Raw genomic sequence first — 62,653 nt, forward strand, 5'->3', positions numbered from 1 at the left:
ATAAGAATCTTACAGATTCTTCTTGTTTCTACATGATTAGCAATTTATACTCCTTTATTTTTATATCAACTTAAACCTAACTAATTGCATGCTTGTCCTGCTGTTACCTAATAGAGAGAAATTATCTTCTACCGTCCTCTCATAAAATCTGCTATGCCTTTGAAGGACATAAATCTTTACAATCTCTTTCAGTTCCTTATTTTTTAACTTATGTCACTGGCCTACACTCCCTAATATTGAGATTTTTTCCCCTCCTGGCCATTCTAAGACACTGGGGAAGAGATTACAGACGTTCTGCTGCAGCATATATAATTTTTTCTTATTTTACTTTTAATTGAATTTCTCTTAATGGATGACCTCACTGGTAATTTACCTAATTTATTGATTGATATTCTTGTAAAATATAAAAAGCTTAGAGAAATACCTTTTGTTTATTCAATTTATTTTGGACAATGTCAACTTGCAATTGTTTAGTCCAGTGTTATTTTCAACAAATAGTTATAATAGAAAATTTTTTATTCCCAAAACCAAGATTGGTGCAGCAGCTCAGCTTCTTGATGCAGTGTGGATAAGGAAGATTGTGAGCTGTAGCATTTCAGAATAGCTGCACTGTATGGATACAAATAACCTGTATTCTTTTGCCTGTCTCTTAGAAATCAACACTTCTCATAATGATGGAATTCATTAAAACATTTATTCTGTTATTAACCTTCACTCTTACTCATCACTTTAATTGCCACAAATCTTTAAGACTCCTTATAGAGATATATATATATACTGAGTATCTCTTTATATATATATAAGAGATACTCAGTATCTCTTAACGTCTGTGTCTCCATGAGGTATTTGCTATCCTGACAACAGTGGGTGTCACACCCATCTCTGGTTGTTCCAATTCCTTAATTTTTGATGCTTAAGATTCTCACTTTGCACAGAAACAAAAAAATATTCATTGGAAGGGATCCCAGGGACTAGGTGGCCCAAGTCCTGCCTTGAAGTAGAACTATAGCTGAATCTTGAAAATCTTCAAGGATACAGATTCATATCCTGCTGCATGTAAATTATTCTCTCATTTCTTATTGTTCATCTCTCATTTATCAGGCATATTCCTGTCACTAAGCCTGCTACAGCTTTCTTCTTACAACTCAACCTTCTCCACACTGACATTTCTTTAGCCATTTTAATACCTATTAAAAGAGGTATTAAATACCTTTATTTCTCTGTTTTGGGGGGATTTTTAAAAATTGTGCTAAAATTAGTATACAAATTAAACTTTTCCCTTTTCATTTCCTTCTCCCATTTTCTTTTTTTCCCACATTGTCAGTCTTAATCCTAGAATGCTGCTCAAAATCCTTATCATTAATAACTCCTATGTCCAAACATCTTCCCCTGTTTCCTACCTCCCTCATCATGAATTTACCTGCTGAGGATATTTTCTCATATCTTCTGACTCCTCAATGGGCTGACATAAAATTATACTGAGAACTGTTTGGGTTTTTTTTCCCTTAAGCATCTTTCCTGGGATATTATCCATGCAGTCACTGAATTTTGTTGCATCAGGTGAACTTCCAGAACTTTTTTTCCTGCTTCTGTCAGAATTATTTTAAATGTTACATCTGCACATTGTTTCCTGCTTCAGATAAAAGACTCTGAAGGAATCATGTGATGACCTTGCCAGAGTTTTTAATATTTCAAGGTTTTAATAAAGACCCTCTTCCTAATCTCATTCATGAAGATTAAAACAAAGTTGCCATGTGAGGACTATTTGTAGTGGTCTTGGATCAACTGTAATGTAAATAAACTTAAAGAATATTTTTTTAAAATCTCTGTTTTATCTTTCGATTAGCAGAATTTGCTTACTTTTCAGAACTGTGTAACAGATTGAAATTCCTATCAGGAAGAATAAATAGTATAACTCATCAAAAGTCCCATTAAACCTCAGTGAAGTATCTAAGAGTGAGTGTACTCATTTTATATAGTCATTCCCTGAATTCCTTGTGCTTCTCTTCCCAAGCCACTGACTGATAATACATTAACTATTAAATTTCAGCAGCTGTTACACATGTCAATAATCTTGCTCTGTTTAACTCTTCATTTTACTTGTGACCCTCTCTAGATTGCTTATAATTTCCCTTGTGTAAATGCCAAATATCTCCCTTGAACTTGAATCTCCCTGTATTTTACCCTCCTAATGAAGTAATTGCTACTGGCTCTATATAAATTAGCAAATATTGCTAATTTAGTGTTGGAGAGGACATTTCTGCAAAAGTCACAGCACAGAATTAAATAAAAAGTTATGAGCCTCAAAGAGTACCCTGCCATTACCAGTCCCTCTGGTTAATACATATATCAGAAGCTTTGTGACTGAGCAAGAAACTTATCCTTGACTTATCAAGTAGACTATCTGACTAATTGGTATCCTTGAGGATTTTTATATCTCAGAAAGAACATCTTCTGGGCTATGGACAGCTTGATTTCATTCAATTTCATGCCACTTCAGCACATGATTAAATCAGATTTAAATGGATGGACTTTACCTATGAGTGTTTGGAAGGACAAATCGAATTAACCTGATTGTCTTTCCATGTATTCTTTATCTTTTCTAAGTTTTAAGCTGTTACTGATTATCAATGGCTACCAAAACCAGTTGGATAAAATATGCATATACCTTCTTTTGGCAATAATAATAAACTTAGATTAATCTAACTAAATTATATAGAATAAAATTAAAAACACAGGGAATTATTTTATAAGCTGGAACAGTTGCCTGCTATGTCTGCAATTGGATATGCTGTGAATGAATAAACACCAATGAATAAAAATATTCCCACCTCCAAAATAAGCAATAAAATATCTGTGGAACATCTCAGTGGACATGTCAGTTGAATGTGCTTTAAATTTAATATCCAATATCAAATGTTAAAAATACTTCTCTATATTTCTATCACATCATCACCCATCCAGTTTTCTGTGACTGAATTTCTGAATGGAATCTCATTAAGAATGCAGCAAGTTACTGATTTCTGAGTTTATCTGTACTGCAAAATGCCTTTGAAAATTCAGCCCTTGGAGTATGTATTAAAAGATCAAGAACAATTTATGCAATATAAGAAATGAGATCACTTAAACTTACCCTGGTTAGGAAAACAATGCTGGTTTGTATAAAAAACTGTCCAAAATCTAAAGCTTTTCTCTGAAACCTCCACTAATTTTAATAACATTTTCTATATATACCTGTATATCTTTACTGCCTAGGACATTTATAATGATGGTAAGAGTACAGATGATGCACACAGATGTGATCAAAGGTCTAAAGATGCTTGTAAATGAAACCAGAGGCAGCTTTGTGGGTGCAGAGAACAAAAAATTGCAGCTCATTTGTTATAGTTGTGTGAGAAAACTTTTGTATGTGAATGGGATGGGATTCCCAACATACTGGCTTGTACACTTGTGTCAAAAGAAGACTTTGGCTTGTGTCACCTTCACAGAAAAGCAAAAAAATTTCTCAGTGGATCATTTTTATTCAGTTTATACAGCTTGCAACCTTAATTATTTATCTGCAAACTTCTGATTGCACTGAATGAGTGGCAGAATGTAATAATAATATCTCCGCTGAAGAAAACAGGACCACAGATTATAGTGTCATGAGTTAGTTTTAGTTATTAGTGCAGAACCATGTTAAGTGTCACTGTCATCAATCTTTACAGTGTTTTGCTCAGATCATATAACAGACAGTATTTTAAAAAGTGAATTACTTAATTTCAGAATTCACATTTCTCTGCATAGATAGAGCTAACATTCTTTGCAGTGCAACAGAACTTTTTATTGGGAAAGCCCACAGGTTTGGAGTTTTGTCCTTTATCCTCTTTTGATTCCCTCATTGTAGCCTGTGACCAGTATGAGATAAGGAAACCATTTACCAGCAACATAGTACTGAGTTCAGTATTGATCAATACACTTTCAGATACTTCTCTGATCTTGCAAGATGATGCTTATCAATCTCTCCTGCTGTGGTATTTATAATCAAGCACTACAGGTAGTCGAAAGTTTGCATCTATAATTCACTATGTTCCTCCATTTGTTGATATAGTCTCTTGCTGCAGATTTCTAAATTCTTCCTAATCCTCCTTTAATTAATTTTTAAAGGAACACTTGCCCATCTTTCTTTCCATTCTTAAATTTTCAATATTTTTCATGTCCTTAATGGGTAGGACATTGCAAATGAAATACACTGGCAAGGCTGCTTTCTGATTCAATCACTTGACAATCCTTGTGCTATGCCTTGAATCCTATAAAAGACATATATAAAGTAATCATATTTCTTTGTACAGTCTTAAGCTTACACTTGAAGCTCCTGTGTCATTTATTTTAATAACATAGGGATATAACAAAATGCTGAGAATTATGAAAATGCTGACACAGAAAGCAACGGAGAGGAATTTTGTACATCTATTTCACACATATTCAAAAACTGTGGTTTCTCTTTTTCACTGCTTTGGCACACTCAGTAATTAAAAGGGTAATGCTTCCAGGAAGGGTGAGTAAATGGAAACTCCAGCTGCAAAGGAAAAGAAAAAAGAACATATTTGATATTGCTACAGACCATCCAGCAAAAATCACAATGCAATCTGGTAGAGACAGAAGACTTCTGTTTCTTTTTCTGAAAAATGTAACAGACATTTACCCAATGTCCTTTATTGTTTCTTGAGATTTGGATAGCCAGCTTGAGATAACCTCAAACAAGAACCAAATTGTTCATTGGAACATTGCATAAAAAGTTACTTTATCTTTGCATTATACACTACTGATACAAATAATGGAACTAGTTTGGCTATGAGGAACTGTAATCCTATCAATCTTGGAGGAATGTTCTCTCTTTTATTTGAAATAAATGAAAACTGCATACAGATGTTAGCAACAGTACCTTCTTTCACGGACAAAAGAGATAAATCATTATTTGAACCTCAAGTGCCCCTTGCTGCAAGGTGATGAACACCACCTAAACAATGCGATGCCATCGTCTGTTCAAATGATTGAGAACTGGAGCCACTGGAGATTGCATGCTTGTGATGGTGATGCTATTCAAAAGACAATAAAAATTTCAAATTTAAAACAACTTTTAATGCAAAATACTGCTTCTATAATGTATTTATTATGGCTGTCAAAATACATTGACAAAGAATTGTTGTTTATTAAGTATTTCCATAGTGTCTGTAATAAGGTTCTCAGTAATTTGAAGCACCATCAGAGCCTGCTTTGGATATTCAAACTGGCTTCAAATTGCTTATGGATTTTTGCATATGATTTCATCTGAAAACAATAGTGACTAAGAAGAAAACTGGCAATGCTGCTCTGGAGTTATATATTCCATTTCTACCCATATACTACTGCTTATGTGCCTACAAGCAAATTACTAACCTTTTTGACCTAACGTCTCCATTAAACTTCATCTAATTAATGGTGATGTGAGCATTAGTAAACTTGCACTGCCTCTGGAGAGTCTAAGCCTTTCAGTCCCAGCCTTCCTAAACAAACATGAAGCACTGCATTAATATTTTCTTCCATATAATTCTAAAATGTGTGACTTATTTTGCTGACATACTAAGATGCTTTTTTTTTTTCCCCAAAAGATATTAAATGGATTAGTGGAAGTAGGTGTATACATCTGGGCATAAAAGGTCAAAATATACCCCTTTGCATCCATAACTTTTAAAATTAAGAGCAAACTGATCCCAGGTATCATTACTGTCAATAATTCTCTGATAGGTGTATACATTTTTTGGAGGAAAATATGGAAGTGTTAGTTACAGTTTCAGCCATGTCTGCTGATTGTGCTGGACTGCCACAGTGGAGAAATGAGACTATACTGCTAATGAGATAGATAAGTCCTCAGCAATTACAGTGATACTCTTCTAAATATCTGAACTATCAATTACCAATGAAAGTAAACGGGTGCCTTGATGGTTTGGAAGAATCCTCTTACAACTGTTGGAGTCTTTATTTTGGTTTACCATAAATGTTCATCAGTCTTTTTATTACACACATGAGAACGCCCAGCAGACACACTGAGAGTCCTAATTATCTACTGCTGTTTAGTAGAGTCTTCTACACCTGCAGAAAAATCATCTCAAAGTAGGAAGCAGTTCTTGTGTCTCCTTCTCAGTCACCTAAACGAGAGATGAATGGTTGGGAGAGAATTGGGAAATCAGGTTCTGCATCTTCAATTTAAAAGTGTTAACTAGCCTAAGATTGCTTATATTATTTGTAATTGTTATGGTATTAGAATCCCTATCAGCTGACTCTTTTGCTCCTTGCTTGTCAACCTACTTTATTACACATTCTTCCTGAGTGTCTTCCAATCAATCTTCAGGTTTAATCACCATAAGCAGAAATGAGGCTGATTGCAGATGTTGATTCCAACTTCCTTGGTCACAGGAGTAGTCTTTCTTGCTGTTGAAGAGTAATTGAATTGAAAGCCTCTGGGAACGATTAGAACCTGGAGCAAACGGCTTGCTGTCCTGTAACCCGTGCTGCCAGGAGGGGGAACCTGCTGCACATTCTTGAGAGAAAGCCAAAAGCACGACTACATGAAGCCATAGCAGCGAAAAGTCAAAGGTGTCAGTCATCAGGCCTGCATTTTGTTTTCTTTTGCCTTGATGCCACTTCAGACGAGTTACAGGCTTCCAACTGGAAAAGAGACATGGTCACATAGCTATCCGGCACAAATAATAATAATAATAAAAAAATCAATAGTAAAGGCAAGGGGAAGATTAATAGAGGATTAAACCTTTCCAAGACCTTACAAATTACATGTTAGAGAGTGAACCGAAGGCTGTTTCTGCTTTGTGCCATCCTTCTATCAGAGCTTGCTGATGTACCTGTACCTGAGTAAAGCACCCTAATTTACGGTTTGATGATTATTGACCAGAGATTTCAGAAATTTGTTTCAAGAATCCCGCTTTTTAACAGTCTTTAGACTTACATGGCTTTGAACAGGTGCGTGTTTGGACTTCCCCCCGGCTTTTTACCTTATAGGGAACCAATGACACTGAAACACAGGGGCACAACCTTGCACCGTTTTTGTCTGACACCGCCGGACCAGCGCAGCACCGGGAACCGCGGAGCGCCCTACATAGGTCCTGCGACGCTACGGTTCCCATTTATATTGCTGATGCTCAGCACTGAGCCTGCCAGGTCGCTATGGCGAGAGCCCAGAGCCCTGGAAATCCAGTCGGCCCTCTGTGAGTAAACACTCCCCAAACTGGGGCTGAAGCGAGCATTGATACTGTTGCTGTTGCTGTTGCTGTCACCACACACAAGTGCCGCTGAACGGAGCCTACGGACGGAGCCGAGCACCTGATGCCCGGGCTACGGAGACAGCGGAGAAGGGACCAGCGTCCTGCCCAGCGGGCTGGCCCCGCAGCCGCGGCCCCGCGCCCGCCGCGCCGTCCCCGCGCTGCCGCTGGGAGCCTCCCAGTCACCGCCTACATTGCCCGGCAGCCCCGGGAAGCGGCGGCCCGCGGGAAGTGGCGTCCGGGCGCATCCGGGAGTGCGGCTCTGCCGGAGCGTGTTCCTGCCCGGTGTGGCGCTTGCGGTGGGTCGCGGCCGGGCCGGGAGCGGGATCTCGGGAGGCGGCGGCCGCGGTCTCCCGTGTCCCACAGACTGAGGCGCTTCTCTCCCCGCAGGTGCGGCCATGGCGGACTCCACGCAGAACGGGCCCATGCCGGGCGGGGCCGGCGGCGGGGCCGTGGTAAGGAGCTCCGGGCCCGGGGGGCGCGGGCGGCCGCGGGGCTGCTCCGGCGGCGGGGAGGTCCCGCCGGGGTGGCAGCCGGGCGCTGCTCCCCGGCTGCGGGCAGGGCTCAGCAGCTTTCGCTGTCCGGTCGAAAGCTTGATGTTAGGGTGCCGCCGCTCTTGAAAATGGCTGAATTGAAAGTAATTCAGTGTGATAGCATCTATATTTCACAGAATCATAGAATATGCTGAGTGGAGAGGGACCCGCACGAATCATCGAGTCCAACTCGTGGCCGTGCACAGGATACCCCAGAAGTCACACTCTGTGCCTGAGAGCATTGTCCAAAGGCTTGTACTCTGCCAGGCTTGGTGCTGTGATCACTTCCCTGGGGAGCCAGTTTCAGTGTCCAAACACTCCCTGGGTGAAAAACCTTCTCCTGATAATCTAGCCTTGACACAGCTTCATGCTGTTTCTGTAGTTGTATTCTGCAAGTAAGATACGAAATTATATTATGAAGATGCTTGCAGGTTTTTGGTCATTTCCATAGAGGTGCACTGGAAATATAGAGGAAAAGAGAAGTCTTTAAAAGCTGGTCCAAATTTGGAAAAAAAGATGAACTCTGTCAGAAGGAAGGAGGCTGTTGTTTTGACTCTGATGCGCATGTAGCTAAAAGCATTCTGTGTTTCATTAGAGTCTTTCTGGCACTTCGGCTGTATCAGGACTGAGCAGAGCAGTGGTTAGGGAGGAGAGGTACAGGGTTACTGTGAGAAGTTTTTGCTTTTTCAAGGCCAATAATATGTAAGCCAAAACGATGCCACTTGCAATGTGGTTACACTAACTTTACCTGACCCTGTATTTTCCCCCCATCACTAAGAATGTGGAGATTTAGCTCCAGATTAGTGCACTGAATTCTAAAAGAAAGCTTGAAGCAAAAGTCAGTCAAGTCTAGAGACCCTACATGATAATATTTGTGAAGCTGACTGTTTAGGGAGGCATATTTGGATAGAAAAATTATTTTTCTGGAAGTTCTTACCACTGTGTTTGATTGTAATGTACAAAGGAGCCTCTGGGTTCTGAGGAAGCCTAGTTATTAATATAGTAACATCATATGAGCCAAGTATCACAGAACAAAAAAAAAAAGCTTTCTGCTTCAAGCTATAATTTGCTTATATTTGAAGTTGGAGAAATATTTGAATATATTTGAAGTTGAAGTTAAAATTTAATAGAGTTGGGAAGAATGTTCATTGTATGCAAGTATTAAGATACCAACTTCTGTTGGGGTTGGTCTTTTTTTTTCTTTTCCAATGTAGCAATTTCTGATGGCTAACAAGTTGGATACAGCTATGTGGATTTCCCGCTTGTTCACAGTTTACTGCTCAGCTTTATTTGTCCTGCCTCTTCTAGGGTATGTACTATAATATTGTTAAATAGCATTAAAAATTTTGAAACAAACTAGATTCCCTTTGCATAGAATTGTTTCTTCCTTTTTACCTTAATTGTAGGTAAATTGCTGTTATTCAGCTTACTTGGATGCTTTTTGTCAGAATAGCTTACATATTTTATATTGGTTTAAAACACTTGTAGATGTGTTTGGAAAATGTATTGAAAAAATATAAAGTAGTAGTAAATGCATGTTTTTTTGTGTAAATGGAGTATTACATTGAGTTGTGTTAAGCATCTGCAGTAAAGTAAGTGTTAAACAGCTGTTATTTTTTGGGAATAGTGCTTATGTACAATAATATAAATCAATACTTCAGGTATTGTTCAGCTGTGATGCAATTCTCAAAGGTAGAAGACTTCTGAGCTTGGTTCACATGGTAACATCTCCTCTGATGATTTGCAGGTTGCATGAAGCAGCAAGCTTTTATCAGCGTGCCTTGCTGGCAAATGCTCTTACCAGTGCCCTCCGACTACACCAAAGGCTACCACACTTCCAGCTTAGCAGGGCATTTCTGGCTCAGGCTTTGCTGGAGGACAGCTGCCATTACCTGCTGTACTCCCTTATCTTTGTGAATTCCTACCCTGTTACAAGTATCCTTTTCTTGTGTCATCCTGCTAATGTTTTTAAATATATAAAAAACATTATTATTTTCATCACATTTGCCATGATTTGAAAAACTAGTGGAACTAGTTTGATATGTTTGCTATTTATACTCTATATGAGAGGCTTATGTTGATTGATCCATATTCAGTTTAATCAACTCTATAATTAGAGCACTGCATTCTCTGGCTACTTAGATTTTCTTTTTTTGAGGCTTAAGTTTGGTGGATTTTATGACCAGCCTCCAGTGATATTTCGAGAAGATGGTATTTCATTTATTGCCAGTGCAGGGTTCATACATGTCTTCTCACTGTAGTAGACATTCATCATGTGGAGCGATAATTATTCAGTAATAATTTTCTCAGACAAGTTATTAAACCAATAAGTCTGCAAAATTTGTTCCTGTGGATTGTCAAAGGTGACATGTCAGAACTGACAGTTCCTTATGCCACGTGATGTACGCTTAATGTCCTACTCTTAAAATTCTTCTGGCAGAGATATGTCTACATTCTTGGTCTGTAAAATTGGAATGGCTAGCGACTGCATGTTCTTTGGTAAAGAAATTAATTTTGTAGCATCTTTTAACAAAAACTGCGTGTATTTCAGAGGTTTCAAGTAGTATGCTCAGGTGTGCCTCCTATGCATAGAGAACACATTTCAGTAAAAGCACACTGGTGTCTAATGGTGTGTGATATACTTTTGCATACTTGCAGACACTCATATTTTGAAGTTAATAAAAGTGCATAGCAAAGAGGTGTAAGAAGCAGAAGGAAGAGCTGTAAATATAGGTAGGTCTTAGATTTATACATATGTTCATCCAGTATAGGTCATTCCCACCAAACTTGCAAAGATCCATCAAGCTATCACTGGTATAGTATAACATCATAGAGAAATGAAGCACTTGCACAGCCTGTAATTTTCCTTATGGCTTGCTTCAGTGAGTATTTTTCCAGTTCTGCTGTTCTCTTTGCTTCATGCTGCCACATACACAAAGAAGGTTCTTGATGTAAGTATGATACGTATATGTTATGATTAATACAGTTAGTATTCTTGGGGTTTATAAACAGATTTGAGTTGCAGGTCTGGTTTGGTTTTCATTGGCTGCATTAGAGAAATTAGAATGAAACCGTAATACAGAATCTCAGCTAATTGTTTTTCTCACTAATTATTTTTCTTCAAATTTCTTTGAAGGAAACAAAATCTGTGGAAGAGTTACATTGAAACTTAAGACATGTATTTTTCAAGCTAAACCATAGTCTCTGAATTTTATTGTTCTCAGTAATAAAGGAACAAACTACAGGGGGAGACTAGCAAGGAAAATACTTGCCATTTGGACTTCTGCTCAATGCACTGCCTTGTGCATCTTAACGTAACTCCAGGCTTTGGTGTTCCTAACTGGGCTGTCATACTACATGGGCACTTCCTCCTAGTGGACTGAACAAAGCTTATGGCTGTCTCTGTGCAGTTGAACCTAAAATTGGTGGATGAGGCAATTGCAACATCTGATGCTTTTAGTTGAACTCTGTAAATTACGGAGTTCAAGCCTGTAGTAGTTTTCCTCAGGATATTAATCTCAATGAATGAAGTAATCTCTCTGATGAAGTCTTAAAATGCTGAAATGGGTGTTAAATAGCAATTGTTTGCATTTTGTTTTCTCTGTACTAATGGAGACAGGTGTAACTTTTATATTTTCTGTAAATAATTTTTTCTTCTTTAAAGGCACGCAGTTCAAATAGTTTGCCCTTTTTGAGAAACCTCTTAGAGAAACTGAATGCTAATCAACAGAATATTCTAAAATTCATTGCCTGCAATGAAATTTTCCTGATGCCAGCTACAGTTTTTATGCTCTTCAGGTAAGAATAATGATAAATATTTAAGTAATTAGAAACTTCCTATACAAGACTGTTTTTTGCAAATGAATTCTCTGTGGGTTATAGTATTCCATTTGTATGGTTCTGGCTGACAAAGGCTTGAATTTCAAATAAAATTTAAGTGATTCTTAGGCTTCTTAAGTTGGTGCATTCTGACATCAAAAGGCATTGACTGTGATGTAACTGAGCACCAAAAAAACCTTCCCGTTCATAGTGTGGGTGATGAGTCACATGGGAGTTTTTCAGGCTTGACACTTGAATTCGCCTACATTTCTATCAGTACATTGTTCAGTAAGTTTAATTTTGGTTCATTTAGTTGAATATTAACATCTTCGGCTTCACTGAAAGTGAACTCTTATTCTTGACAATTAGATTCCTGAAATTTAAGTGGCAAAGTTTCATTATGCAAAAAGTGTGCAAGTATGAGTAGTTTGCATTCTCTCCTATGCTGCTTCTGAGCAGTGACCCTTCTGGGTCTTTTTATTCCCTTTGATTTTGTTTGTTGTCTTGCCTGTTGAAGTCATTTTAGGGATGTTGAACATGTTGGAATACAACTGAAGTTTTACAGGTATAATGACCTGCCAGTCACAGAAGTTTGGGTCATTGCCTTTTAATATTTGGAGGGGGAATGCAGCCTTTTTTCTATACAAGTTCTAGCATGGTGGGAACATTGTCTTGAGTGGTCTCATAAGCAGTGGAAAGGAGGCTTTACCTTCTTGGATAGGATGCATAATTTGTCTTTATCTTTTGATATATCAGCTGAACATTTTAATGCTTCAGCCCTCAAGGGTTGCATTCCATCTGAGACTACTTACCAGCTGACTGATACACTCTATCCAGTATCTGAAACTTTCAAGTGCTTTGAAACTTAGTACAGTATTTTTTTCTTTTGCCTCCCTATAGAGAATGTAGTATATGAAATATTGCTGCTTGATATGTCATCTGGTAGATACTGAAGCTTGTAAAAGGTCATATGCCAAACTTTAAAATAATTTACTTGCTAAATGCAGCTATTGTGAGATTTTGTTCTTTAAATGTTGTAGCATATTAAATTGTTTGTCAATACTGTACGGGTTTTCTCTTTCTTCCCTCTCTTTCTTCCCTCCTGTAGCTCATGTTCACTTTATATTTTCCTTCTGGCTAAAGAAGCTGCTAATACTTACTGGAACTTACTTATCATCATGTTTAAATTCAAACAGAATTTTTCAATAATGTGTTATTTAAAGTGGTTTCAGTCACTAAAACTTAGGGCATTTCTGTACTTCACTGTGTATGGTTTGTGTGCTATGTTTTCACTATTTCACAGCACAGCCATGTAAGTCAGCAGTTTTGTGAAGTACTAAAGCCTAATTTCACTGTAACTGAAATAACTGGGTATTAGCTTGGCATTAAAGTCTCATTATACATCTGTAAGTGTGTGCAGTGTGTGTTCTGAGAATTTTCCAAAAGAAATATGATGTTAGAAATATGATCCAGAAATTCAAAGTGCTGCAATTGGATTGAACAGGGTAACTGTAACTGGGCTGCATATGTCAGCCAGTTTCTGGGCTTACCAACAAGTGTTTTTGTGCTATGGAACACGTGTCCACCAGAAATGAGGCATATAAAAACACTTCATAAATACAAATTCAATACAAGAACAGCACTTAAACTGCTTCATTGAGCAGTTTTATTCTATAATGTTTCTGCATTTTTGAGTGTATAGTTACATACTTTGTCTTGTCAGATCTATATTTTCTATACCAATGTAACCCAAATCTAGCTTTTTTTTGAGTCCAACTAGTTTGCTTGCTTTTCTTAAATTTTTTTTCTTAAAAATTCCTGGTTTTGGTGTTTTGTTTTGGTTTTTTGTTTGTCACTAGTAAGCTCTACTGAACTATTCTCTTTCAGTGGACAAGGGAGTCTGCTCCAGCCTTTCATTTACTATAGGTTTCTTACATTACGCTACTCTTCTCGGCGAAATCCGTACTGTCGGTAAGTGCTAAATTGATTTTGAAAGTTAGTGTTTAACTGCATGGTGCTTAGGCATTCAGAAACTTCTCATTCTAAAAGGAACTCATAATACTACATCTCCAGATGTCACTTGTAGAATGTGAAATACACCTGGATGCTAAATAAAATCCTGTCTGATTGAAGGTTAGATTTATTTCATGTAAGTGATCAGAAAAGTACCACCGTTCTTGAATGGGAGCTTTCAGAACTTGCTTGTGTAATTAAAACTACACTTTGGGAATAGAAGTCTTTCTTATCAGAGAGATATCCTTATTTTACTTTCTAGGTACATCTGAGGCTAAGCCCAAATATGAATAGGCACTTAAAAACTTGTGTAATAATGAGAGAAAAAAAATTCTGTGGATGATCTTAAACATGTTCATTACTTTCTTTAAATTCATAAATAAAACTAATTTGTATTGAAAAAAGTATTTGAAATAGAACCTTACTGATTTTGAAAGTTGGTCAAGCCAATATTATTGTTTTAGACTTTGAAATCATAAATATTCCTATGAGTGTTTTTTCAGGTGAGTGCTTTTTAGAAGTTTTCTTACGAACATTGCAAGCATAAGATTTTGTGATTTTGTGAACAGAATTTCCAGTCTATTCGATCAGAAAATGACTTGCTAGAGTGCCAAGAAAGTAGCTTTGGCTGCCACAATATGTAAAGAGACGTGTGAGAATCATAATCTCAATTGTCTTCTATTCCCTATTTTTGTAAGAAATCAATTGTTCCATCATACTACATATATTTATTTTTAACATAACTAACAACATACATAACAACATCTATGAAGTTGCTTTACTGCTTTGGTATCTAAAAATAATTTAAGCTGTATAATACTGCAATACTAAAATTGACATTCTGTAGAACTAGTTTATCCAAAATGTTCTGCTGGCATTTTTGTAGTTTTAAGGGAAATTGGTGACGAGGGTTTTATTTCTCATGTCTCTCTTCTAATAGTTGCTTCTGCAGTGCACGTTTCTTGCATATTGCCAAGAATTAGCACAAATACAATAGCCTCCCAGCTCCTTACACTATTTGTGATAAAGCATTATTCCTTTTCCTCTTTTTTATAGTGCTTGTGTAGCCTTTACAGCCTTTCTTTTTTTTTCTTTTGTTTTTTTTTTGCTTTAAGGTGGAGTTTTTCTGCTCTGTCTAGCTCGGTAACTTCCAGCTGAGGATAGAGTTACTTAAAATGTTAATGTTTAAAAGTCAAAAATTCTGAAGCTTTTGGAAGCAGTACTGAGTTGGTCTAAAGAATTTAACTTAAAATGTGTATGTGAGTGTGATACTGAGAAAAGAAGTTAATGAAAAAGATATATGTGGATAATACTTCTAATAAATGCTGTCTTTAAATCTGATTTTTCAGGACTCTCTTCACCGAGCTCAGGATTGTTGTTGAACACTTAATAACGAAGCCCTCATGCCCTGTTTTTGTAAGAAGACTATGCCTCAGTGGCATTTCCTTTATAAGCAGATTGGCACCAACTGTTGCATAGCCAAATTCAGGCACTCGTGTTTTGTGAACATTATGAGCAGCTGGCACTTCTGCTGATGATTGGAAATTCCTGGTTTTACACTGATTTCACTCCAGGCTGTATAAAAATACATAAATGCTTTTCTTGGAGATAATACGAAATTTAGCATATCAAAAACAAATAATAGAAACTTAAATTAACTGTGCTGTATTGTTAACTGATGAAAAAAGTAGATGCATCCTACCTAAAACATGCCCTATCGTACAAGTTTGTTGTTTTTTTTGTTTGTTTTTTTAAATCAAGGATTGTTTGAGATTGATTGAAAGTTATTATAAAAGATCTGTGCTCACTAGGTTTATGTTAGTTGGAACTATAGCTGCTTTAGGATGTCTCCAGTGGATAGCAGTTGATACATATACCTATGCAGTACACTTTGGACAGTATTCTTCTGCTTACTAAATGTATCTGTAGAGCTATTTTGTCCAATATACAATACTCAGTGTAGAAATACAGCCCACTCTGAAGTTAACACAAGGGATTAAAATCTATCAAGCTGACAGAGATAACACTGTTTTCTGAACAAGAGGCTATTTTTATTAATAATACTTTAAAAGAATTCTCCCATGTTTCTGCCTCGTGTCCCAATCTTACATTACGCTGTTGGAAGAAATATCAAGACTGATTACAGAAAACTCTGTGAAGTTTTCTTGTCATAACAAGTTGTTTTACCAAGCCAAAATGCTGACCTGTAGGATTTTAAGACTAAGACACAATGCTTAAACTTTTAACCATGTCTCAAATGAACTAATCAATGTGAATGAAGTAAATTTTGCAGAGTAATTGCAGATTTGTTCTAGTGTCCACACAAATGTGAGACTGCAGTAATTCAAGCATGTTAGCTTTTTAGAAAATTAATCTGTAGGTAGCTCTGTATAAATTGTTATTCCAGTTTCTGAGACCCTCATTGTGATGAGAAATCTGCATAAAGAATTGCACCTGTTTAGGCAGCTTCTGAAACAAATGGGTGTAGGATTTCTTGGCATAAATCCATCTGATAACTGATCTGAAGCCAGTGTCATGACTACAGAAGTGAATATTAAATTAAGTGCATAAATTAATTACACTGGTTATGCATTCACCCAGCAGCTGAAGGGTAGGTCATGAAAAAATAATACTGACTGAACAAAACTTCTTTATAGAAATTCAAATTCAATATTTGCCGAATTTTCTGTAGTTAGTGTTAGTATTCTAATTGCATAAAGTTAAAGGGTATTCATGGGCCTTTTGTAAAATTCTGTAGCACTCAACTATTGGTCAGAGGAACCTTGTGAGAAAACAGTTTCAAAAACAGTCTTGAAGCAAAGTATTTTCCTGCAACAGTTGAGTTATCTTGTTTGTGATAAGGATATCATTCCAATTTTCCAGTTGTACTAGTTTTTAGATCAGAACAATGTATTTATAAACTTACTTCATTTTTTTTTTTGCTCAACCTCTTGGTACTAATGAACCAGTTGGTAATTGAATATGATATTCTTTGACTACTTGTCTTGCTCTCTGAACGTGATTAGCTGTTTATGGAATACTTGCACACTGCAGAAGCAACTGCATGCAGTTAATGCTCTACAGCTGCTAAAGACTTGCAATGAGATTGATTATGTGTATATCCTGTAATTTGAGGATTTGATAAAAACTAAAATTTCTACTGCAATAAAAGGAGTGTTAAATGTAACTCGCTAGGCTCTTCAGGCTCGTTTTCTCTTTAACACAACTTACTGATGCTTGAACCTGGAAGTTGAGCAGAATGCTGTCCTGTGCGTATGTGTGCATGTTCCTGTATTCCTACTGCTGCCTCTGAATTGGGATATAATGTCTTGTGCATTTCTAAATCATTTTATAGGGAATTTTTGCCTTGTAAAGTGCAAAAATTTTTGACCTTTCCTTCAAAATCTAACCCAAGAATAAGCACTGCAACAATGGTATCTAATCAGAGAAAAATTCAGGTCTACTTATTACTATTTCAGTTGCTCAGCACGATTTTAGACCATCTCTCATGTTGCATGATGTGTTTTTTGAATGGTGACATCAGATTCTCTTCAGCTGTTGGCACCACTGTGATGTAAAAATGAATTTGGTCATCTAAGTTGATTCCCCATACTGGGAGTGGAAGGCAAATAAATCTGTAATTACAGTAAGCAAAATAACATGTTACTTCTGAGCAAATTTTTGTGGTCTGACTGCTATTATGGGTGCATTCTACTGTTCCCTAATTTTATGATGTTACTAAATTAGAGAGGAGTCTAAACTGAATCCAGTCTAATGCAGCTGTAACTGAAGGATGCTGAGTAGAGATTCAACTCAATGAATGCAGTAGAAGGATTAAAAGGAGTAAGTGACAAGGAATGACAATGCTGTGAGTAAAGAGTTGGAAGACAGTGCTGTGAAGTAGAACTTGGATGTGAATACTGAATTAATCTCTTTCTATTAAGTCTTGAAAATGAGGAAGGAAAAAAAAAAAGAGGAGGAAATTTCATAAAAGGGGTTTGATTTGGTTTTGCTAGTAGTATATTTTTGGCTTTGCTTGACAAATGAGCAGCTTGTGGCCTGGTAAAACTTATTTCTGTGACGTGCTGAGAAAACATGGAACAATGTTCAAGCCAAATAAATAGGGTAACTGACCTGTACTCTGCATCAACTTTGATTTTTACTGTAGCCTTTCAGCTGCCTAAGTGATAACCTCGAGTTTCCTCAATGCTGGCAAAAACATTCTATCCTTGAGCCTGCTTCCTCACCACAGTTTGTGACTGTTTCTATTCTAATGATTAAATTAAATGTAAAATGCTGGTAGTATGCTGATAGCTTGAGAGTTTTTTTGGTGAAGCAAGCTGTATGTTCATTCTGCTGTGCTGTCAACAGCTAGCTGTGATGCAGAGGCTGTGACACAAGTCTGTGATTGTAGAGAAATTTTGCAACTGACCATAAAGTGCCTGCCAATCCCAAAATGAAGCAGAAGAGTTTTTGTATTACTGAAAGGTTTCCTACCTAATGTGATAACTGTTTCCACTGGTATAAATCATACTGCTCATTGCTTTTTGTCAGCTTTCGTAAGTTAAGTGCTGTTGCACTGTACAGGCTTTTTGTAGAAGTGATGCCCCAGCTTAACATTTGTCTGTTTTCACCTGTAGATAAAGTGTCAGGAGGCATTGGGTCTGTTAAAGTAGCTAATGCCAGTTAGGATTTCTTAACACAAAGTAACTCACCAATACATCCATCCTCTCCTTTATTGCCTTTTATTTGATTTTATACATATATTGACATTTCTGTGCTGTCAGTTTTGTTTTGCTCCTTTCTTTGATGGGTGTTTAAGTGGAGCAATATCTGTTAATGTTGTGAGGATTTAAATAAAAATTATTATAATAATGAGACACTATTTCTTCCAGTAGTTTTGGAGCTGCTAACTATGTATGTGATTGTTCTGTCCAAACAAATAATGTAGCAAATTATTTTGTACAGTCTGTGTTAGACCCTTTTATCGTTAGGCACCTGTATTCAACACTTGCTATACAGATGCCATGTTTATTACAAAGTTCTTACCCATTTTAAAGACAGGAATGGAGTCATGGAAGGAAAGAGCACTTGCCTTATGTAAGAGTTCTGGGAGAGCAGGAAATAGAAAAGAGTTGGACAAGTGCCCAGATGAAACTGTTTTGTTTCTGTTGTACATATGACTTGTTAGTCCTGCTCCTAAAATTATTTTAACTGTGGTCTTAAACACTTTAAAAAGTACTGTACCTTACATTGCTCAGATAAAAAGTGCTGTACCTTCCAGTGCTCAGATTAAGGGTAAAGAAGATAGTGTGCTAGAACAACATGTTCTTTTAAAGTCAAAATTGATTTTCATGTGCAATGCTAGGTGTGGCCCTTGTATCATCATCTCTGACAAAAAATAATGCAACAGAGTAAGATCCCAAGCCCTTAACGTGCTAGACGGTGGTAGGGTATGCCAATCTGTTCTGTCTATAATTTTTAATTGCTGTGGTACTCCTATTTGTGGTTGAACTATATATACACTGAAATAGGTTAATGTATTGTAACTTTGGTAGTGCTATAATTTTCTTAAAGTCACAGGAATATTCAGGTCTTGCTGTTTTAAATCACCTTTTAAGGACAGAACCTTAAGCAATTCTTTATTCCAAAGATGGAAAGATATTAGTATGGATAGTGTAATAGAGTTTAATCTTTAATGTGGATTCAAAAATCTTTTTCATAAAATCTCAGCATTACTTTTTAGCTTCTCTGCAGAAGCTAGCTCTGTGATAATGGCAGATGTTGTGCAGGTAAGGGAGTTTCATTGCTTAGTTCTGTGCCATCCAGATGGTATAAACTTTTAAAATTAATTGAAAAATTCATCTTTTACTTGTATTCAAGGACTGAGGCACAAAATGCTAATGTAAGGGCTCAGAGGGGAAATATAGTTCTCCTGCATATTTGAGAAAATGTGAAGCCCTTTCAAGAAAATCTAATAAACATAATAATCGCAGGCTGCTGACACTAAGGAAAAAGCACCTCATTCGCTCTTTCTTTTATGCAGCGATTTACTGGTCCCTACTGATTTTCAAATTGGATCACTGCAGTAAATTATCCATACCAGTACCTGTGAAAGAAAGCACTGGGATCCATATTTGTTCAGTGCTGTGCCTAAATCAGCAAGAATGATAAATTTGATGGTATGAAATTGGAAATACCAAGGGCTTCTCGCAGTGAATGAGCAAGTAGTTTCATTTCTAATTTATTGTGACCCTTTTTCACTGTATGTGCTTTGTATGTCAAATATTTATTTTAAAACAAATTAAATAGTTTTCTGTATTGATACCTATTGTTCTGTTAATGTTCTTGAAATCAAATTGTGTATTTCTTCTGGATTTTAAATATTACCAGTGTGTGTTGCAAACAGCACTTATTAAAGTTCAAATCTCTGAGTGAGTTTGAGTTACTGACCAACAGCTTTGTGTTAAGTGTTCAGGTGCATGTTGGGTGTTGGTTTTTCGTGTATATGTTTAGTATAGTGCAGAATGCAGTGAACTACTGCAACCACTAATTTACTTTTTCTAGAGAAACAGGAAGATTAAGATGTATATCAAAACAACAACAAAACAACAAAAAAAAGCCCTGATCCCTTCCATTAATTCATTGGAACTATTCTGCTTAATATCTGGCATATATAACACCAAGTCCTGTGGAAAAAAAAATCTACCTGTGTGCCCAGTCTACTGCCATATTTTCAGTGCAACTGTTAGCAGAGAAAGTTGTGTACCTGTGTTTTGGCATGAGGAAACTGCTTTCCTGGAACAAGTGCAGATCATGAGATTTTCATTTGCTACATGTGTCCCTGTGAATATTCCCTTGTGTTAATTTTCCAGTGTTAAAAACAGTGATAAAAGTATGTTATATGAAGATGATGCATCAGTTCAGATATTTCACAGGAAAATAAAGCTGAAAATCAGAAATTGTAAAAGATGCAGGACTAGAATATCTGTAGGATTTAAAGCAGTATCAACTATAGTTTTCATGAAGGTAGAAATGCAATAGAAAAAGAAGGTAGAAGAATGGGGAGGAAAATAATGAGAACACAGAAAATCACAGAATCACAGAATATGCTGAATTGGAAGGGACCAGTCAGGATCAGCAAGTCCAGCTCCTGGCCCTACACAGGACACTCAGAGAGTCACACCAGTTGTCTGATATAAAGATGTCTGGAAATCCTGCTGGATGCTCTGTGGCTTTCACAAACCCCATTTCACCATTCATGGTTTCATGCCCTCAGTATCCTCTGGATAGTACTTAAATTTTCAAGCTAAATTTTCAAGTGAATTATGTATAATTTATTCTCCATTAAAATACTGTTGAAATAGCCACACTGCATAGGAGCTACAGTCGATGGAAAACAGCTGCAATGGAATTACATGTTCTTCTCTTACTATGTTTGAAAGTTATGCAGAGAAAAAGTAAAGAAAGAAATAATCTGGGATTCTTGGTCTTTTTTTTTTTTTTTTTTTTTTGTGCTTTTATCTTTCCATGTTGCTTTGCTGTTTTTTTCTTGGCCATCTGGGGGAAGACCTTGTATGTGCAACTCATGAGGTTTTGTCCTGATGTATGTTTGCATAGAACATGATATAACTTAGTATACGTTATAACGTATATGTTATAATGTATACGTTAGTATTACGCTATAACATGATGTAACTTAGTATTTTAAGATTTTTTTTAATCTAGAAAATCTGATGAAACAGATGTTTCCATACTACGATCACTTTCGACATGTTTCTGCTATAACAATTTCAGTTACATTCTGACTAAAGCACAGCAAAAATAATTGTGAATCCTTTCAGCAATAAAGTTTAAATCAAAGCCATGGATAAAAAGTTTTTTGTAATGGTAGATGAAAATCTGAGGTTGACTTTCTGAATTTTCATGTCTAGTGGCATTTTCAGTTGTGTAACTGTATAATACAGAGAAATATTGAAGCCTTAGGAAACTACAGGTACAGCAACAAGCATCAAGTTCAGCATGTGTTTGAGCTTCCAATGTCTCTGTTCACATTTCTAATTATCTCAAAATTTTTAACATCACTCTGGGGTAGGGGTAAGCCATTCAGTTGCATTAATATGTATGTACTGTGAATGGATGATATATATATATATATATACTTACAGCAGTAGATAAATGACTAAGTACTTTGGGGCTTTTCCCCCCTTTTTGGAAGTGGTAATACACTTTGCACTTCATGATGAAACAGCCTCTTCCTGTCTGGCGTCATTCTCTGCAGTGTTACACCTTTTTAAGGGAACTAGTTGTTAAAGAAGATTCTTGCACTGCATGAGTGTTTCTAATATACTGTACTAATTGAGTTTATTTCACATTCTTGTAATTCTTTTTTATTTTTCTTTATGAGCAAAAGAATCAAGCTGGTTTTAAGCTGGTCCTTGCGTGGTTCATGCAAAAAATTATAGGATGAGTGGAGTAGCAAGAGCTGAATGCTGGTACAAGAAGCTTCCTCCAGACCTGTGTTCTTATGCATGTCTGTATATTACTGTAGAGAATGAGTAGTTTTTTCAGTATTTTATGTATTATGCACCTAGTATTGTTTTTAAAAATTTAAAGCTAGGTTTCTTGCTTTTGGATGAAGGTAAGTGCTGCTAACCTTAAGAGTTCTTTTTCCATACTCAGAAGCTGGAAATTTTATTTAATGGTATGATTTGTCTATTTGAAATGAAATAGAATTCTTCCTCCATGTACTAATTTTATTCCAAACCACTGACCTCTAGTGGCTTATTTGAAACTATGAAGTTAAAAATTTTAGTAATGTAATGTGCTTCTCCTGAGTCTATTGGCTAAAGGAAAATAAGTTTCCATTTAAATTTATCAGGAAAATAATGCCTTTTCACAATTTACTGTCCTTTGGCAGTCACTAGCTGCTGCTGGGGTTGAGGACTGCTGCCCCCAGTTTAAGAAACTGCAGATGACTGCTGATGTTAAGGTGAATGAACTGCATGTGAATAACTGAAAACACTTATCCATGTGCTGGAAATGAACATATTTACTTTTCGTTTATGTAGATCTTCCATGGAATGACCATGAAATAGCTTTACAGAGCTGCATGACTCAGTGGTGTTATGCAAGCTTCTCAAGATGCACCATTCTGTGCTTCAGAAGTCATTCCCCTCGTGCACCTGCCTGTCACAAAATATTGTCTCATTTTCTGTGAATTTAAATGGTTTGCCTGAAAACTTAAAGGCTGTTTGTACTATTGGTATATATCTGCTTTGTGTTAACTGTGTATGTGTAGGGTCATAAAAGGTACAAAAATCAGAAGTCTTTCCCTTTTCTCTTTTCCCCTCTTGCTATGCTAAGGCAGAATATGGTGGGAATTCTGAAGAGTAATTTAAACTACATTTAGTCAATACCATCAGCTCTTCCAGTGGATCTGGGGACATTGTAAGGCTCTCTCCACTGTATGAAGTTGAAATATTTAATGAATTTCAGATTAAAAAGATATTTAAAATTGCTTTATATTACTTCATTTTTCATACAAGGAACACTAAAAATCCTTCATTTCTTATTAGCTTTTACATATCACATATTTCTTGCTAGATTGTAATACTGGAGAATTTAATAATGATGAACTGTTGTAGCTTGAGTAATACAGTCACTATATAATACAGTCATTAAAATAACTCAGTTACGGAGTTATTTTAAATAAACAGGGATGAGGAAAAAAGTTTTCAAAGACCTGTATTTCAATCCAGTCACCTGTCTTTCCTGGTCTGCAACCAGTCCTATGTAAACTTTTCCAGTGTGTCCATAAAACAGGTTCTAAATCTTAAAAGGTTGTAACCATAGTCCCAGTTCTTCCTGAAGACCTGGTAAGGCAACTTAACCCTATAATTTTTTGTAGGCAAAGTAATATGTTGTATAAAAAAGGGTTCTAGAATTTTTGCTAAAGGAGGCCTGAGGAAATGACTGATATGCTAGCAAGTCTCCCCACCTCTTCTGAGCAACATACCAGAATCTTCACACAATTGGTCCCTTAGACAGAGGTTCAGGTGGCACAAAAGCCTAAGTACAAGTATGGTATATAGAAATAGTATATTTTTATCAGCTTAGCATCTTGGATGTTAATGAGAATTTTTTTTTTTTTTTTTACTAACTTGATTTTATGAAATACAGACTTAAAGTAGCCAGGGTTGATTTTTTTTTTTTTCTTAGGATGCTGCAGCTGCATGCCAGGAGTCTTGGTGCTTTATTATCAATTGCTTTATGTACATGGCTGTCCCGTGCAGAATAGGCTGGTATTGATGCTCTTTTATTTGCTCTTTGTCTCCATTAGTTTTTAGTGTTTCTCAATATAAAGGATCATGCACAGCTGATTGTGTAAATCCTGACAGACCACCACACTTAGTATCTATTAATCTGTATATGATATTCCAGTTTTATTTTTTTCCTTACTGTTTCATACATACCGTGCCAAAACCAGACAAAACAAATTCAATTATTCAGATGGATAGAAGAATATGAAATAGTTAGTGGTTCAATTTGGTTTTAGAGAGGAAACAATAAACTTACGACTTCACATCTCTTCTATAGTATAAGAGTATAGCAACGACTCTTCAGGTACAAATGTTTCAAGAATTTCTATATGCTTTCAAACATCTTTACGTAGGGGAAAAAAAAAGGGAACTCTTAACCTCCTCTTTCTTCTTTTTTTACTGTTAGTCTCTTGCCAAAATAATAAGCAGCTAGCAAATATATCAGCTGCATATTAGACTGCAACATTGACCTCACCTGTGCTACTTTACAACTTGCAGTCAATTTAGTACTTAACTCCAGTGCTGTACATCTGGTACTTAATGATACAGCATCTGTTGCAATACTTCTGATTCATTTGGTATGGCTGCAATTGTACTACTGGGAAGATGAGTGTTAATTATTCTGTGGAAGTATTCTACCTCAATCTGCCTCCCCTGGGCTTCTAGGAAAACTTGTTTTGGCAATGCTGCTCACTAGGCAGCTGGTAAAGATGTGCCAACAAACTTTGTTTTAAAATCTAATTGTGTATGTTAAGACAGGCACTGTAATAACTCTCCTCAGAGATCAAATGCTTTGTGGATTATCAGGTACATTCCTTATCCAAATTCCCTATCAACCTAACTTCTGGTAAGCTTCCATGTTTCTCCCAGTGTGCAGAAAATGAAGACAAGGAAGCCTGAGGCATTTTCTCAGTCATGTAAACCAATATCAAAGCTATACTGGAAAAAAAATAGTGCAATACAGTGCCAGTGGGACAGATTACAGACATGGTCCTGAGCCAGGCTGTAGGTGAGCAGGGCAGGAGGTGTCTCAGCTGGGCACAGCAGCCCTTACAACCCTGGAGTACAGGATCAGCCACATTGCACTCTCCCTGGAGGAAGACATCATTTTAAATCTCATTTTATCAGCACTGATCTGGGACGTGCTTTTTAGGGGATGGCTTAGGCTAGGGTGTGGGGACGCTGTGCTCCAGGATAGTTTGGATGGATGGAGATGAGAGATCTCTGAAGGCTGCTCTTGGAATATAAGGTTCATTATAGAGGGTGAAAGGTTTTGCTTGGAGCTGCCTGACAAAGCACGTGGCAGGCCTGAGGGAGTGGGGGAAGGGAGAGGCAAGGGATAGAGGGAGACAAGAGGATGCTCCAGGATAGGGTGGAAGTTCCAAGAGAGGGGAAATTCCAAGAGAGGGGGAGTTCCAAGAGAGGGGAAGTCCAAGAGAGGGAAATTCCAAGAGAGGGGAATTCCAACAGAGCGTCTGACTCCTCAGGGACCCCTTGCCAGGGGGCTTCAAGGTGGGCTGGAACAAGACTTGGGCCAATGGGGTCACAGACACCTGATGCTTCAGGGGAGGGTTACAGGTGTGGGATCAATCATACATTTTGGGGGATGAGATGGAACAGTCCCCTTGACTTTAGGACCTATCTGTAGGTAAGGGCATTGTTCAACCAGTAGGGGGGATTGTTTTCATCCTGGCTGTACTATTGTAAATCTTTTGCCAGGCAATCATATTTATTCATCTTCCCCAACACCAGGGGACCACATTTTCATCTGGAAATCATACAAAAAGATTTAGTGTACATGCTTTAATGTTGCCTATGTCCAGGGAAAGGCAATGAAGCTGGTGAAGGCTCTGCACTACAAGTCTTGTGGAGAGTTTTTGAGGGAGCTGGGGGTATTTATCCTGGAGAAAAGGAGGCTCAGGGGAAACCTTACCATTCTCTACAACTGTCTGAGAGGAGGTTGTATCCAGGTAGGAGTCGGGCTCTTTCAGGTAGCAAGTGACAGGACAAGAAGACAGTCTGAAGCTGGACCAGGGGAAACTTAGATTGGACATCAGGGAGAATTACTTCATAGAAATGTCATTAGACATTGGAATGCGCTGTCCAGACAGGTGGTGCAGCCACCGTCCCTGGAGGTCTTCAAGACTGGCTGTGGCTCTTAGTGATATAGTCTAGTCGATGAGGTGGTGTTCGATCATAGATTGAACTCGATGATCTCGGAGGTCTTTTCAACCTATTGATTCCGGTGACCCTATTAAAAAATTCTGTAATGCGTTTTCAGCTGTGCTACGAGATTCAACGGCGTCCGTTTGTTACACGCAGAGGTACGCACTACCCTCCACAGGCACAGTGACAGAGCAGGCCCGCTCCCGGGCCGCCGGCCGGGCGCGGCGCGGCGCGGCCCCGCTCCGCGGGCAGGCGCAGGCGCGGCGGGCGGGGCGGGTGAGTCAGCGGCGGCCCCGCGGTGCCCCCGCACATCCGGGTGCCCCGGCACCGCCCACCGCCGGCCTCCGGCCACCGCCGCAGCCCGGGGCCAGCGGGGCTCCGCCGCAGCCGCGCCGGCCCCCGCCGATGCGAATCGCCGGCCGCCCGCCGGCCGCTGCCGAGCGGCCGCCGCCATGATGCCGGCGCTGGCCGCGCAGCGGCGGGGCTGCCGCGGCCTCTACCGCCTGTACCTGCGGTGCCAGGCGGCGCCGCGGCCCCGCGCCTGCCACGGTGAGTCCTGCGGGGCCGGGCCGCTGCACCGCGCCGGCCGCGGCTCGCAGGGAGCCGTGCCGGAGCTCCGGTTCGCCTGGGGCACAGCGAGTGCGGGCGGTGCTGGCAGCCGGGCTCCCTCCCTCCCGAGGCGGGAGCGCGCTCCCGGCCGCGAGCACCGCGGGCGGGGAGCGCCGGGCGCTCTCCGAGGGTGGCCGTGGAAGGAAGGCAGGCTACCGGTGGCTGCGAGCGGTGCGGGGCCGCGCTGTCCTCGGCCGGGCTGTGCCGGCCCCGCCTGACGTAGGGCGGGCGCGTCATGCCCGTGTCGGGCCCAAGTTTGCAGTAATTGCTTGAAATACAGCACGGTCTTACAGGATGTGAGCGAGCCCTGGCTTTTCCTTTCGGCCACAGAGCTCATGGAATTTCACTTCTGAGCAGTTTTGCTCCTTTTCGTGTATCACGGGTAAATTGCAGCAAATGCTTTTTCTTTGTCAGTGTCTTGTGTGCGCATGAATTAGTAGGAAAAATGCCCTCTAAATGTATTGATTATGTTTCCCCTTTTTAACTGCTCCAGTATGACCAAAGCTTAGGAGAGAACTCTGCTCATCTTGTGCCACGTATTTATTGTAAGGTTATATAAATTCGTAAAGTTCAGTGAACTGTGTTGAGTTCAGTATTAAGGGCTTTTGTCACATTATGACAACTGTCAGTAAGAGCTGTCCTTTTTTGGGGAAATTTTTCCTTCAGTAAGGTTCAGGTCAGTGCATGTAGACATGTGGGTGTGCAGATAACTGAAAAAGAAAGGAAAGCTGTTCAGACTCTTACAGAATGGACAGTTCTGTAAAATATTTTTTTTTTTTGTGAGAGCTGTGTTATTAATGGTTAAGTGGTCATGCTTTGTATGACTTTATTTACTAGCACCTCTTAATTATTTTTAAAAATGTATTTATTTTTTAGTGAGTGCTTTTCAAAGCAGTTTCCCTGCTGCATTTCTGGTTGGAGGTGTTATTTACCCTCTCTACAGAAGTATTGTGCTCCCCAAAGAAACTGATTGCTAATACAGGTTGGTCTGTACTGCAACTCTGCTTTTGGCTAATCTTTTGAAATGGAAGATTGCCTACCTAGGGTGGTTTCTCAATGGACTTTTTGCATATTTATCTTGTAATTTGTCTGTTGTGAATGCTGCAAAATTTAAGACACTTCCCTGTAAAATGTTTTGTACAATGTTGTGTGCTTTTCTATGTGATTTCTATGGCAACTGTATAATTTGCAGTTATTTGCAGAATACAGTTCAATTTTTCTTCATTAATAAGTCATGATTTGTACAGTGAAATGAAATGGCAGTACTGGCTAATGGTTTTGTAGTGGTCTGTATGTTATTTTATCAATATATGGTTTTTGAAGACTTTGAGGCAGTATGACTAGAATGAGACAATGTATCAGAAAGCCAATCTTGTAAAATTTATTTTTTTTAACACTTCAGATCATTCAGAGGGCTCTGGGAAAAATGCATACTGGAGTGTGGGAAAAACCCTCTAGTGTTAGAATGAAATTTAGAAGTGGATGATTGAAGGGAGGTAGTGAAAGCATGCTATGTACTCTCATTTTGTAGTTCACAAACATGGGTAAAATAAGTCTGGGTCAGTACTTACAAGCTAACTTTCCATAACTTATGCTGCCAGAGCAGGACTGCTTTCCCTTCTTTTTCTTTCCAAAATGGCTGCCTGAAACAGCTTTTTTTCTTCTCTGTGTTAGGATGGAAAATGTCAATGAAAAGTGGGAGTCTGTCTTATATTCTACCATGTAATCGCCTGCCTGTGCAGTTGAGTCAAGTGAGAGTTTATACTTCAAATGGTCAGAAGAAAGATCATGGATCAGAAGATACAAATGGATCAGCCCGTGGAGAAACCCTGCATAAAGTTGAAACAGGTAGTACAAAGTTACATATAATAAAAATGTAAAAGCTTAATATATTTGCTGATAACAGGTTTTATAAATTGTATGATATTATGATTGCAGAATTCTTAGTACATTTGGTTGTGGGTATCTATATAGTAAATTCAAATGGATAAGCAGGGATGGATGCTGAAATTTATTTCTTTGTCTATCTGATATTTTAAGTGTTTTAAGTTTAGAGTAATCAAATTTAAAGTGGTGATAGGAAAAATGTGTATGCTGAAAGGGTTTAAGTAATTTAAGGGGTAAGAAATGGAATGTATTACTCATCTTTCACAACTTTGCTTGTTTATTTGAATTTTTTCGGTAGTATTTCTGGTGTGTTGTGTCAAAGGAATTAATGGTAAAGATTGAATGAGCGCCACTGTTGACCATTGTGGCATCTCAAGGCCAGGCTATAAATGACTGGTAAAGAAGGCTGAGCTGTTTCATCTGCTGTAGCTTTACAATCTGACAGTTGTTAGAACTGCAGCGTTCACATTAAACATTTGATGCAGTGTGCATAACCTGACCCTCCCTGCTGTTCGATTGTTGATCTTGTGCTTGTTAGGTGCTTGTGAAATTCAGAACTGTCTTGTCCTTGCTTCATTGTAACATCCTCTATTTTTGATGCTTATTAACTGTGGGCACTGCACAGATACAGGCTCGGAAGACTGTGCTTAGGAGATAACAGATGCTTTTCAAAATGAAAGCTCTCTTTCTTTGTGCTTCTGTCTACAGTGGAGTGGTCTGCTAAAGAAAATTTCCTTTTCCTTGTCAGGATAGCAGATATTTGTTCCTTCTTTAGTAACTTGTAAATTCCTGGGTCTGGCAACAGTCTTTAAAAGCTAGTAACTGTAGCCAGCTAAGCGGATTACATTCTGATGTTTGGAAGTACAAAAGTGACTCTTAAGCATTGTTCACTCTTGAAAGTTCTACCATATCAACCTCTACTTGTCTGAAAAATAGTGATTGTGAATGGAGGTATTCTGTATCCTTTTTCCTCAATGATGCACTGTGATTTTTCTGACTCTAAGCCGAGGTAGTAAACTTTGAAAGGGTGCTTGATGCACATAGAAAAATACTAAGACTGTATCCATGCACAGTGCATTCCCAGATGAGAAAAGAAAGGAACAACAAAGGGATTTTGTTTCTTTTGATTTCAAGTGAAAGGGGTGAATGTTTAAGGAATGCCAGTTAGTTATGGTGCAACCTTATTTGCTAGATAGGAAGATCAACTTCATAAATTTATAATTGTTTTTTTTAAAAACAGTATCCTTGAATTGTTATTAGCTGTAGTTCTCAATTGCATTTAGGGTATTAATTAATTGCCTGATTGAAACATAGTTATGTAGTGCAAGCTTCAAGAAAATCTGATCTTGAAATAATTTAAGTACCATGTTAGGCTAGAAGTACTTCATTACTTAACGCTAACCTGCTAAAAAAATACTAATTTTTTAAAAATATATCACTCTGAATAAGGTAATTTTTAATTTTATGAATGGTTATGAATGTGTGGCAGACCTCCAATGTTATAGAGTGGTAGGGCACATAAGAGTAGGTAAGTTGGTTTGGCATGTTAGAACCATAAGGTTTTTGTTCTGAAAGCTATGTTGAGATGTATGGGACAAGGATGCAATATTTGTTTGAATTTTCAAGTAGTACTTCTGTTTTCTAAGTAAATCTCACTAAAATTACTGGAATTTATAGTTTTCCAAATATTAAAATTAGTTTTACTATTATAAGTTATATTTTGTTGGGGTTTTTTAATAGATTCATATTCTCAGGCTTCAAAAACAGCTAAAATACTTTGTTTTTGTTCCAGCTCCAGCTTATTACATATGAGTTGTGGAATTTAGTGTAAATTTTCTGTATTTTACTGTGCTAACTTTTTGTAAATGAAGAAGCTTCCATCCCTTAAAATTGAATCCCATCTTGGAAGCTCTGAAACACTCTGATACATAGCATATATGGCATAAGCCATATAGAATTAATTATATTTAATAACCTAAACTTTTGCATAAAACTTGTCCCAAGCCACAAGTGCACTGTTAAACCTTTTTTTAAAAAATTTGGGGTGCTTTTTGAAATATGTTACAAATTGGTGTTCTTCTGCAAGCTGCTAGAAGTTTCTTGATCAATGCTATATTAAATATTTACTTTTGTTATTTTTTCTTTGTTTCTGTCTTTTGAGAATTTGAAATGTTGGAAATCTGGCAAATACGTCTTCTAGTTGTCAGGGTGCTGTGCAATATTAAGATATGTTCTAATGTTATGTCAGTCAAATTCTTAACTAAAAAGAAAAGTAGGTACTTCCATATTTACAGTGAGCTTTAATTTTATTTTACAGGACAAGATACAAACAATGCAGGCCAAAAGCAGTCTTCACCTAAACAGCCAATCCAAGTAAAAGGTAAAGAAATACTTAGTGTATTGGAATTTTTCTGCTGTTTGCTAGTAGTCCAAAACAAAAAAAAAAAGTGTAAGGAAACTGCTGCTCCTCTTCAGTGGTGTAAGCAATTTACGTGAATAGCATTTTAAAACACACTTGGGTGCCAGCTTTATTTGGTACTGTTTATTTGAAAATGACTCATTAAAAAATCAAACATAGCAGAATTCCTTCTAATTACTCACTCTTCTGTGTTTGTAATTTTCATTTTAGCTTCAGAGTTCAGCAGGAAAAAATGGATTTGTTTTTTCATGTGTTGTTGCAGTCTGTCCTCCTTGTGTGTTTTTAGTCATGTCCATTTCCCCTCTCAGACTTAATGTGGCTAAGCTGAATAGTTGATCTTCCCCATTCCTTGTTCTAAGTCTTCCTCTGTTCTTTCTTATTACTGAGTTAATCTAATCAGTGTTGCTTCTAAATATATTTTGAGCACGTGAACTGCCTAATCTGAGTTCTGTAAAATTCCCATTTGTGTGTAGTAATGTGGTGGGCTTGGCACTGGCTGGACACCAGGTGCCCACCCAAGCCGGTGTATCACTCCTTAGTTGGATAGGGTAGAGAAAATGTAATGAAAGGCATCTGAATTAAGGACAGGGAGAGATCACTCACCAGTTACTGTCATGGGCAAAACAGATTGGACTTGGGGAAAATCAGTTATTTTATTGTCAGGCAAATCAGACTAAAGTACTGAGAAATAAAAACTGAATATTAAAATACCTTCCTCTAACCCTTCACTTCTTCCCAGGATTAATCTTCTCCTGCTTTTCTCTACCTTCTCATCCCCAGTGGTTCAGAGGGATGTCAGTTTCTTTAGATTTATTGTCTCTTAGTGTATGCATGCAGGGAAAAAATGCAAGGTAGATAGGAGAAATTTCTGTGAAATAATTGTGAAGATAGATATATATTTCTGTAAGAGCTTTCCTTCTCTTAATTAAAGATGTGCAAAGAGAAATGTATATGTTAAGGATTTTGTTAGTGTCTAGAAAGTGGAATTCTACTCTTAAAATGCTTCTCTGATTTAGAAACTTACCTATCCAAGTGTTAGAAAGACAGTAACATTTTAAAGGCTCACTGATCTTAAACCTGATTTTCAAAGTGTTTTAATTACATCATCTTTTGTTGAGCTTGTCTTTATTTTGGATGCACTGAATAGCGTTTTTTTTTATCCGCATTTACTACATTTTTGTACAGTTATTTGAACTAGGGGTATGATTGTTGGGATACTGTGCAATATACAATTACAGTACAATATATACAATGTACAATATATGATTTATTTTAGTGAAATTTACCCGTATTTCTGAGAGGTGAATTAATAGATTTTTGATAAATCCATAGGTTGCTTTCTAGTAAGCTTAATATTATTTGGGTATATATTGTTTTAAATAAAAGATGGGAATTGTTCTTTATTAAAAATTATCAGTCTGTTCTAACCTTAGTAAATGGTGTACTGTTTTTAGGAAATCTCTAAAGTTTTTTTCATCACCTTCACTCAGGAGCTTTGTGGGATGAATGTGATTATTCAGGGACTTAAAAAATTCTTCAAGTTCAAAGTGGATGAGAGAAATCAGATTATTATGATAAAAATTGATACCTGTGCTCTTATTTTGCTATTAAGCATCAAAACACAGAAATGAGACAATGTAGAACTCTGGGAAAATTTTTCTCAAAGTCTTTAAAATCATTATCTTTCTGTGACTTAAGGAGTACCTCTGGACCAGCTATAGAAATCATATCAATCCTGTGATTTGCAAGAAGCTCATGTGTGCTCTAAAGTCTTCTCACCAGTAGAATCTGAGCTTTTTGTTTTAAGTTGTATTCTGTAATGTTAGTTACATTACAGTGTTAGTTGTGTTATTCTTCTGAATGTAACTAGTCTTCCAATAAACATGTTTTTAATGCATGTTAATGTACAGTTATATCCATTTGAGAATAATATGAAGTTATGTACATACAGACAAGTATAAAATAATAGAATAAATTGAAAACTCCATTTATAATTTTTCTGAATATGTGTGGTATTCTTTTCCTTGTGCATGAGAACCTGATGTGATGAGTACGACTTCCAGACATAAAAATATTATAAAGAATGTATGTTTTTAATTGTTATGAATGCCCAATGTTAAGAGTACTAATTTTGAACATAATAGTTGAGAAAAATGGTGTATACAGTCTGTCTCATTTCTCTGTATGCTCTGCAAGGGTGAAAAGTCTTATCTGCAGAAAGTGGACTTGATTATTGGAAAAAATAGAAATGGCGCATCCTGTTGCTACTTCAGTTGTTAGACCAAGGGTTTCCAAATGGCCATATTTCAATGCTATTTATGTAGCCAAGCACCATCTCTGACATCAAAGGTGGTGACAGTGGCAGTTAGGTTTGAGAACCCTGAACTACAGCTTAGGAAGTAGCATTTTTGGAGGTAAATCATTCTACCTTACTCATTTCCACAGTGAGGAAGAGCCTTTCTCTTCACTGTCAATTTTCTATATCACTGATACTGTTTTTCAGATTTCCACCAAGAGATATCACAGTATGACACTAGATTGAATTAGTTGTTGAAGTTTCTGCTGTAGTCTCTATGAGTGACTTGTGTATTTATTTTTTTTAAGTGAAAGCAGTCCTTAAAAAAAGAGAGTATGGACCAAAATACACACAGAATAACTTCATCACTGGAGTCAGAGCAATAAATGAGTTTTGTCTTAAATCCAGGTATGATGGGTTTTAGTTGAGATTCAAATTCTGAATATTTGTTCATTTGTGCATGAGAAGTAATTGTGATTGTAGAGTGATTTTGTGCAGCAACTTTTCAAAATGTTTTTGTGGTGTACATAATTGTAGATTAGTTCTTGTTTAGTTTTACAGTGCACTGGGAGCTTGCACTTAATATTCATGTTTCAGTATTTGCTTCTTAAAGTAGTTTATTTGTACTTACGAGACCATGAATCTAGTTTGGGGGAGACATCTCTGTTCCTCCTGTTTTTATATAATGGTGTAGATGCCCTAATGTATTGCTCAGCACATGAAATTTTATCTGTTTCCCCAAGTAACTTTGTTATCTTCAACCTTTTGCAGTTTGTGCTGGGAGTATAAATTTTGGGATTAAATTTTCTTGTCACATGACTTCTGATTTCCATTTAGAGGGGCTAATTCATAAAGCCTCTTGTTTAGCATATGGGCATGTTATCAGTTGCACACAGAATATTCATTGAATGTTTTCTTATTTAGTGTTTTAATACTTTGGCTTCAGTGTGTATTATTTCATAGTATGAAGACATGATTTGGACTTCTAGATGTGAAAAACAGTAGTTTTCAACAACCTGATAGAGATCACTTGCTTCATGTTGTCTGTCTGTTCTATTTGAAGTAGACAACTTCACCTTTTTTGTACAACAAATTAGTAATATCCAAGTGGTGGGTCATCACCCAGACATAAAAGTCAACTTAGAGCAATATGATCCTTTTCTTACACTAAACTCTTTGTCCACTTTCCTTAGTGATTTAGACCAGCTGAGAAAAATTAAACGACGAAGTCCCCATGATGACACTGAAACTTTCACAGTGTACCTGAGATCGGATGTAGAGGCAAAGTAAGAACATTTAAAAAGGATTATGTAAGAGAGAAAAGAGTTTTAAAAGTCAGGTTTGCAATGTGAAAGGGCAGTAATGTTTTCTGTTTTCTATCTGAACACATTTTCTATCCTGATTATTATAATTACATTGTACATAAAAAATTCAACAGTGTGGTTTTATGCTTGGAAAAAAGAGTTGCATGAATAGAAACATTATTAAGTTACTTTTATTTCATGCAGGTCTCTTGAAGTTTGGGGTAGTCCAGAGGCTCTTGCCAGAGAAAGAAAGCGACGTAAAGAGGCAGAGATCAAGTACAGAGAAAGTGAGTATAGGGTTTTCAAATGCCTAGAAATGTCTCAAGGAAGTATGATTGTTAGAAATCCACAAGACAGTGCTACTTTGTTGAAAACATGTAAATTTGTAATTAGAAATTGTTGACTAGGTCTTGTGGCATAATCTTAGAATAAAATGTTACTATCTATGCAGATACAGTCTGTTACTATCTTGCAATTTATCACCTTTGTGATACAGGAAGAGCATACATTCAGTGCAGATCTCTAGACGTACTTTTGGGAGGGGCTTTCAATTTCTAGATGATAATTTACATTTTCAATGCTTTTGCATTTTATCCAATTGAGAATTTTGAAAAGAGTTAAAACTGATATAAATCTTTATACCACTACTCATTAATTTATTCCACTTAATTGTGTTTCAGAAATCATATTTTTTTGGTGTAATAGTATTTTTGTTATCCTTGCTGGTATTATCAATAACATGTACAGCCAAATCAGTACTTTGTAATGTATTTGGATCTGTTAGTTAAAACACAAGAGGCAATACTGCTTCAAGATACTTAGTCCAGTTGTGTACCTTAAAATGAGAGGTCAATTTTTTTTTGAACAGTTATGCCACTAGAACACCCTTCTGTCAAAAAAGTTTAGAACTGCAGACACCTGCTAAAGGTACCTGTAAGTGTACTGAAAATGCAGTCAGGAGCCTCAAAATTTTTATTGGCCTGAAGAACAATTTTTGGATATAAGTATAATGCCTGAATTTGCAGAAGTAGATTTTGAGTTTTTCCCTCTGTGCCTTATCATTTTTTGGTAGAAACGGTAACAATGTATAGGATCGTAACAGATTGTATTTGGCATTTTGCATGAGTGTATAACAATATGTGTTTCTGATTAAGAACATCAAGGGAGGAGTTTTTACAGGTAGATCATCTAGCTCTTATTAGAATTTGGCTACTTTTTTTTTTTGCATAAAAAAAGTACACTTCAGTTCCTGAAACTATTGGTTACTAGTACATATTCATGATGTGAATTCTGTACTGCAGATCTGTTTAGAAACCAAAGGCTGCTGTGGGAATACAAGGAGTTCTTTGGAAATACTAAGGTAATGACATTTTCGAGTGTTTGGCTAGAAAAGTGTAGTGAAATGTGTTATGACACCTTTTGAAGGAAAGTTTATGTAACTGAATATTACTGGAAGATTTTTTTGCACTGTAATGTACCAGATCTATATCTGATTGTTATGCAGTAGTCAATGTTGTGATGACAGCTTGAATGGATTCCTACTGTGATAGTGTAATCCACCAGTAAGAGGGTTTTTTTTTCAGTTGCCTTCTTATCAAAATTGCAGCTGTACTCATGATTTCAAGCATAACCATTACTATGTGTGGTGAATATATTGTTAATTAAAAAACCTAAGTAAGTTTCTTTAAGAAAAAAGACCACAGAAGATGAATGCTTTTGTCTATACACTGCTGGCTCTTCCTTTTTACTGAAGTAGATGCACACCCTAGATCTAGGTGCCTGGGTGTATATTGGGTGTATAGAATGATTCCTTAGCGTGCTCTGGGCCTTATGGCTGCAGTGGCCTCTACTGGAGACTTCATCTTTTTAATAGCCAATCATTTACCCAACTGCAGTTTGGCTTAACATTCTGTAGTAAATTAGTTACCTTTAAGAACATTTGCAATACATGGTAGGTGTCTCATGAGATCAAGATTTAGTTATTAAATAATATGTTATTTTTTTATGTAGCCACGATCCAGTACAGCAGCTATGTTTTTCAAGGGACCAGGGAAGGTGGTAATGGTAGCTATTTGCATGTAAGTAAAAAAAAAAAAAAAAAAAACAAAAAATCTTTGTGCAATAAAAAATAATTTATTTATATTTTCCTGGGAATAGGAAGAGTGTGTGTATTTAAGATACCTGGGTGTAACTAAAATTAATAGGTTTATTTGTTTATTGTTGATAGGAGAGAGTTTAGATGAATACATTGATCAATACATAGAGGTCAAGTATTGAATGTATCTTTGATGAGAGAAGAGCAGTTCTTTTGGAGTTGATCACACTATACAGTTTCTTAAAGTAAAAACTAAAATTTTGAAGGACCTGAAGAAGCAGGTATTTAAAGTTGTCTTTTTTTCTTGCTCCTTTTTGAGAGGAAGCTTTTAATACATTTGAAAGAATATTCAATATAACCAACAGAAAATAGCTCAATATTCTCTTCGTACTGTTATTTCTTTTCTAATTGCAATCTGCCTTCCCAGAAGCTGCTGGGTTTGCTTCCTCTAACTTGAATATAATTTCTGGCACATGTTAAAATATGACACTAGAAGATGTTAATAGTTTCTTATAAGACTTAATTTATTTAGATTCTTAAAAAATTGGCAATAAATGAAACTCATGTTGAAAAAGAGGAGAATATTATAATTCTCCAGTCCGATTTTCTGCGCAATATGTTTGTAGCAATTAACCCACTGATTCTGAAAATGTTTGAAGTGAGAATGTAGACTTGGACTTGGGTGTTAATAGTTACCAATGTGCAACATAACACAGTGTTTACTCCAGGAAACCTGTAACTGTGAAAATGTCTTCACAATTCACACTGAACATCTTACTGGAGAAGTTCTATAGATAATTTTTACAATGTAATCTAGTGACAGCCTTGTCTTCCTGTCTTTCACATTTGTATCCTATTGAGAATAGCTCAGACTGAGGGTGAAGTAGGGAACCTTGCACTACAGTAGTGGCAGAGGATATGTGGGATTTTCAAAGGATTGAAAAAATAGAAAAGGAAGTTGTAAAGACTTGTATTCTCCCACTGGTAGAAAATTAGTTGTTCTGAGTAGTGAGTGTGATGGTAGTTTTCAGGAAGTGTAACTTATTTGGAACTGCTTAGAAGTCAATGATTTCTGAAAAATAAATGGTGTATCTTTGTAAAGTCTAGCTGAAAAGACTTTTATCATAGTGACCATGCAGAAAATCTCTATGAATTATCTGTCTGCAGAGCTCTCTAATTATTAAACTGCTATTTGAGTTGACCCCTTTCTGGCAGATAATGCATGATTGTGCAGCACTTCTGTCTTTGCTTCTAATATTAAATATCAAATATTCTATTATTTCTTCTCTTTGTTTTCAGAAATGGGTTGAACTTTTTTTTTAAGCTACTTGCTTGGGTTTACACGGGTTCTGCAAGTATGTTTTCAGAAGCCATACATTCTTTAGCGGACACATGTAACCAGGTGGGTATTTTTTTCCATTCTGCTAAAGTTAGTACTTGTAATAAAAATGGGAATAAAGACAGATACTTACAGTAGTTGTAGTGTACATGAATGAATAAAATAGGATGCTTCTTAATTGGTATTAACATAAAAATGAGAAGTCAGAATATAGATTTTGAAGTTTTTTAGAAAAACATTGAAAGAGGGGAGTTGCAGTAAGAACTGTACTCAGCTGCTTCATGGATCATGAGTGGTACTTGAAGCTAAAATGATTTTGGTTAGTATTTTGGTTAAATGTTAACTTGAAATGCTTTTCCTGTCAATTATTGTAATACAGTGAAAGACTTTGTTATTTATTCATCTCTAGGTAGAATAGTGAGATTTTGGGCATCTTGTTTTCTTTTTCTGTTCCTAGATTACCTATCAGCCTGTCACAGCACAAGTGGCCATATATGTGGCACATTTACTTTGAGAAGTGGCAGGCTCAGAATTGGACATATAATATTAATGTGCAGGGATAAAATTAATGTAGTTTTTTCTACTGTATACTATACTATGGTATACTTTTCTATAGAATACTTGAAACATATGTTATGAGACCTTGAAATGATATTGCAAGGCTTTGAGGGGGAAAAAAATCAGCCCTTAAAGAAAGGGCTGAAGGAAAGACTCCTGCAGCTCAAGCAAGAGGAGTCCTTGGGTAGCTCATAAAATGGAACAGTCTTGTGCTCCTCCAAATTTGAGGAATCTATGGAACCTTAGAGCAGACTGAATATCTTGAAAAGGCTATTAACATAGTTTTGGCAAATGTTTTGAGTTGGACCTTGTATGCTTCTCTGTCCAGGAAGACTGAGTTGACAACTCACATTTTGTTTGATGGTTTCACACAACCTTTTAGGTGATCCAGATGTAAAGTGAAGACAAGGGTGCTCCTAATTCAACTGGTACAACTTAAGTTTATGGGGAAGCCAGCCTTAAAGTGTGTGATTTTTCACCAAGTGTGTCAATGTATAGGTGAACCAAGTTTGATAGTGGTATTATATACATTGAAGAGCTATTCTGTTTTGTAAATATCAAAATTGAACATTCCACTGAAATGAGGAGAGTTTTGTTTTCTTTTTCCAAACAATTGACTATGCGGTCTTGGGAAAAACACAGGAGAAACCTTGCTTCCTCAAAGCAGCTTGCTGTTACTAAGACTAAAGTGTCTGCATTTTACTTGTTATTATGTTTCAGTATCTGTAATCTTAAACAAAACATGCTTTGCAAAGTTCATGATTAGGTTTTTAACTTCCTGCATCAACAACTTAATACATGCCTAATTAAATATATCCCAGGTAGGCAATTTAGATAGCAAGAGGTTATTTCTTCCTTCAAAATATGCTGACAAGTTGCAGTGTAAAGTTGCTGCTGTAAATGTTGTCATCACCCTACTACACCACAGTCTCAGTATAGTTTCTCTTCAAGAGGGAGGTATTTAAATAGCTTTGTTCCCTGAGCAACTTCATTCCTTCACACTGAAGCACAGCAACAACACTTGTGATTGCATGTAATGTTCATTTTCAGTTGTGATTCTAAAATTATAATTAACAGTAATTACATATACACACCATATAATTGCATATACATTATAGATGTAGGTATAACTAACAATTTTTTGGGAGTGGTAAATTTAGAAGACAAATATTGAGGATTATATTCCAGCTCTAATGAAATATCAGTAACAATGCATATATGCAGTTCAAAAAATTACATCTGCCTTTAACCTTTCAAGTTCACTGATACAGAATGTTTCTAAATATTTTTTTTAACCTCTTGTCTTAAATAGGCATTGTTAGCTTTGGGCATCAGTCAGTCTGCAAGGACGCCTGACCCTAGTCATCCGTAAGCTTTTTGAGTAAATAAAGATTCTGGTAACTATATATAGAAGTAAGATTAGTTCTTGTTTGTGCAACACCTTGTTCTTTTTAATTTGCTGTTTTGTGTCATTTCTGAAACATATTGTTTCAGATAAAATAAGAAAAGGGTTTTCTTTTAAGCTCCAGGAATTGGGGCTTTGGTGGCTTGGTGCATGTGTTTTTTTTTTTTTTTTTTTTTTTTTTTTTTTTTTTTTTTTTTGTGGTACATTTTGCTATGTTTTATTTGAATTGTCGTTATTTCTGTAAGGTGTTCTAGGCTCTTCTGCCTCTTCCAACTAATAGATCTAATTTTTAAACACCATTCATGTGAATCACAGGATTTTTTAAAAAATAAAAATTACCATCCTCTTCCTTTTTTCAACAAAGTGCTTTTATGCAAGCTAGTTACTTGTATCATAAGGAGTTGTGTTTGACATAAATTGCTCTTTGTTTGTATCTAGTAGTAGGGATATTGCTTAATAAGTTCTTACAATGTCGTGAAAGTTATAAGCTGTACTCTCCATGATATTTTCTTGGCATTGACCTGTTTTACTCCTCATATGTTTGGACAAGTCATTCATTCTTTAAGTACTAGTTCAAAAATGTGTCTAATTTATGGGATTAGATTTTTTTTTTCATTAACAACATAATTAAAATTTGAAAAAGTTAAATCTTAAATTGTACAAATATTCATCATATCCCGTTTTTCCCTCTCACTCTTCTTTTCCTTCGTCCTTGGTATAGACAAAAGAAGTGCATTGTCTGTTGATGGAGTTAAAAGCAAAAAAAGGAATAAACACAAACTTTTAATATTGTTTTAATTCATCCACTGCACTTAAAAACTGCAAGTGTTGGATGTCTGTAGTTAGCTGAACTACTGAGAGATGTGTAAATTTTATTCCCATTAAATTACCTTTATAAATTATGTAGACTGGCTTCCCACAAAACTAGAATCCACATTTAGAAGTAGCATTTCACTAAAATCTTAAAGTGATGCGAATGTTGTTTATTTTGGGATTTTTTTCAGTTGTGAAATAAAATCCTCAGTCATTGTACAAGATCTAATACAAGATATTTAAAAACAAGTTAGAAAAACATTCATGCTTGATGTCCTTATGTGTATTAGATATCTTTTTTTCAAGTAATTTTTTACCCCCTTGGATTAGATTTGATTTATCAGCTTTGACTTAAATAGATGCCAAATCATATGATGATAATTTGAGACATGTAAAAATTAATGGCAACTTTGAGATATGTTTGTAGAGACGTAGAATCTTATATTCCTAAAATAATTTTCTTTCTTTTAGGTATGGTTTCACAAATATGCGCTATATTGCCTCCCTGATTAGTGGAGTAGGCATTTTCATGATGGGTGCAGGACTTTCTTGGTATCATGGGATCATGGGTTTACTCCACCCTCATCCTGTAGAATCTCTTCTCTGGGTAAGCTAATTTTGTTTGATGTTGTATTTAACACCAGTAACTTAATAAAAAATAGTGGCATAGTCTGAAACTCGCTTCCTGAGTCGGTTTGAATCCCAACACAATGAACTCAAACCATTCTTAATGAAAATGGGTTTTAAGGAAAAAAAATATCTTTAGACTATAGTTGATCCTGCAACACAATGAGCTGTTCTCTAAACCCTGCATCATCCTTTCATATCCCCCCCTCCAAGAGGTCCTCCTTTCCTGTTTTGGAATGTATTGCATGATCCAATTATTATTAGTTTTCTTCTGTTGAGGGACAATTACATGACACTCTTGGTAATGTGGTTCTGGAATGCTACATTTGGATAGCCTGTGTTGAAGAGATCTGTAGAAATATGCATATAATATAATATAATATAATATAATATCTGATCTGATTCTTGTTTTTTCCATACAGGCATACTGCATTTTAGCAGGATCATTGGTATCAGAAGGAGGTATGCAGTTTCAAGTTTCTATTTAAGTATTTGTAATCTCTTAAGATTACAATGTCAGTAATTATAGTAATAACTGATCTTTGCTAACACAGTGAAGTTTTGAGCTCTGTTGCAATTCTTGTAAACAAAAAGAAACGTGAAAATATTTCTTTTTTATATAAATCTATATAGTAAGAAGTTGAAGAACACACTATTTGGAAAGTAGACATGGATTACCTTTTTGGTATTGAACTATCAATGAATATAACTGTTCTGATTAGTATGGGAGACACACTTGTGGAAAAAAGTAACTATACTTTATTCAAAATACCAATAATCAGTGCTTTCTTGATTATCTGTTCCTATGATACTATAATGATAAGCTCCTCTTTTCAACATGGAAACAAGTCCTTTTGCCTCTAGCAATTTTCAGCAACAACTTTGTTGTTTCAGCCACCCTGCTTGTTGCTATAAATGAAATTCGGAGGAGTGCTCGAGCCAAGGGTCTTTCATTTTATCAATATGGTATGTATCATAGCGGGAAGTATGTGGTGTTATTTAAAACACAATCTGTTTGCTAGTCTTTCCATAATAATAAAAACAATTTTCCGTTTTTCCTTTTACTTTTCCCTTTTTTGATCTATTTTCTATTCTACTAACAAATAACATTTTACAAATTAGGTGAGAACTGTTGATTTAAGAGTGCTAATTAAATACTTGGCTAAGTGCATGTATTGTTCTTGATAAATGCCCCTTTTAATTTTTCTAACATTTTTGAGAAGCTTCCATAATTTGGCTTATTCTGTATATATATAAATGCTTTTGGAAGTGTGAGCATATGCAAAAATTCAGTTTGTACCTATATAATTGCATAAATTGTTATTTTAAATTAGTGTTGTTAGTATAGTTTAAGTACTATTCATAAGATAGTAAAGCTAAATTTTCAGAGCAACATAACTTTTTTTTGTTGTGTGTGCAGTTGTGCAGAGTCGTGATCCTAGTACCAATGTGGTGTTACTGGAGGATGCTGCAGCAGTTCTAAGTGTGGCTGTAGCTGCTACCTGTATGGGACTGACTTCTTTAACAGGTAAAATTCTGCACAGAGGCAAGCAGAATGTGGATTTTTTTCCCATGCATGATGTGAACACAGAACATTTAGTTTATATTGGTTGACTTAAATATGTCTCTGCTCTTCATTTCTGATACTTACACTCTGTAAGCAGATTTTTGAGCTATTTAATCATACAAACTAAGTTATTTTTTTACCAAAGCTAAGATGATCTGTATGCCAAGTGTTTCAAAGTATGTCTTTGCTGGGGAATTAAGTTTTTTAAAGAGGGATGATTACTTATTAATCTGTTTTTAAGTATTAATTTTTTCAAGACAATAAATGTTGGAATTTTGTTTCTTCTGGCTTCTAATGACTTAATTGCAATTTTCACTTTTTATATAGAAGGAATTTTAAAGTTTCATTTCTAGTTTCCTTCATCAGCTTAAAAACACAGTACTATTTCTATGGGTCTGAACATGAATAAGTGTTTGAAACTTACAAAGTACTGTATTCCAGAAATGGTTAATGCTTGCAAATTTTTGAGTTACTGATAAAAGAAGACTGGATTTTGTGCTGGTACCTATGTTTCAGTGTACATAACTTTGTGTATAAATGTATGTTTACTAATATAGAAACACATACAGACAAGAGTTTACTCATTTATTAGTCCTGCAGGAGACAGGAGTACTTCAGGGTACAGGAGGGACTTAAGACTTTGTTTTATGATAAATAGTTTTGTTCCAGCTTCATCATGTTCCTCGGTAGGAAAAAATTTCCACTTACTTAAGAAAAAAAAAAGTAAAATAAATGACCAACTAAAAAAAACATACCAACCAAAAGAATCTCACTAAACAGCAAAACTGAGAAAACCCCTCAAAACTCTGTTCTCTTTTCAGTGTGAAATTGGAATTCTCTGCTATGTTTTAGAAATACTCTGTGAAACTAATTTGATATATCTTATTTAGGAAACCCATATTATGACAGTGTGGGGTCTCTAGGTGTTGGAACTTTGTTAGGGACTGTGTCAGCATTTCTAATCTACACTAACACTGAAGCCCTGCTGGGACGATCCATTGAACCTGAACAACTGCAGCGGCTTACTGAGTTACTGGAAAGTGATCCTGTGGTAAGGTAAGAACCTTTACAGCTCAGTCTCTACTACAAACAACAAAAAGCAAGAAAACAACATTTACTGAGAGAAATCTGATAAGATTACTTTTAGTGTGGAATCTTCTGTATTGGGATTCTAGAGTCTTTATTATTTGTTAACTTCTATTTCTGTGCTAAAACTTTTAGTAAAAGAATACTTGTACCTCTTGTGTGTTAAACAGCTAAAGCAGCATTGCAGATACATTCTAGCTGTCACATTAACTACAGGAATTTACAATGACCTAATGAGAAAGCCATCACAAACTTAAAACTATTTTCAAATTCATGAAATGCAAGCACATAAATGATACTGTTATGTTGCTTGAATAGTTTATTAGTGCTTAAATATTTAAATTCAGTTGCTGTTAGTGTGTGGAATTCTGTAGCAGTTGGCAGGATGTGCTGCAGTAGTATTATAATGTAATGGATTCTTCATGTTACATGCTTATAAATTTACTCATTGCTAATTTCTCCTTCTTAGCAAGTCTGTGATTTGTAGTAAGCTGATAGCTCATTGTAATTCTAAGTCTTGCTTAAATGCTTTTCAATGGGCTATTTTAGCCTTACCCTATTAACCTTGATTTAGAAGTAAACTTCTTTTTGTTTACTTTTAAATCTTTATTTAGGAATATATTTTGGTGTAAATCAGCTGAAGTATTGTAGTGCTTTTTTTATTTGTAGTCATTTTTGAGCTGTGGAGGGAAAAACTCCAAGCCCATTAGTTAATAATAACAGAGTACTTGAAAGAAGCTAAGTGCTGGCACCATCGCAGTTCCAAGCAAGAAGTCTGGATGACATGCCCGTCATTCCAGAAACTGAACAAGAATCCTATTTGGAATAGAATTCTGTTAGAATTTTCACATGTCAGTAAATTAAGTATTTGTGGTGGCCCTGGATTAGGCTGAATGGTGAAGGATGTGTCAACAGTGCTGTGTTAGAGTAGGTGAGTTCACATGACTTCTGTAGTTCTTTTTTCCAAAGTGCCTAAGTGGCTTTTGCTTATTATTTCAGGCTGAAATAATAAAATTTCTCCTAGGCCAAGTACCATTTTATATTGTATTCCATTTTGTAGGTGGCTCTGATTTCTCAAAAGAGCAGACTTAGTTCATGTTCTTCTTGCTGCATTTTTTTTTTTTTAACAAGAGGTACCTTAATTTTTAAAAAGTGTGAATAATAAAAGAAATAAATACTTGTGAGAAATTGCATATTTTCATTTTTTGTGGTTAGAAGCTGAAACATGTTTAGGTGCTTGTCATTCTCTCTGTATGCACTTTGTCTTCACTTATCTCTTTTTAAAATACATTATGTTACCAGCTTTGGTTCCTTTCAGTGCCCAGTTTGTCTTTAACTGAGTTCTTACAACAGTTTGTGTAACATACATCTTCTAAGATCACACCTGGTCTTCATCTCAGTTCTCTGCAACATAAACTTATATTACCCTTGCTTCTTACTAGGTATAGGTAGGTATAATTTGGATAAAAAGCTGAAAAATAAACAAACCAAAGGATGAAATAAGGAAAAAAAAATAACAGCTGAAATTAGGAAGCCTTTTAAACCTTAAGTATCTCTTCAAAGGGTTACCTGTACATTTACTTCAACATAAGCTTTGCACTTCTAGGAGTGTCAGCATTTTCTTGAACATTCAAACTCTCATATTTTCTTAAATGGAAATGTGTAGTAGCGTGTTGTACTCTTACATGTCCTCTGAAACCAAATGTAAAAGAAAAAACTCCTGATTGCTGGCCTGCTTCTAATAGTGACTAATATTTGCTTTTTTATTTCAATCTTTCAGACTTTTCAGTTCTCAATGCAATGCTTTTTGCAGTTGCTGCTCCCAGAATATTCCTCCCTTATTCTTTCAGGCATGGTTTGCAATGTTTATTTTCACATGTGTTTTGCCAAATCAGAAGGAGCTCTATTAGGCAATCATTCAATATTCATCAGAAAGTATGTTAGATCCAAATTGACAGAAGGATCCAGGGCCTCTGATATCTACTCCCTCAGCCCCTGTTACCACCACACTTAAGTTGCTATTCCAGCAGTAGCTTGGCCAAACACTGTGATCCACTGCTAATTATGAATTCTTTGATTATCAGACAATACTAACTGCTGTCCTACTAAAATAAGTCTCTCTGGTGGTGATATTTTTTCACCTAAATCTTGATACTTTATTTTTTTTATAACAGGATTGTTTGACAAGACCTACATTCCCTAAAATCTTAATGACAGGAATAAATGTTCTTAATACAGAGTTCTTCTCTCCACTTTTCTAACTATTTTTCCTTCAACTGTCAAGTGAAGCTGTCCTCACTTAAATGGATGGACTTGTTTACTCTTCTTAAATTTTGGCACAGTGTTGTTCATCTGGTTTTTGTTTTAATTCTCATCACTATTGCAAGATGAAAAATTAATTTGCCTTCACAGTTACTCCTTAGTTCTTTTAGCTCTTGAATATAAGTTATGGAACCTGTTGGATTAGAAGCATTTTCTTGCATTTAAATATCCAGTATGCTTCTTTGCTTTAAGTAGGGAAATGCTTTGTTGTACTAATATAATCTTGCTTTTTTAGATCAAGAAGACAATTACTGCATATTTTTTCCTATTCTGTTTCATCAGTAACAATTCCATTTCTGTCTAGTAGCAGGCTTATTTCCATATTATCCTTTGGTTTTGATGTACTTAAAAAAAGTTGGTTTGTATCACACTCTGTGACTTTTTCTTCTGTTTCTCCTTTCAGCTTGTTTGACTTGATAATTTCCCCTTTAACTTTTCTTAGTAATTTCTAGTTGTGTCCCATATTTAACTCCTGATCCTGAACAGGCTTTCATAGTTGTTCTCAGCTGGAAAATTATTTGATTTTATTTTTGCTGTACAGACATTCAATTCTTAACTCTCATTGACACCTTTGGTGCTTAAATCATTCTTGTGTTCAGCTTAACTGAGCTGTGGGAGATTAGCCTTTCATAACTGTGAAATAAAATATGTGATGTGGTGCAGACTGTCCTGTTTCTGTTCTTATGGAATTTTATCACAGATTCCTAGGCATAAGCTATTTTTAGTGACAGTTTCATCTTTAATTTTACTTCATTGTAACAGCTGTTGTTTCGTTGTGCTTCTGTTGTGCTGGAAAATCTGTCATTCTGGTTTAAATGAAAACCAAAAATATTATAACCAATTGCTCAAAACCAGTAACTTGATGTTCTCTGACAGATTTTTCATTAATTTGAAACTTACTCTTTTCCTGAGTTAGAATTGATGATTTCTACTAACCATCCAGAAGCTTCCATAAGTGACTTTGTGGCTTAAGACTTAGCATATACATTTGTATTTTTGAATGATTAGTGATTTTTCTCCTTCTGACTTACTGTCTTATCTTTCCTGGGCAGATTATATGCATTAAGGTAGACTGTTTTCCTTCATATTTATAGAATGTGCATTATTTCACTAAATTTTATCAGGCTACTGCTTAATGAGATTCTCAAATACCACTTGTTATCTTCTTGCTTAGTTCTGATAGGCATTTGATATGTCTTCAACTTTTTTGAATCACATGGCTCCAAATTCTCTTTATTAACTACATCTGTTATCTTAAATACCCTTTTTGGGTTGAGGTAGTTTGATGCCATCTAGTTTGCTCCAATTAATACTGTTTTGATTTGGTAACTTCTCACAGAATAATTGTGTGAATTGGAATGCAGCTGGAAAGTCTTTATTGCCACCAGTAACCTAATAGCTCTTTTAATCTGCTTAAATATTTACTAAGATGTATTTTTTGGTGTCACTATCTTTAGTTCATGTACTATTTCTTTTTTAATATGCTTACCTCTCCTCCACCCGGAGTATTACAAGAAGTATTCTGTAAAAATTTCCTTTAAGATTGTTCATCTTAAAGTTTCTGTCTTCTGCTCTATTTTGGCTGTTCATTCTAACAATCTCCTAACATACATGCCTTCTGCTTTCTTCCTGCATGGCCTGTGAAGTTATTTCTGATTTATAAATATTCAGATGCAAAGAAGCATTTCTAGTTGGGAAGAGTAAATTTGCTTAGGACAATGGGCATGTTAAATTTCCAGATTCCGTGACAGTGCATGACTTAGCAAAATAAATGGAGTCAAAGTTAGTACTTATGTGCCTTGTGGAATCTAAATGTTGCGTTAGAATTTACCAAATAGTCAAGAATGTATTTTTCTGTTAATAAAACCAAAGTCTTTGAAATGTTTTATACTCGTTTTACTTTGAAAACATCAGAAGCAAGAATTTAAAAAATGTGAACCTTTTGTGATTTGTGTCCCGTGTTTTAGTCTCAACTTATTTTTTCTGACCTTGATGGGAAAATGTGGAAACTTGCTCTGCAGTGGCAATTTTAAGTTTTCTTGGCTTTGAATAGAAACTGAGTTTCTGTTAATATAATTAGGAAAAAAATTAAGTATTTTATTTTGTGTTTATTTTACTCTTGAAATTTATCAGTATGTCTTGGTCCTGAGTTTGCTTCTTATCCCAGAAAATTAAGAGCTTGTTGTTTACTACCTATATGCACATATTAGAATTTGTCCAACAAGCTGGAACAAAACTCTGCTACAGAAAACCAGATTTTTTCAAAGGACCAAATTATAAACATTAGAGCTTTCATGTTCTAGTATTTATTAGGAGCCTTGAAATAAATATAGATTTTCAGCATTTACAAACAGGTCTAATATAAGCTGTGATTAATAGTTCTGAAGGATTAAAAATTAGTTCCAAACACAATATCCATAAGTTTTATCTAAGTCAAATGTATTTTTGAAAACTCTCTAAAAGATCTTGCCTTTACCACCTTTAGGAAAGGACATGTCTATAATTGCAATGTGTCCTTTCATTAATTAACAATAAGTTCCTTTCCTCAGAATTGAGGTTACTAAAAGACTGTTAATTAGTGTCATGTATATGCTTGAAAAATTCTCTGCAGGGGAAAATAAGTTTGACTTAAACTTTTAACACACAATGGGGAAATTCTCACATTTTTAATTGTGGATTTTTAAAAAATATTCTGTTGATCTAGTTCTAAATCTGTAATGCTTCTGTTACAGTGATTTATAGATATGTTGGTGCTGCAGAAACCTGTGGAAGCGATATAACAAATTAAACATAAATCAGTATTTAATGGAAGTGTGGGTGGGCAAAATTGGTTTTTTTGGTCAAAGACTGACCTTTTAAAATTACAGGATCATTTTGTGGTTGACAGTATTGTTAACATCAGAAGTCAAACTAGCTAGTGGTTTGTTCTATGTTGTTTTACATTGCCTTTAAAAATGGATGTGTTTCAGAGCAATTCATGATGTTAAAGCCACAGACATGGGAATGAGCAAAGTGAGATTCAAGGCAGAAGTAGACTTTGATGGACGTGTTGTTACTCGGTGTTACCTGGAAAAACAAGATATTGAACAGCTGCTACAAGTATGTAGAAAAAATTGCTTTTGTAACCCCCAATATTTGATACTTACTTTCCAAGTTCAAGTACCTCTAAACCCAAAACTTGCAAATAGATGAGATACATTTCACTTCTTCTTTTGAAACTTTGCAGATGTTCTTTAGTAAGTGTTACTTTAGTTAGTGTTTTAAATGTACTTAGAGAGAACTGTATTATGTGCTGCTGAAAAAGACCTGCATTTGGCCTGAGAAGGAGGAAGGTGGATTTTTTTTCTTTTAATTCATTACCCTTGACATTGGCTCAGGTGGTCAGAGCCAAGTACTAATAATGCCAAGGTTGTGCATTTGCTCCCTGCACTGGCCATTCATATAAATGTTGGAGTAAATAACCCTTGTGTGTCACTTCCACTCATAACATTCTATGATTCTGTGATTGTTTTGTTAGAAAATACAGATTTGTAAAAATGAAAAAAATGATGAGAACATAATTATTCCAATACATTTATTGAATTACAAGATCTGCAGTTACAACTAGAAGCTTGTCACCTGCACATAGGCATCTGTTTTGGCAGAGCCATTTGCCTTGGGTGTTGGTGATGCTGGGGCTCACAGGTCCAGCTGTTCAGACTCAGTGTGAAAATGGATTGCCAGCATCACATGATTTAGCATTTCAATGATGTTTAACAATTAACCATCCTTTAGTAAGTATCAGTCTCTGATTTCAGTGTAGTTCAGAGTAGCCTTTCTTAAGCCCTCTTTTCAAGACTGAACTGTTCTCTGCTATATTCTGTATGGCAGGACTATGAAGTATGAAGAAAATAATTATTTATCCAAATTAAAAGGAGAGTTTTAAGTGAGAAAAACATTTTGACAAGACAATGTTTTTGTTTTCACTGGTATCTTTCTTATGTACATTTGTTTACAACATTTCTTTCTTTTCTACCTTTTCAAAATGAAATACAGGTGTCTGCATTTTGTCTGTCCATTAAGCAAGTACTTGGAAGTTATACTTACTTTAAAATTTTACATTGCAATTTTAAAAATCATTAGTCAGTATCCCAGTTTTTAAAAACATTTTAATGTCAAAATAAGAATTAGGTATGTGTATGTATAGTGCAATATCTGGTCTGTTCATATACTGGATTTCAATTTAATACATTTTTTGAGAGGAGGATTGCTATCAGCTTTGTACCACTGAGATACTGCAACTTTGCCTAGTTTTAGATTGCCAGTTGCTTTGCTGTTGCAGTTTTTAGTACTAGTCTTCTTTTCAAGGCTTTGTTAGCTTTTATTCTTTACCTGCTATTCCCTTTGGCAAATGCATACAACCTCCACTAGTTCTTAAAATACTTGGAGTATTGTTGGGAAAGATCTTCCTGATTGATTCTAGGTTGGCAACTGTTTCTTACACGGGTCATTGTTGTTTCATGTAGTAACCTCGTGTCAGCTATACAAATAGCATTGAGGGATAACTCCTTTCAGTAGGCTTCAGTCATCTGAAGTCAAAGGCAGACACTGTGCTTGCCTTTTGACCTATACTTTTCAAATAAGCAGCTCATTCAACTAGCATTGCTGTCAATGTTATTCTTTCTACAGTTGTGAAATATTTGTTGAAATGCTGTCATTTAGATTACCTTGGTTTTTTTCTTGTTAGACTTGCTGTTATTGTAGTCATGGGTTATTGTGGTTGAGATATGTTTTAAGCTTGCTCAATTACATTATTCTTCTTCAGCTTTAGAGCAGTGAGAAAGGAAAATAAGTTGCTGTCATGTACTTGTATGCACAAGAAGAATTAGTTTCATAATTTGTGACTTTTTGCAATAACCTGTTTATCCTAAACATACTGCAGCTGAGGTAAACTACAGGACAAATGGCTTCCAGACAGGTTGGTGTGAGACCTCTAAGGAAAGCTCATGGCTTTAAACTGAAAGACATAAAGTAGATATAAGAAAAAATGCTTTACTGTGGTGGCTGGGATGGTGAGACAGTGGAACAGGCTGCCTAGAGAGAAGTTGTGGATGCTCCATCCCTTGGGGTGTGTAGGGCCAGGTTGGACAGGGCCCTGAGTAACCTGGTGTGGCAGAAAGTGTCCCTGCCCATGGCAGTGGGGGAACAACTAGATGATCTTTAAGGCCCTTTCTGACCCAAACCATTATATGATTCTATGGCAATACTGTAGTTGCCTGCTTTGGTGCTGCTGTTGTCTGTGGTATTTTGGAGGGTGGAGTTTAACATCCTGTCTTCCTTAATCTCATTCTATCTGTTTCTTATGCTGTTGGTTTCTTACTCTGACTTCCTGTCAACTGTCTTCAAGTTTCTGATGTTATGAAGGACTCATATTTACAGCAGCATTTGTTATGATCCTTGTGGACTTTCAGATGGGTTGGTTATGTGATGCCCAGAGTAGACAGTGTAATGGAATAGCAAGAATGGAGAAAGAATACATGGGGTACCCTGCTCTGCCTTGCTGTGAGAAATACCTCAGAAACTTCTAGAAAATGAATGAGATTCTCTAAACTTATTTGGAAAGTTAAGGAGGAAATCAATTGCAGATAGAAGAAGGTTTTGTATTAAATGCAGGTGTAATGACAGAGCCAGCTGTTTTCATCAAATAGATGCTACTCTTCTGTGTCTTTGAGACACAAGAACAGATGATGTTTTGAGAGTAAATGGCAAAAGCTGAAGTGTTTTGTTTAGGTTTTTTTTCCTCCCTCTTGAAATATGTCAAGACCCTCTGGAGTGTTATTCCTTTATTTTCTTTTCCTCATCTCAATCTCTTAAATTTAATTTCTTCCTAGGAAATTCAGCAAGTGAAAACCCTTGAAGAATTAGAAGCCTTTATGCTAAAGCATGGCGAGAATATTGTTGACACACTGGGAGCTGAAGTAGACAGACTTGAGAAGGACCTGAAGGTAAATTTAACTGCTTATTAGTGAGTGCTGATTCTGTGATATATTTTAAACAGTATCTCTGCATCTAGTTTCTGGGATTTCATTTGTAAATATGAGAGAGGGAAGGAAGTTGATATTACAAATGCAGATTTTCTTGCTCTAGTATTATTATCTGAGTTCTGACCACCAGAAAGTCCTTGCTTTGCCACTGATCCATTTGTTAAATTTTTTGTTCCATTTTATACCAACATACAACAAATTTTCATTCAGTAGGCCTGAAAGTGTCTTTTTTACTGTATTCTCACAATGCCAGACTATTTATAGGCCGTTGAATTCTGTTTTGGCTCTAAAAAAGTTTTTTTTTTGTTTTAAACTGGTTATTAGAATTGTATCAAATATTTATGGGTGATGGGACTGCTACTCAACGTCTTTCACTCCTGTTGAATCTGTACAGTGTTTATTTTACTTTACAAAACTCTCTCTATTTTTTCATTTTGCAATTTAAATATCCTCTAGCTGATGCAAGAAAGGGTTGTTCCCATTTTTAATTTTGTAAGTATGTTGAGGCTGTCAGTCTTACTTTCCTGTTATGAATTCAAAACTACAAGTATACTGACCCTCAGATAAATGCAGTCCTGCCATGACTGTTCCTTCTTGCCATGAGACACTACTCAAGAGCATGTCTGTCCTTGCTTGTTATATTTCATAAATATTCTAGCTTAAGTTTCTATCCCTAGGGTTGTCCTGTTTAAGAATCAAAATACTATTTTTGATTTTAATTGCACCATCTGAATCAGTTTTTCATACATGGTTTTTGAAGGAGGAGGATCATGCCTGAATTTTTTATAAGCATGGATACTACTTTTTGGTATAGGCATATATATATATTGTGTAGGTACTGAATATGCTTTACTATATATGCTAGTCAGGTTTACGTACTGGATATCTTTGAAGTCATGACTTTGTAATGGATTGTACAATTCATGTAATGGTGATAACATATTTCTGTAATATCAGAAAATGCATATTTCTTAATAGAAACAGTGTTCTGAATCTTTATAAATAGCTTCAGTGGCATAGAAACAAATTATTTCAGCAATCTTACCCATTATTCAGGAAAGTATCTGTTAAAACTTTAAAAAAGTGAGATGTGTATATATATTTGTATAAAACTCTACTGCCTTGTTAAAATTGGAAGCTCCTCCATACTTTATAAAGCATAAGAACTAATTTATCCATGATGTTGAAAAGTATTTTTCAAATAAAAAGATGACTTGACCTTCCAAAAATGCCATATAATATGGACAATGTTTATTGAAACTCTTCATGATTTTAAAATAGTCCCTATGTTACCCAAAAAGGGGATTTGTTATCCAATTGTCAACATCATACTAGAAACACATTAAATATGCAAAAATGAATATTTGCAATACATTGTTTTTAAATTTTATTTCAGCAACGAAATCCTGATGTTCGTCATGTGGATTTGGAGATACTGTAGAGTTGAACAGGAGAAATCTTCAGGTTGCTACACTTGTGGAAAGAAGTCGTGTAAAGGGCTGAAAAGCTTCTGAGATTGCAGTGACCTCAGCACCATACCTCGCTTCCTTTGCTGTAGGCTTCCTGGACTGTTAGCACTGCTTCTGTTTCTGGAAGAGCGCTAGACTTGCAGACAAAAATTTCCATGGAAAAATCAGTTTCAAAAAGCTACTTGAGTTAAATTCCACAGGAGAGTCTGCCCAAGTACATTCACTGCGATTCAGAACTTAGAACTTGAGGTTTAGTTAGGCAAATACAGCTGCCTGAAACTATACAACGCATGTAGTTTTTCCATTTGTGTCCCTTTGCAGTCTGTTTGCACTTCTTTAGTTTCTTTCAAGATATCATTAAAGGTTCTTGGGAGATATTAAGATTAGCTAGGAAGAGTTTGTTCCAGTGGAACCTGCCAACCTTAAATTGTAATATTTCAACTGTGTGATTGTTTCACAGTTTTTCTTTTCTATGAGATAAATTGTTTCAAATGGGCGCTGGCCTTATCTCAAGTACCATGACCTGGAAACTTGCTTTTTGCCACCATTACAACTGCACTTCAGGAAAACAAGGCTTTTCACCTTAGAGGAGCCAGCTGTATGGTTTAGACAGAATACATTGAGTTACTGTGAAAAATTACTGTGTACAAATTTCGGTGCACTTCCTCTCTTTAAATTTTGCTTTTTTCCATACTTTAACACTTGTTCTCTTATTTGTAAATATCTTCAGATGTGATCTGGGAGATATTTATGGTAGTGCTTATTAAAAGTTACCTGGCATTTTTGTCTTTTTATATTTTAATAGACTCTATTGCCAGATAAGGTCTTTGCTAGAAGATATGAGAGATGTAGCTGGAATATATAATAGTAAAAAAATGATCTATTTATAATTAAACAAATGAATACATTGTATTTTTAATTTATTTGCCTTTAGATATTACCTGAATTCAAAACCACTTAGTCTGAATTTTTGTATAACTTGACCTTGCTTGTTTGGAAAAGCAGAATTCCATCAGTGGTCCTCAACAATCCAGAGATAAGTGATTAGTTTATAACTTGGAAATGTGAAATTTTAGAGCTGTGTACAATTGTCTAAAGGCTTTCTGCAGTAGGTACTCAAGTCGTATCAGATACTTTGAGACTTAGTCTTTATTAATAAGGCCATGAGTACTCAACATGCAAGTTGAAATATAAATGAAATAACCATATTTAAGTAGCACTGAGGACAAGTCTTTATGCACTTTAATGTAAAATAAGATTTGCTTGTGGGTGACAGGTGGTAATAAGACCATCCTAGTAACTCAGTTGCTGAGTAATGGCTGAATTGCTAAAAGAAGAAATGTTGATATGAAACACAAGTCTTCAAAAATCAATTAAGATTCTATTATAAGCATTGCAGCAAATAATTGTGGAGACCAATATGTACAGATTTGACTAAAAACATTTTAGAATATTTTTTTCATACTAGGTGTCACTTCATCAGTGAACAATGAGAATTTAACATAACATGCCTTTTTGACAACTGCAAAGCACTTTGCATACTGGTCATTTTAAGTAAAAAAACATTCCAGAATTAAGTTATATATGGGGCTTCACAAACAGTTATTGTAGGTGAAAGGATCTTTTTTGTACCCTTTTCCATAATCCCTATTCACTGGTGGCTTCTTTATCGCATATTACCTTATTATGGTTAATTCAAAAGAAGGCTTACTTTATCTGGTTTTCTCCTATTGCAAAACTAGTTAGTATATTTAAGCCTGATGATTTAAAATGCAGTTTAAAGGTAATTTTGAAGTCTCCCATATGAAATAAATAAGGCATATTTTTAGCACATGATAAATAATTTACCTTTCTCCTCGCCCTTCTATGTAAAATTAATCTCATCTCAGTATGCACTCTCCTGGTATTAGTCTTATTCATGAAGAGCACTGGAACCTGGTAATGCATAACATGTTCTCTTCTCCCTGGAATATCTATATGATTTTGAATTTGAATAAACACATTAATAAACCAGTTATTTCAGAAATCAAAAACCTGAAGAGAAGTGAAACTGGGAAAATGTTCTTCCTGCAGGGGTTAGTGAAGACAGCCAATGTGATCCAAGTGGTTTGCATGCTGGAATTATTGATGAATGAATAGTGTCAGTGTGCACTTTGCAGGGCAGAACTTTCCCTGCAAGATTAGTAAATATTATCTCAATACCAAAGTGAGGAGGTATGAGCTTATATTGTTGCAAGTCATCTGCTTCAAAAGCCTATAAAAATGTTTTTTTTGTATTCATTGGAGATGTAATACATCTGAATTCTCATCTTAGTTTTCTTATTTGAGTCAGAAAAATGCCCATTCACACCTTCTGTTTATATTCCAAGATAGAATTGAGTTCCTTGTCTCCCCGTTATTTTACTGATTATAGCATCACAATATGTTAAATTCAAGATGCCAGGACTTGAATGGTTTTAGGTACATTACTGTTGACCAGTCTGAGGACCCAGTTCCATTTTTTGAAGTGACCTGGATGGTGATGTACTACAAAAAGGCAGGCAGATTGGTTTTGGCAGTACTTTGTGAGTTTACATGTCGTGCAGTTGCATGGAAGTACTGATTCACTGAGCCTGCCAGGTTGGGAAAGAATACTAATTCCAAGCTGTTACATTTTAATTTATATGTTATAATTTGCAAATTGTTTTTAAGATATTACATTTTTACTGATAATTTTTCTTTAACTGTCTTTATAGTCAAAATTTTTGAGGTAATGTGGGTCCACAACTTAGTTTACTTTTGTTTTAATGTTTTTGAGGAAAATAATTAGCTAATAAATTTACATTTACATGATAGAGTCCTCAGATTAAAGAACTGTACATGTGTGGAGGAGTGATTTTTTCTTTATCACAAATGCAATTACAAAATGGGGTTTTTTTACAGATTTTAAGGAAAATAAGTGAGGATTTACCTAACAATAAAGTTATATTCTAGGATTTTTTCAATTAAGGTGTGGTGTTTTAAAGTAATTTATTTCTGTAGACTAGCCTTGTGGGTTCTATTTTTTCAAATTTTGTTCAAAATATGGCTGCCCTTTATGCTTTGTGGAAAATTTTTATATGCTGTGGAGTGACTCATAATTCTGTAAAACTTCAAATGTTTGAAAAACTTGTCTTAGTGTTCCAATATACTGAATGATCTTAATGTATTTGAAGTCCAAGTTGGCTGGATAGTAATAATGTTTTTCTATAGAGTATTTTTTTTTCTGTAAAAGGTAAAATTCTGAAGTGATTATCTTTCCCCCAGCAATGAACTTCAAGTCTAAGTTGTCTCCATTATACACTGGAATTCAGCATTTGATGTGGTGTGCCTTTCCCCCTCCACTTTTACAGCATTTATTAAGGATACAGTGGTAGTAGTAAACACCCTGGTAGATTACTGTACTACAGGGACTCTTTGGTGGTTTGTGCTCTGGTCCAGCAGCAGTGGGCAAAACACATTTGTTAAGGACAAGTTTGCATCCTTTATTCCCTGTGACTCATCCTTGAACTGAATGCTTTTTAGACTCCTATTTTTTTTTTCTTCCTTGAATTTCCACACAGATTTTATTGCTTTTTAAAAGTAACTCTTAGAGAAAGAAGCTATTATGAACATCTTACATTTTTAAAAGCAGGGCTGAATTCTATTCTTGGTCTGTGAATTTTGTACTGTACTTCCTGTTCATTAATAGTTGAGAGTAGTGATTACTGTTTTGAAAGCTACAAACCATGTTAACCAAAACCAAGTTTTCTGATTCTGTGAGGTTTTTTTTCAGCTGTATCTGGACACTCAGTTTTTGAGAGATTTCTACTGCCCCCTCTTTGATAAAAGGAGAGTACAGGAATGTTTTTAGGTATGTTTTGTCTAGGTTATACATTGATTGCAGTCCTGTGTCCTCTTTATTTGTAGTAAATTTAGCTGTTTTTTCTTTTTCTGTAACAAAGAAAACAATATATATTACAGAACTATCTCTAATAGTGATGAGTACATCAAATACAGTCTTCATGCAAAGACTTTCTTTGCCCTTGTCTATTCAAAGTGTGGCGATTTTTGAAAATTGTCAATGAAGTAATCCTTTTTCTAAACTTGACCTAGATGTTTTCCTTATAGAAGAAACCAGAGCACCATTTTGTTTAAGATTTGAAAACAAAGTGTTTCCTTTTATGGTCATATGTTCTTGAGGCATTTTGGCATGGTAGGATAATTGATGAATATTGACTCATGTACAAAACCTGCCCTTCTGTGCATATCTAAAGGCTTACAGAAGTGAATATAAAATGGCAATGTGCTTTTTTTCCTTCTAGCTTAAGTGTTGTGCTGCTTCTATTGTTATTGTTGGCTCTGAATGGGGAGTACCATTAACATCTCTTTTGCAGTTTACCTGCTTAACGTAAATGAGAAGTTGAGATGTACCAAAAAGATCTTTTTAATAGAGGGTTTTCATAGCTTAGGTAATTTTTCCTTTCTTGTTAGTGAGACACAAATCATTAAGATCAAAAGTAGACTATATTACATAAAAAAAGAAAAAGGAATCCAGGCTCTAAAGCACAATAGTTCAATTTTTGAAATGTATGTCCTTTGAGGAAAATAAAACAGAAGCTCTAAGTGGATGTATGGTTTATAGAAACTGCAGTCAGGCTTTGCTGAAGCAAAAGAAATTAAACTAAAAGTATATGATTAAAAGAAAAGAATCCAAGGAAGAAAAAGACCCAAGACACTGAGCATCTGGAAATAGGAAAGGATGAAAATCATCTAAAAATCTTGTCCAGAAATAAGAAATAATGATTGGAGAATTCCCTATACTGAAAATCAGAGCTTCTGTCTAACTATGTCCTGATATGGTGTTCAGCCTTGCAGGTGCAAACCTATTTGTCCACTGAAGACTGCTAAGGGTGATGTTGTAATCTCAGTTTTTGTTGATGAGATGTGTTTGGTAAGTAAAGGGTGAGTAATATTATTTGTGGAAGTGAGAGCTGGAGTGAATTAAAGAGAAAATTAATTGATTATTTTAGACTGAAGCATCATATTGAATGTGCTGTGGTAAAAGAAGTGCTCTGTTGTTGTAAGGTCTGCAGAATTCTTGCAGTGGACTGTAGTCATTGATGAATACATTAGTCTTTATTTTTCAATTTACTGAGATGTCTGTGGATAAGCAAGATTTCTAATTAAATAACATTCTGAAAAGGAGATAAAACATTCAAAATGTAATGTGAAAAGGACGTATGTTTTTAAAATACCACAGACATTATAGCACATTATAATAGATAGGCAGAAAGTATTCTGTTTACGTAGGGTGCTTGTGGACATTTTTTTCTTGTGTAAATCAAAGCTACCAATTAAAAGGCCATGGTTACTTTTTATAAGTATTACACTAACAGCAAGCCCAGTCAAATTTTTGTATAGCCAGCACTCATAGTTCTGTTCTGAGATGCCTGTTAAAATAGTGGAATACACATCCATAATCTAGCATAAATTTGGTTTTTGTAATCTAAATTACAAAATTAGACTGTTTAAAACTTTATGATCAGCTGCTTCAAATCTGAAGTCAGAAGAAAAAAAGAAGCAATGGTGTATAAATGATGTAATATAAAAGGGATTTTGTAAGCTTTTCTTCAAATTAAATATGCTGAAGGACTGTGTGAAAAGTGTTTGAAAAATGCCTAAAGCGTTTGGAAAGCATTTTGGCTATTGCCAAGATGGCATTAAATTTGAAAGTCAACAGTGAGGATTTTTCACTCATGGTACAACTTTCAAAGGGCAATGTCAAAGTCAAAATCCATTTTTCCATGCAATCTTTTAATCAGATTCACCAGTCCCCTCCCCACCCCATGCATTGCATTCTGGTGTATCGGCTTTTTCATCCTGTGTCCTGCTTACTCCATATTAGTATGGGGCAGTCATTTTGATTTGTGAGGTGTAGACCTTGGAATACTTACCTGCATATGTTCTTTGTTCTGTAATTATACTTGAATTCAGTACATTCTGTATCATGGCTGGAAGTTGTAATTTCTCAGTAAAATGTTATGTAGCCAGTAAGGGTCGTGTTCTGTTAATTTAAGCAATTTTATATGTATTGGAAAAGTAAGCAATAGCACTGGCTTTAGGCAGCTGATGATTCACTATGTTTCTGAATTCCAATAGCATATAACTGTTTTATGGATGTCAAACAAAGGTTCTGTCCATCTCTTTGTGCTAGTTATTCAGTCTGCGACACTGGCACACACTGTTCAATAGCATGTGCTGGGTGAGGGAGCAACACGCCCAGGCTGGTCAAGCTCTGTGTTTGTTCTCTGAACCTCACTGGCAACTCTGCCTTTCATCCTGTTTGCTCCTTGCCCTCAAAGAGGATGGTTCCTTCCCCAGTACTGGGAGAGCTCTTTCTGCCTGGCTTGGAGGCCCACTGGCACTGTCTCCAGTTTGGATTACCTGTCCTGATCCAGATGGAAGGATGACATGAAGAAAGGTAGTACTACAGATGGGCTGCATGTCTGTGTATAGTCAAGGGTATGAAGAATTCCTTGAAGAGGTTGGATCTGTGTTAGGCTTGCATAGTAACTGTAGTTTCACAATCCCAGCAAAGCTGTCCAAGCCTCTTAAGAAAAAGCTTGAAATTAGTCAGCTTAGAAAGGATTTAATGTACTGTCTGGTACACTTAAGTTATGCTTCTTATCACTAATACCAATAAAACTGCTTATTTATCAAGTTATGGGAAGAACTGCTTCTAACTGGGCTAAAAAAATTCATGTGGTTGGAAAGAAGAGTCAAAAATGTCAGAAATCTGGCTAATTAAGTGGAGAAACTTGAAAAACTGGTTTTTGTCTGTATGGTATCACATACTAGAAATAAAGGGGTCAAGCAACATTGCAGGAAAGATTTTGCCTATGCACTGTATGTCCTTATTGCTAAAAATGTTTCATTTCATAGTGAAGAGACTCCCTTTCTCAAGCGAAGTTTCTTGGATTTGGATTCCTATGGTTTTGTTGTTTTGTTTTTTTTTCCTGTAATGATCCAAATGGCACAAGATCCACCTGAGCAGAGAAGTGACAGACTTGAGGGCCTCATCTCTTGTCTATTTTATGTCAAGTTCAAATACTGGGCTGTCTTTGGGCTGCTGGAATAACCAGGGAAGTGGTCTCAGCCACTTCAAAAGAGGGAAAGAACTCTGTCATTTCACATAATGTAACCTGGAATCTTCCAAATACTTTCTTTATTTGCTGTCTGTGACATTTATTGAAAGGGCATTCCAAAATAATTGTGTTAAATCAGGGGTAATGGGTTGAAGTGGGATCCTGCAGTCAGCTGGTTGAAGGTGATCTTAAAAGTGCTGTTCAAGAAGGAGTTTTGCCAGTCTTTGCATATACTTTACGAGGGACTTATTAAAAGATCATGAAAAGTAAACCTCCCTTTAGTGTTTGAATTAAACTTTTTTTGAAAACCCTAGGAAAAGGGACATAATTTCTGCTTTCACAGAAGTTGTACCAGCTCAGCTCCCAGTAAATTACAAGTATTGATTTTCCTAAGCTCTTTGTGATTTTATTTTTTTTTTTTAAATTTAAACTTCAGTTCTGATGCTGAATTGGGGCTTAGTAAGATCTTTTCTAGGTTCTCTTTCTGACACCTGAGGTGACTGGAACGTTATTCACTGCTCTAGTGTAAACTGATATTCAGTGTTAGAGAAGTATTTTTTTACCTCAAATACTGATTGAACAGCAGCTTACCATTAAATCAGGCTACTTTGGATACACAAAGCATTAAGTTTAGGGTTAAATGTGGGGGTTTTATTTTTCTCCAAGGCAGTAATAAAAAAAAAATCCATCTTGAATTTGTTGCATGTAAAAATGCATTTGTATATGAACCTCTGTCTCTGCGTGTTGCAATTGCATGTAGGTGTCTTTGGCTGCAGATTTGTACTCGCTGATGTTTCTCATGAAAGACAACTTTCTCAGCATCTCAGCAAAAATCAAAATTAAATACTGTGAAAAAAGATGCTAATGAATTTTGACAACTTGGAAACCTTGAGGCAAGAAAGACTTTCCAGTAAGGCCTGAACCCATTCTGCTTCTTTCCCTTTATGCTTTGCACCGATTTCATTGGTTTTGACCTTTATTGTAGAATCTCAGTTTCAGGGTGGTTCAAAACAAGGGTTTTAGGTGTAGTAGACTAATTCCAAAATCTATGTTCCAAGTGCTCCAGCTGATGAGTAGGTAATTGAACACTTCTTGATCACTGAGGGAGATGTGCAGTGGTATTCTGGCTAGCATTTGGTGGGTTTACAAAAGTGCAAGGGTTAACTTTTTTCATGGAAATGTCTCAGCCTAGAACAATTTTCCTGATGCTGTAGGTGGGAAAGATTCCCCAGGTGTTTCCTTGACATTCTGTTTGTCAAGATACTGTGTTGGAACTTTTTGCTTTGCTTCTCTCTTTGGCAAATAAAAATTCCCTTTTCTTCAATAAGTAGGTTTTGTCTCTTTGAGGTTCTCACATAATTTTGGAAGATTTTCAGCTTTTCAATCACATTGCTACCAAGCATTTTTGAAAGGTTTAATTAGACTTTTTCTGCTCTACTATTGACCCTGTTCCTAAATGGGAACTAAATTTAATATTAAATTTTCTAATGAGAAACTGCTTTAAGTCATTAGCAAACCTGTTTCTTTCTATTTTCATACAA

The 62,653-nt window shown here is 35.9% G+C and overlaps 2 protein-coding genes and 1 long non-coding RNA gene across 8 annotated transcripts; 2 read left to right on the plus strand and 1 right to left on the minus strand.

The window, feature by feature from the left end:
• Positions 1-5,132: 5,132 nt before the first annotated feature.
• Positions 5,133-7,552, minus strand: LOC146767564 (uncharacterized). The gene is made up of 2 exons (XR_014954764.1): positions 6,983-7,552; positions 5,133-6,687 (listed from the first exon to the last, which is right to left on the minus strand). It is a non-coding gene; the product is annotated as an uncharacterized LOC146767564 (long non-coding RNA).
• On the plus strand, positions 7,542-20,094 carry TMEM33 (transmembrane protein 33). Its single transcript, XM_021548298.4, has 8 exons — positions 7,542-7,594; positions 7,686-7,750; positions 9,043-9,137; positions 9,576-9,763; positions 10,712-10,779; positions 11,493-11,626; positions 13,535-13,618; positions 15,010-20,094. Exons 2-8 carry the CDS (start codon positions 7,694-7,696, stop codon positions 15,137-15,139), a joined length of 756 nt encoding a protein of 251 aa, XP_021403973.1. The 5' UTR covers positions 7,542-7,594; positions 7,686-7,693; the 3' UTR covers positions 15,140-20,094.
• A 6,417-nt stretch (positions 20,095-26,511) lies between these two features.
• SLC30A9 (solute carrier family 30 member 9) lies at positions 26,512-60,687 on the plus strand. 6 transcript variants are annotated; one of them, XM_021551106.4, is made up of 19 exons: positions 26,576-26,697; positions 27,634-27,739; positions 28,432-28,605; positions 30,962-31,024; positions 33,668-33,767; positions 34,553-34,645; positions 34,868-34,950; positions 35,965-36,023; positions 36,674-36,741; positions 38,058-38,160; positions 39,968-40,023; positions 41,345-41,480; positions 41,923-41,962; positions 42,395-42,466; positions 42,921-43,028; positions 43,958-44,123; positions 49,445-49,574; positions 52,346-52,459; positions 53,895-60,687. In XM_021551106.4, the coding sequence occupies exons 3-19, from the start codon at positions 28,440-28,442 to the stop codon at positions 53,937-53,939; spliced, it is 1,602 nt and encodes a 533-aa protein (XP_021406781.1). In that variant the 5' UTR covers positions 26,576-26,697; positions 27,634-27,739; positions 28,432-28,439; the 3' UTR covers positions 53,940-60,687. The 6 variants fall into 6 exon arrangements, 5 of the variants coding, with proteins under 5 accessions (XP_021405210.1, XP_085433963.1, XP_021406781.1 ...); XM_085577834.1 differs by lacking the exon at positions 26,576-26,697 and adding an exon at positions 26,903-27,139; XM_021549535.4 differs by lacking the exon at positions 27,634-27,739 and having other exon boundaries at positions 26,512-26,697.
• Positions 60,688-62,653: the final 1,966 nt, after the last annotated feature.

The sequence above is a fragment of the Lonchura striata genome, chromosome 4 (assembly GCF_050655825.1).
Source record: "Lonchura striata isolate lonStrDom1 chromosome 4, ASM5065582v1, whole genome shotgun sequence".
Taxonomy (NCBI): domain Eukaryota; kingdom Metazoa; phylum Chordata; class Aves; order Passeriformes; family Estrildidae; genus Lonchura; species Lonchura striata.

What these genes read in the sequence shown, in the direction of transcription:
- TMEM33 (XM_021548298.4), top strand. Translation starts at nt 7,694, where the DNA reads ATGGCGGACTCCACGCAGAACGGGCCCATGCCGGGCGGGGCCGGCGGC. An exon ending in GAATTCCTACCCTGTTACAA is followed by an intron (nt 9,764 to 10,711) that starts GTATCCTTTTCT and finishes GGCTTGCTTCAG; the next exon opens with TGAGTATTTTTCCAGTTCTG. An exon ending in ACAGTTTTTATGCTCTTCAG is followed by an intron (nt 11,627 to 13,534) that starts GTAAGAATAATG and finishes ATTCTCTTTCAG; the next exon opens with TGGACAAGGGAGTCTGCTCC.
- SLC30A9 (XM_021549535.4), top strand. Translation starts at nt 26,601, where the DNA reads ATGATGCCGGCGCTGGCCGCGCAGCGGCGGGGCTGCCGCGGCCTCTAC. An exon ending in CCTGCATAAAGTTGAAACAG is followed by an intron (nt 28,606 to 30,961) that starts GTAGTACAAAGT and finishes TTTATTTTACAG; the next exon opens with GACAAGATACAAACAATGCA. An exon ending in ACAGCCAATCCAAGTAAAAG is followed by an intron (nt 31,025 to 33,667) that starts GTAAAGAAATAC and finishes ATTTTTTTTAAG; the next exon opens with TGAAAGCAGTCCTTAAAAAA.